The following is a 60,948-nucleotide window of genomic DNA, read 5'->3' as shown; positions in this document are numbered from 1 at the left end:
AAACAAAAACAAAACCAAAAACAAACATTACAGTTTTCCATATCCTACTTTTCTAGATTGTTCGAAAATTCCCTTTCATCACAGAAATTCTTGTGCAAACAGTAAACATAGAAAGATCTTTTAAGACATTCATTCTTCATTCCTCTTGCTTCCCTCCTTAGAATCATTGCATTTTCAATCACATTCTGAAACATGATGAACATTCTAACAACAGAAGTCAAGCTGAAATACAACATATTGTAAAAAAAAAAAAAAATGGGGGGGTTTGTTTGTAATATGGCATTCATTTTACAATGCACATACTAGGTCAAATGGTAAGGACCAAAGCACCCTTTCCCCACCCAGAGATCTCACAGACCACGCACCACGAAGGCTACTCTGAATGCCGCTAGAAGCTTTGTCCACCAGCTCTCAGCTTTCATATACCTTCCATACCAAAGGACATACCTACCACTAGGGTTTTGTGGTGGCTTAAAAAGAAAAAATTGAAGCGTATCACTAAGAAAACTGCTGTACGATGTGTCTATGGGGAGGACTGCAGTCGTTAAGGCGAGAAGAGGGGCACCTCGCCCCCCCAGGCTGGCTGGGGGGTGCCTGGCCTCATCCTGAGAGGCAGTCTCCATTCTGGAAAGCAGGTGGCTCACACTTTTTTCGGGTTTGTTCTCTTCTGGGCACTCCTAGCTTTGACGGTCTTCTTGGGGCTGGCCGGTTTGGGAGAGGGCGGCTTTCCCTTTGGTTTCTGGGCGTTGCTACGACCGGTACGCCCAGCCGTTCGCTTCTTGTCCTGAACTGTCCTCCGCTGCTCCCGGAGCCTCTCTTCCCACTGCTGGGAGGCAATTTGCACACATGACCATCAGATGCATCTCATCATGTCATGCTGTTGCCCTAATATCAGAATTAATGCAATTTTTTTCCCACTGTAATCTATGAATCGTAACAGCAAATAAAATAGCTACCCTCCATTATCGAGCGCTTAGCATATACCAGATGATTTGAGAAGGGCTCAGTATGGGAGGAAGTTTTGATAAGCGTTCGTTTCACTGTAACAACAGCCTTCTAGGTGGACACCACGGTCATGACCAGGAAACAAGCACACAGAGCTTATTTGTAGATGGTCACACAGCTGATAAATGTCAGAACTGGGATTCAAATTCACCCAGTCTGACTCCAGAGCCCAAGGCCCCAGCCCACAGGCCCTATGATGCAACATTCCTACACAGCAAAGCCTTCTAAAAAGGCTCTGACATATGGCTAAGAGCAGAAATTTATCCAGCCTCACTAGGAAGTCCAAAGGTCTATTCCCACATTTATGGATGGGCTCACCCAATTCTCTTACATCAGAAGGAAAACAGAGACCCCACTCATGTCTAGTAATCCACTCAAGTGCTAGCTACCCAGAACCCAGGAGAAATGAGGCATTCTGGGTAGTTGTTTCCTTGATAGAAAAAGATATACCTCTTATTATAGAAAGAAATACTATTTATTTAAGTAGCTGCATGTAAGAAAAAACTGAAAAAGGCTCCTTGAATAGACACTGCTTTTTATTGTAACACAAATGCCCCTACTTTGTTATATTTCATTCAGCAAAGAGTTTGAGCATGACCACAGGCCAGACATTGCTCTAGTCACTAGAAATACAATGAAATGAGAAACACTGTCCCCACCTTCCCAGGGCACAACTCTAATCTGTTCTAAAATAGTAAACATCTTACATTGCTATTATATGGTGATATCTTCGAATTCTTACTGAAGTTTATTAGAATATTTGCTGCAAAAGTGAATGGCCCAAACAGCTAGGATTCTTTTCTTTTAATATTTAAAAACAATTTTTTAATGCTTATTCATTTTTTTTTTTTTTTTATTTAAATTTTTTTTTTTTTCAACGTTTATTTATCTTTGGGACAGAGAGAGACAGAGCATGAACGGGGGAGGGGCAGAGAGAGAGGGAGACACAGAATCGGAAACAGGCTCCAGGCTCTGAGCCATCAGCCCAGAGCCCGACGCGGGGCTCGAACTCACGGACCGCGAGATCGTGACCTGGCTGAAGTCGGACGCTTAACCGACTGCGCCACCCAGGCGCCCCTATTCATTTTTTGATAGAGAGAGTGTGAGCAGGGGATGGGCAGAGAGAGAGGGAGACACAGAATCCGAAGCAGGCTCCAGGCTCCGAGCTGTCCGCATAGAACCCGACGCTGGGCTTGAACCCACGAACCATGAGATCACGACCTGAGCCAGTCAGACGCTTAACTGACTGAGCCACCCAGGCGCCCCTAATTATTTTTTTAAAGTTTATTTATTTTTGAGAGAGAGAGAGACAGAGCAAGAAAGCGCTGGTGGGGGAGGGGCAGACAGAGACTCCCAAGCAGACGCCATGGTGTCAGTGTGGGGCCCAAAGCGGGGCTCAAACCTACAAACTGTGAGATCACGGCCTGAGCTGAAGTCAGACACTTAATCGACTAAGCCACCCAGGGGCCTCTAAATAGCTTTGATTCTTGAAAGCTTTTCTTTCCTCCCAGGTTCTCATGGTGGACTTGCTTTCTACACTGATGCCTCTAATCCACTGTAGTCTTGGAAACCAGATAACCCATCCTGCTAGAATCTTCTGTCCAGTAAGGCTAAGCGTGCTCCTGACAGCTCCACAGTTTTCAGCTCAGATGGAAGTCATGTTATTCTGAAATGCACAGAGTAGATGAGGCTATGTTCAAACTACCTTCTCCATTAAGTCAGTATTAACATAGACTTCTTCCTCACACAGGCAGTAGTAGGACCTTTTGTGAACCTGACAGCACAAATTCTCCTACATCTATCTAAACGTATTTACAGGAGAGGGAATGCTTTAAACATTTCAAACCAATGACCTGATTTCTTTAGTTCTGGTGTGACAGCATATCTCTGGGCAAAAAATTATTCTAATCCTCTAATTGCATTGCGAATATTTCTATGATGATACCACCAAAAATCATGGATTTGGCCACAAAATGATTACAGTTGTATATATAATTTATTTTGACAAAAGTCTCAAAACTATTTTAAATATGGGGATAGATTATGCTTTGTACAGAGACAGTAGCATGGATTTTAGAATTGTGGGTTCACACCATTACATGTATATGTCTGTTTTAATCCCGCTGGATGTGAACTCTGCTCAAGTGCCTGACTGTTTGCTAAAATAGTTAAAAACAACAAACAACAAACAAAAACAAAAACAAAAAAAACAAACCCTAATTTAATCTGGAAATACCATTAGATGAAGATTGAGTGTAACAAAATCATCTTTGAGGTTGAAGTGAGAGTAACTTTGTTCTTAACTACTTATTCGAAAGACAAATACTGATGCTATTTCAACCTCCTATGAGAGCCTGGGGATGGAAGAAGGTGAAGGAAGAATCCCCAGTTCTATAGAATTTCTTTACCTGCGCTTAAATCCATATGCACAGGGTTGCTAATTATACTTACTATGGATCTTTTACTAAGTTGGTCTCTCCATTTTTCAACTAAACCAGTTTCAAGAAGCTCATCCTGAAAAAAAAAAAAGGAATTTATTTTAAGCAATTCTGATTATGAAAGGAAAAAGTTAAAAAAAATACAAAAAAATTGTCAAATCCAAAATTTGTTGTTTCTTTTTCTTTTCTTTTCTTTTTCTTTCTTTTCTTTTTTCCTTTCTTTTCTTTTCTTTCTTCTTTTTCCTTCCCTTTCCCTTTCCCTTCTTTTCCTTTCCTTTCCTTTTCTTTTTTTAGAGACAGAGAGAGAGTGTGCAAGCCAGGGAGAGGGGCAGAGGAAGAGAGATAAAATCTTAATCAGGCTCCATGCTAAGCATAAGACGTGAGGCTCCTTTTCACAACTGTGCGATCATGACCTGAGCCAAAATCAAGAGTCAGATGCTTAACCAACTGAGCCACCCAGGTGCCCCTACAAATCAAAATTCTTTATAACCCTTAACTCTACAATCCACATATCCCCCATTTATATTTTACTAGCATTTCCTTTTATTCTTCCTTGTACCTATATTCTTAAATCACACTATATATTTAGATCCCACTGTACAGTTCTTTTTATCATTCTATTATATGCATTTTCTCATATAATTAGAATACGGCTTTAATAACCACATAATATTGCAATAATGATACTTAGGCCTTTCTCTACTGTTGAATCCCTTTCATTGCTTCACTACTATTAACAGCTTTTTTGTTGAATATCCTTGTATATTTACTAGTGTGCACTGGGTTATTATTTCCTTAGGACAGATTTCTTAAAGTAGAATTACTGGGTCCAAGAGTATGTACTTTCTCAAAGTTTTCTAAATCGTTTTCAGAATGGTTGAACTTTCATTCAGATCATGTTTTACTCTGGATTGGAGAATTAAAGAGGTAAATTTATTTACTCTTTGTATTTCTTCTGGAACGTGTCCATGTAGATTTATGTACATATTATTTATATATTGTAATCTTTATGTGTTAAATATTAACTTATATGAACTCTTTATAGAGTAAGGCTACTCTCCCTTTGCCATAACTATTGCAAGTATCTTTCTCAACTTTTATTGGCTTTCTTTGGTGATTTTTATGTCCATGATATAATATCATCAAAGGTATGTATTGACATTTCCTCTTGTAATTTTTTACATTAATTTCATGTTTGCAAAGTATTTTGTTATTCAGATTTCATACATCTATCTATTCACCTAATTTTACCCTCTATGATTAAGTTTTAAAAATATCTCTTGAATCCATTTGAAATTCATTTTATGGTATTAGTATAAAGTGAAAATATGTACTCTTTTCCATATAAAACATTTGCAACATTTACTAACTAATATACTCACGTCTAATGGATTTGCCCTTTTTCCTTTCCTAATACGGTACTTTACGCATTAGCATCTGTCTCAAGAATGCTTCCTCTGTTTTATTTATCTGCATGTCTACTCTTGTACCACATGGTTTTAGCAGTCTAGCTTTGTTCCAGTTTTCTGTTTCTCCTGAGGCAGAAAACCGATTTCCTTCCAAACGGTTATTTTCAAATGTCCTTTACACGCCCTTGCCAGTTTGTGCTTCCAAATGATCATTGTGTGAAGACATAACTCCCGATCATTCGAAAAATTTTTACTGGTATTTTCATCAGAATGCCATTAATCTATAAATGAACAGAAAGGATGACGGGAATCCCAAATAGAATTTGATGACTAGCAGTCTGGTACATTCCCAGAACTGCACCTAGTTCCTGTAGCAGGTACAAACACCATGCGAGAGAAGAGCCCGCAACATTCAGTCAACATTCATTCGTTCTTTAGAGAGACAAGATATAAGGAGAACAGTTTGAAAGCCAAGAATACTCATGAGGCACCTGGGTGGCTCAGTCAGTTGAGTGTCTAACTCTTGACTTCAGCTCAGATCATGATCTTACAATCGTGGGATCGAGCCCTGAGTCAGGCTCTGCGCTGACAGGGACGGAGCCTGCTTGGGATTCTCTCTCTGCCCCTCCTTTGCTCTCTCTCAAGATAAATAAATAAACATTAAAGGAAAAAAAAAAAAGCCAAGGGTACCCAAGGGAGGGTACAGATCAGGAAAGACAGAATACAGATCAGGAAGGTATTCAAGTGAGGTCAGTTGCAAAAGGTGTTTTGAAAAAACAGTCCACAGCTGTACCCAGAAGAAACAGATGAGCATTAATGGCAGGGAATTAAAGGGAAGACTGGTTATATAAAATATGAATGATTCTGTTGGAGATGTATACTGCAGCCAGTTAGGGGGCCCATCCCACACCCTGGTCTGAAGAGTTTGATTTTTACATTCTAAGGAATGTACCAATATATAAAATATGCCAAGAAAGAGATGTGGGGAAACACACTCCCCAGCTAGAGGTACGCCGGATTTATGTGTGTGAGCGTGAGTGCGAATGTGTGTGTGTACGCAATGATCTATCAAACAAATGTCATGTACTTATATTGTGTGTAAGGAAATGTGGACCTGTCGTCTCAAATGGCCATCTTTACCTGATCATTAAAGAGCTCTTTAAAAAAATTAAAGTATTTGCCACACCAAGATTGATTTGAATCATTTGAAAAGAATTGTTTTTCACTCATAGTAATTTATCTGCCTACGAATTTTTGAAGTCCTTTAACGAATTCTGAAATTGATTTTTAAGCATCCCACTCAAATACTCATATTCCTACTGTTCCTTAATGCCACAGGAATTAAATGATATTTAGGCTATGTGATTATCGCAACAGAGGCATCTGTTGAAATTGTATTTTTATTTACTGAACTATTTTATTTATTTTTATTTTTATTTTTTTAATTCTTTTTCAACGTTTATTTTATTTTTGGACAGAGAGAGACAGAACATGAACGGGGGAGGGGCAGAGAGAGAGGGAGAACACAGAATCGGAAACAGGCTCCAGGCTCTGAGCCATCAGCCCAGAGCCTGACGCAGGGCTCGAACTCACGGACCGCGAGATCGTGACCTGGCTGAAGTCGGACGCTTACCGACTGTGCCACCCAGGCGCCCCTACTGAACTATTTTTAAATTGTCTATTTATTTATTTATTAGACAAGAGGAGAGAGAGCGAGAGGAGAGGAGAGGAGAGAGCAGAGAGAGAGAGAGAGAATCTTAAGCAGGCTCCGCACTCAGCACAGAGCCTGACGTGGGGCTCGATCCCACAACCCTGGATCATGATCTGAGCCGAAATCGAGAGTCTGGTGCTCAACCTACCGAGCCACCTACTGCGCCCCTTAAACTGCCTTTGTAAAAAAGAACTACTGGCGCCGTTAAAAAAAAAAACAAAAAAAAACAAAAACACCACGACTGGTAAATGGGATGCACATTTCCATTAAGCAGTGTGCGGTTTCCTCCCTCCCGCTCTGTGCCTACCTGGAGCGCCACTCGTAACACATGATGAGCACGTCTTGATGGGGGCAGGATGTGGGGGCACTGGCAGGAAGAATTGGTAATGAGCGGGACCTGCGTCCGAGGGATGGTGACGAGGACTTGAAGATCTCTTTCACGTCCACCACGGTCGTTACTTCGTACAGCCGCTTCTCTGCACAGCTTTTATTTGGCGTGAATGACTGCAATTTAAAAATTGATGGAAGTGTTGATGAGGCCTCTGCAGACAAATAGGGATGGTGTATTCACGCCAAGCCCTGAGCCTCTCTTAAAGAATCCCTCCTGTAAATTATGGTCATGTCCCAGCTGCCCAGATGCAGGCCAAAAGCCCACACAATCATACTGTCAGCATTGTCTTTAAAGTTCTGGATCAGCCTGCAAGACGTAAGAGCAAAAGCGACAGGCGGGCTCGGTCTGGGCTCTGCCTCTGGGTCAGCGGCTGCTCCTCACTGGGCTAACAGCGAGGATGTGAAAACAGAACCTCGCAGGTTTTTCTCAGCCTTAAAAACCTGACGTCAGTTTTGTTTGGACCGTTTGTTTGCCGAGAACATATCAGGAGATTCAGTTACATAGAACGTCAGTAAAAAATTATCATAGAAACCAGTAGACTCTGCCTTGTGATTATCGGAAGTGAGAATCGTATGTTCTCAGAGTCACAAGCCACTTTACAATTTGTATGTTCCAACGCCCGTTGATGCTGGGACCTGCCTGTCTTCCAAAGGAAGTTATTAAAGCCGTAACATTTGTGACCTGGACAGAGTCTCTGAAGATCACTATTCTTAATCCTTTAATTTCACAGATTGTCAAAGCGAGTCTGCGGCGAGCAGATGTATAACTGTTATTACGGATAGCTTCAAGTAATCACGGTCTGATCAAGCTTGAAATTCTGGCCCTTTTGGTCCCTTGCTATTACTGCCTTCCATGGAATTGCAATCAGCCTAGCATGGATCTCTGTCTTGGATTCCGTCCTAGAAAGCTGGTTAGGAAGCGGCAATGGACTTAAATAGAAAATGGTTTCATCCTCAAAGAAGTTATGTGGCAACGACACCGTGGACAGCAAGACAGTGAAACTCAGATTAGCAACTAGGGCTGGATAGTGTCAGAGGAGGGGCAAAATCGTTTAGATTAACGTAATATCTACAAAGAACAGTTTTCAAATGACAACAATAAAAGCTACCGGAAAAAGTCAGGTTTTTTTTTTTCTTTTTTGGTAGTTACCCACATTGGCTATAATCTCAAATCTAACAACTTCACTAAGAGGTTATTTTTTCAGCCCTTTATATTGCCACGATCTTCCTACTTTCACATGCGATATGTAACATAAGGTTTATGATTCAAATTCAGTTTGAAATATGGAAACAAAGTTACAAATAAAATGACCATTTTGCCAAAACGGTTCTGTTATTCCAGCAGAAGTAATTTAAGAAATGCAAGGGGGGGGGTGCCTGGGTACTCAGTCGGTTAAGCGTCCGCTCTTGGTTTCAACTCAGGTCACGATGTCAAGGTTTGTGAGTTCGTGTCCCGCATTGGGCTCTGTGCTGATAGCAGGGAGACTGCTTGGGATTCTGTCTCCCTCTCTCTCTGCCCCTTCCCTGCTCGCTCTCTTGCTCTCTCTCTCAGAAATAAATAATAAAACATAAAAAAAAAGAAAAGAAATGCAAAGGCACATAAAACAACTCAGATATTTTAAAAGAACATATTTCAATTAAATTACTTTCAAATGAGAACAGTAGAATTACATTTACTTAAAAAAACTGAAAATAGCCGTGTTGACTGTTCTTATCAAATAATAGAGGAGGGCATTTAAACGATGTCAATACTTATAGCCAGAGGGTCTCATGATTAACCTATTTCTCTACTGTTTCTTTAGGTGTTAAATATCTATAAGTGTTTATAACTAAAAAGAAACATGGGCAGGTCTTAGTTCCTGGGCCCTCTGGGCCTCAGATATCAAATCCATGGATCACTCACCCATCCTTCCTGCAGCAAGGAAACCTCAGGAAAAGAAAAAGTCAGTTGGGCTGTCCTGGCTGAGTGGCGCCTCTCACCGAGACCAAGAGGACCTTGATGTCACATTTGAGCCCTGAGCCACATCGCTGTTCTCCCTGGGTAATTTACGTTGTTTTGCTTGATTTACCCAGAAGAGCAAGGCATTTATAGTTGTTATTGTGCCTTCAGAACCCACATCGTGAACCACGTTGGGATTGGCTTCTTTACTTTGGGATTGGCTTCGTGACATGGCTTTGTAATGACCAAACTCGTCAAGTGAACGGCTTCATCGGACGACTTACCGTAGCTGTAGTTTTTGCTCAGATACGTCGCCAGAGTCGGCTTCACCTTTTTGCACTTGCAGCGGTCTGAAGGAGACGAAACAGAGGCAGAGAGTCGGAAAAGTGTTCAGAAATCACTCTGGGGAGGCAAAAAAAAAAAAAAAAAAAAAAAGGACTTCGAGAAGAAAGAACTCACCAGGGCTTAGGCGTTTACAGTCAACATCAAGAGGCCTCTCCTGTACCATCATGTCTGGCGTGATGTCTATCCACTTAACGTCTGAAACACACACACAGCCGCATGGGTGTGGTCAGTGACTTAGCCCTTCACCCCACTGGAATAAAGAACCATCTGGAGAAATGAACTAACACGGCGTTACCAAAGAATAACTACATTGTAAAAGTGGCATCGGCTTGTCAACTACTTCTTTCATACAGACATTCTTGGGCTTAGAAAAGAAGACTTTTGAGTGAGGTTTGCCCATCCAGCACAAATTGATGTGAATGCCCGTCCATTTGACTTGGCTGACACATACAGCTAACTTTCCCACCCAAATCCATTTTAAAATGTTGGTTTTTCCAAGTGGACAGTTGACACTAATCAAAATATCGCGAATATTTCCAAATCTCCACCTCTCATTTCCCAGTGCAGAAACAGTCCACAGCTATATAAGACTCCCCCCACCGGCCAAGGCATAACCCTCTATCATTTATATAATTTAAGCAACAAATATGTTTTTCTCTAAAGCTCTGAATTAGAGAAGAGTTTCGATTTTCCCTTCCTTATACTTCTCTTTCTTCACGTTATGGACAATGCTCTGAGACATAACCTCAGAAACTACACTAAGGCAACAGCATAATCTCTTTAAAAGATCAGTAACTTGGGTCAGGGATAAAAAAACATGCAAAAATATTCTTAGGCTTGACTTCAAGAAGTGGACTTAAATTTGTTCCTTCGTCCTAGAAAAGCAGCAAAATGACCGAAGAAAGGAAGCGGAAGTTGATATCCAGTTAAGCAAGATGCCGCAAGATAAGATGTCGACCGTGAAACGGACATCACAATTTTCCAGAAGGACTAAATTTACAAACTGCACTCCTCCTGGGAGTGTGCCTGCTACTGCTTTTTTTTCCCCCCCAAAAAGAGTTTTCAAGAGCTAGCACTAATGGAGAACCCTGATGGGGCTGTTTTAAGCATTAAACCGTAACACGGAAAGCGCTGAACACTGGCTCGGACCCCACCTATATACGTGTCGTTGCTATTATTCTATCATTGTCAAGGAAAATGCTAATGGCTCTCTATAGGAGCACCTCCCTACCCGCCCCCCCCCCTTACATTCTCTATGGAACATGGTGTTCTTCCGCCCCCTACGTTTCTGTAGGGAGAGCAGACTTGTACCCACGTCAGGTCACCGCCCTTCCCACCTCCTCCAATTGTCGGAAGTGAGATTGGGTGGCGGGGGGGCGGGGGGGGGGCTGGGGGGACCGACAGCCCACCCACCCACTGGCATCGGTAGAAGGGGCTGCCCGGTGGGTTCTCCCGTGGAAGCCACAGCCAAGAATGCCCCTCATTCCCCCTCGGTCCTTCTTTCCTCCGGCTCAGGCTCACCCTCGGGGAGGTCGGTGACGATGGCCTCCGGCGAGATGCACACGCCGCGGTCGTAGACCGGCAGCTCTTCGCAGGCCAGGCTCTCGGGCCAGCTGTGGTTGTACATCTTCATGAGGGGCTCGCAGTCGTCGCGCGCGCGCTGGCACACCGACTTGCACGGCTTGATGGGGTCGTGCAGGAACTCCAGCGTGCAGATGGGCGCGTACATGGCGCAGAGGAAAGAAAGCGCAGCACCGCGCTGCAGTTCACGTCCACCAGCTCCTCGTACTGCTCGATGGCCAGGATGGCGTTCTCCTGCGTGCTGTGGTGCAGGTGGTTGGGCATCCGCGTGATGTTCCAGGGCATGTGCCGGCACATGGGGATGCGCACCGGCTCGCAGGGCGCGCCGCGCACGCCCAGCGCCAGGCGCAGCCCAGACACAACGCCGCCAGGACGGAGAGCAGCATGGCACTGCCCTGGCGCGCCGCCGCCCTGACAGGCAGAAGGGGCCCTCGGCTCCTGCCCCCCCTAGGGCTCTCGCCCTCCCTTCCCAGGGGAGGAAAGTCCCGCGGTGGCACCAGAGAGGCTCTCCGCCCGCGCTGCCGTCGGCTGGCGGGTGCGGGGCCTCGCGGCCGGTCGGGGGTATCCGGCGTCCGGCGCCACCGAGCGCGAGCAGCGCCGGCCCTCAGCCTGCGGGGCGCGACCCGCCCGGGCAGCTCCAGTCCCGGCCCCGGCAGCTCCGAGCGCGGCCGGCCCCCGGCCATTAGCGGGAGCCCCTATTTATCCCGACACCTCCCCTGACGTGGGCTCCGAACGCTCCTTGGCAGCGGCGGGCGCGGCGCGGGGCTCCCCCTCGGCCGCTCCCCCCCTCCACCCCCCACCCCCCAGCCCTCGCTTCGTCGGAGCGGTGACATCATCTCCTCCGGGCCGCAGCCCAGGGCTGGAATCCTGCATTTCCCCAAAGTCCCTTCCTTTTTAGTCTGGCCAGTCCTTTTCCTTCGCACCAAGAGAAAGAGTCTCTGGCAGTCGTTTGGGACGCCGGATCCAAGAGGTGCAGGAGAGGATTTCGGGAGAGGGAAGGACGCGATCTGGGCCCAAGCTGAACTTTGCGCCCTCTGCCTTAGAGGTTCCCCGAGTACAGAGTTGGAGGGGAAGGAAAACTTCGGCCGCCCTTTAATTCTGAAACACGCTTGCTTTCTCCAGGAGGGGGCGTGAGGAGCGCTGAGCGGCGAGACCACGGTGTGGGACCCGGGAGCCATTGTTGGAACAGGATGGACACCTTGTAGAAACAAACCTCCCCCAAGTTGCATGGAGTTTGGGTTTTGTTATTGTTGTGTCTAGAAGCCAGTAGCTGGGGCTCAGGTTTTTTCCAGAATGGCATTCGGTCTGTACCTGCTCCAGGAACAGAGCTGCCAGAGGTGTAATAATAGCATCTTCCAGTGTGGAAATGTTTTCCATCCACCGACGTTCCCCTTCCTTCTTCTCACTCCCTATTCCTCTGTCCAACGTGAACGAAACCCGGGAGAAGGGGAAGAGTACCGGACATGACAATATGAAAAAAAAAAAAATTTCCCCCCTCATGCCCAAGCGATTTCCAACCCAGCAGCCTAAATTCTTGATTTTTGATGTGCTTGGAAAGTATTTGAATTGAGTGAGAAGCTGTGTACTATGGAAAGCAAGCGTGTATATTTGTTTCTCTTTTCCTTGTTATTAGGAAGAAGTGATAAAACCGACGACTGGCTCAGGTCTCCACAAGAACCAAAACAAAACAAAAAGGAGGCTTTATTGTTGTGAGTATATTACTCTCCAGGCAGTAAGAATTCCGGTATGTGGTATTTTCATGGGGTGTTGGAATATGAAAATGTGGTTTCTAAATGTAAATCTTTAAAAACATAGTCTAATTAGAATCCTGAACACACAGTAGGTAATGGTTTTGGTTTTTTTTTTGTTGTTGTTTTGTTTTTTTGTTTGTTTTCTTTCCAAAGCTTAGCTTGGTCACAGCTTAGCTGTCGTCACATTGTGACCCACAACGATAGTTTAGTTTGATTCTGACCAGGGATTAAGAAATAAAAGGAACAGAAAACTACAGCTGACATTTTATTGAGCATTTACAACGGGCTAAGTATGGGGCTAAGCACTTTAAATACACCGTCTTATTATTATTTTTTTAGGGCACGTAAATTAGACATGGCAAGTGGAGAGGACAATGACACAAATATTATTTCAAGATTCATCCAAGGAGTCAGGTTCTATTTAGGGGAAGCCAGAGCGTCCAAACACAGCGTCGCCAGTCGCCAACTCGAGAGGTATGGCCAGTTTCAGCTAGAACGGGACCCAAGCTCCCAAGATGCCAAACCAGGCCAGCGAAATATCAAGCACAGGGGATACCCGGATGACATCGGAAGCCATTCCCAGCAGTAGAATCCAGTGAGTCGAAACCCCCTGGCTTAGTGAAAAATATTGCAGCCCAAATTCCTACAAGGGAAGAAAGTACAAGTTTTGAGAAACGGCTGAACTCCTGACCCTTTTCCTGCCAGGCGGCTGAAGAGGCAAACTTGGAGAGGCTCTTCCTTGTGCAGCCGGTTGAAACTTGCTGCCTCTGTTTAACCGCAAGTCCCAAGTCCCAACGCTGCAGGAATTTCCCTTTCTCCATGGCCTGTCTTTTGAGCAAGGCTGAGAAGAAGGTAAGAGGCCTTCTCTATAAAGCTCTTTGGCGTCCCCAGGGGGTCCACTGGCAGCCGGTCTGTAGCGTTTCTGCTTGGGGTGGGGCAGCAGTGAAGGATTCATCTGGAGATTCCCTCACCGGCCTCCCTCTTCAGGCCCTGCCTTAGCACTTAATCCATTACCCTGTACTTGACAGTGATTTGCCAATAGCTCACGTAACAGGAAGTTTCCCTGGTCAGTGGCTTCTCTCTGATGGTTCCTTTTCAGCCTCCTTAAAGGCCTGCTTCTCTGCTAGGGCTCCATAACCATCCTCTTTCCTGCTCTTCACACACCCCCATCTCCAGGTTTTCTGGACCTCAGCACTGCTGACACTGAGGTCAGGTAATTCATTTACCTGGCTCCTGTGCATTCTGGGAAGTTTAGTAGCCTCTCTGGCCTCCTCCTACTAGATGCCAGTGGAAGCTCAGCCCCTACCCCACTATGACAATCAAAAATGTCTCCAGATATTGACAGCAGTACCCCCACCCCCACCCCCTGCTGCTCTACTCTTGGCTTCAATTACCACCTAGATGCCAATAGCTCCCTAAACCAGACCTCTGGCCCTGCTGGTTTCTGGAAGTGCTTATCCAATGGTCCCCCGGGGTATTCCACCTGCCTATCCCACAGGCATCTCACAGTCAGCGGATCCTAAACTGATTTGTCTTCTTTCCTCATTCAGGACTGAACTCCCAGTGGCCCCAACCAGAAAGCTCTTCCACCTTCTCTGTAGTTCCCAGCTCCGCTCACCCTCTCCCTTCCACCACTTGAGTTCCGATGTCAGTATCTGTCCTCTGGGTCATAACGCCTCTCCCATCTCCTTCTCCCCCCGCCCATCCTCTACACTCAGGCCAGAGTGAGCTTCCTAAGGCTTACACCTGATGGCGCTTCTTCCTGGGTTTCAAGGCCCTGAGCCATCTGGCTCCAAATCACTCTCCTTAAACACCAGCGCTTCAACCCATTTCTCTTGTTCCCTTGTCCTTCATCCAGGAATGTTCTCTCCCATGTCAACTGGCTCACTTCCTTGTCCTTGAAACAGAGCAACCGAAAAGATGCTACAGACTTGGAAAGCCAGGGTCTTTTTCTGTTTTTAGTGTTGCTTCTTTTTTCTTGATTCCATGTGGTACATCCTGATATTACAAAAACAGGGGCACCTGAGTGGCTCCAGTCGGTTGAGTGTCCGACTCTTGGTGTCAGCTCAGGTCTTGATGTCAGAATTGTGAGTGCCAGCTCTCCGAAGAGCTCCCTGGTGGGCTCGTGTCTGGGCATGGAGCCTACCTAAAAAACAAAACAAAACAAACAAAACATAAGCTATAAAACCCAATTATCTTTGTTTCTTGATGCTAAACTCCCAGACTCAACCACCTCCAGGGTTGTGGTGTAGTCAGGTGATGGGTGAGGGCTGCAGTCTCATTGCAAGCGTATCCTGAAGACAAGGTCTCTGAGTCCTATGCCCAAGGGCAAGGGCGTATCCCCTAATACCCCAGGCGCTAGACTAAGAGTGGTGGCTTGAAAATGGCCATGATGCATGACTGCTATCATTCCTTCCGGAAGGGACCCTTCGATTTCTAACTGGAGGAAGAAGGTGTCAATTTCGACAAAGGGGCAAGGTGTGGGGGGCACAGCAAGTGAAGCAGCACTGCCTTCCCGACTTCGAACTTGAACTTATCTCCTAGTTTGTGGGTTATCTGCTGCGCGCTTCAGTTACTGGAGGGAAAACGAATTTTCTTCTCACCGTCCTGCTTCCCCACCCCGCCCCCCCTTTAGAACGCGGATGCCCTTCAGGATGCTAGTGGCACCGCTGCCACTGCATTTCCTGTTGGCAGCAGAGAGCAAAGCGAGAACACAATCCGCAGCGGGCAGCGGCCCAGGCAGAAATAGCTCCCGCGATTCCCCGGAGCCTTTCCGGGCCGCGGCCCCGGCTCCCGCACCGCGCGCGACCTGATCCCAGCCGTGGGCAGAGGCCGCGCGGAGACCACACGCCCGCACGGCCCCGAACGCGGCGGACGGTTGCGCGGCGCCCGGACTGCTCAGCGCCCCCTGCGGCTCGCGCCGGCCCTCGGGGGGGGGGCGGCGAGCGCGGCGGACGGCGATGCTGGGGCGAGCTCCGCTCCGCGTGGCCCGCGGGGCCCTGGGCGCCTGGCTGCGGGGCGGCCTCTGGATCTGGGCGCTGGGTGGCCTCTGCGCCCTGGGGGCGGCGGCGCTGGGGGGGGGGCCGGGGGCGCCCGGGGACCCCGGGGACCCGCGCCCGTGCCAGGCGCCGCAGCAGTGGGAGGGCCGCCAGGTTCTGTACCGGCAGAGCACCGGGCGCAACAGCCGCGCCCTCCTCTCCTACGACGGGCTCAACCAGCGCGTGCGGGTGCTGGACGAGCGCAAGGCGCTGATCCCCTGCAAGAGGTACGGGGGACGCGGGACGGGCGGCGGGGGCGAGGTCGGGGGGCCGCGTCGGGCCGCTAGATTTCCAGCCGCTGGCGGCGCCTCCCTCTTACCGAGGAGAAACTTCGCGGGGAGGGTGGCCGGGGCCAGCCCGCTCGGGGGGCTGGGAGGAGGGCTGGCCCCACTGCGCTCTGAGATCCCTAGCGGGGCGGTGGTGGGTGAGCAAGGAGGCAGGGGCGGGATCGCATCCCGGCGTCCCGGGGCCCAGGTTCGCCCCGGTCCGCACGCTGCTGAGTCAGGCTCTCCGAGCCCCCTTCAGCCTAGGGCGTGTCACCTGCACTATCTCCTCTCTTCCAGGAGCCATCTGCGAAGGAGGCGCGCAGGATGTGTATATTTTAAGAATTCTTGTTCCATTTTAAAAGCATAGGGCAGCACTGCAAAAGGTGTGGGGAATCAAAGTATCATCACCCCGTTACAACAATTGACATTTTGGTCAACTTCGTTAAATTTTTCTAAAGCAAGTTTCACCCACTGTGATTAGAAACCATGAGCTTTCTTTATATAAGTTCACTTACGGGTTCTTATTTGCCATTTTATTGGCTGCCCCCCCCCCCCCGCCGAGCTATTTTTAATAGCTGCACAATATTCCACGGAGGAGCGATGCCATTTTTTTTTTCAAGGCCATTGGTCCCATGATTCACCTTTCCACGTCTGCTGCGACAATGGACGTCCTCTTCCTGAGACCTCCTGTTGCTCCTGCCCCCTTTAAGACCTGATTTCTATTTTGGGATCACCACCTGTCAACTCCACAGCTTTCCTGTGGAAATTCGTGTGTGTGTGTGTGTGGGGGGGTTATGCGGGCCCCCCTGTGTGGCATTTGCATGATCAGGAGGTAGCATGTGACCTCCATGGTTTAAGGGCCCAGAGCAGTAAGATCTGGGGCAAATCTTGAAGGAAGTACCGAGGGAACAGAACCTTTCAGAGCAGTATATTCGAGAATGGGAGCTAATGCATCTGGAAAGGTAAAACATGAGTCCTGAGGAGATCTGGAGCAGCTGAGTCACCATGGGGGCCTGGGAATATCTCTGAGGCCTTTAAAGAACATTCTGGTTCCGTCTCAAAGGACATAGTAGCAACAACCAATGTTTGAGCGTTTATTATATACCTGGCACAGTGCTGAGCGTTTATTATATACCTTACAACAGTTTACCGGTGGAAGCTTTATGGATCTCTGTGTTATAGACAGAGAATCTGAGGTCTAGGGAGATTCAACATGTTTCTTTCAAGACCCCACAGCTGGGACTCGAGGAAGCTGGGTGGTTTCTGATACCTGTGCTACATTACCAGGCTCTCATTCATTCATCGTGCATTTTTTTCATGGCAAGCACTTTGTTCAAACAGCGCGGGTCCTGGGCCTCAGGGAGGTCACAGTCCGGGGTTGGAGTCACACGAGGAAAATTTCCACTCGGTGAGATGAAGGATATATAGATGGGCAGCTAACCCAGGCTCCCTGTGGGAGCTAAAGCATGAGTGAGTCTCAAAGCCAGTGCCAGTGACCGGAGAAGGGAAGACTGCCGGGGGGGGGGGGGGGGGGGGGGGGGGGGGGGGGGTTGCGGGTATATTCCGGGACATTCTGGAGCACACAGGGCTGGATGCGTTCCAAGAACTGCAGACGGATCACTGTTAGTACTGCAGACAGAGGATGTGGAGAGGTTGGGACCCACTGAAGGATTTTCGAACAGTGGAATGTCATAATTGCGTTACGGACTAGTCACGGGGCATATGGTTTCGAATAAAGGAGAGCAAGAGTGGAGGCAAACACGTGATCTAGGAGACTCTGGTCGAGGTCCAGGTGGAAAATGGGTAGCGGCCATGGAGGCAGTGAGAAGCAGACTCGTTAGGAAAGTATGGAAGGGGTTTACCCACAGAGGAGGTGAGGAGAGAGGAGAGTCAAGGAGAGGCGGCCATTTTTGGCTTCTGATGGCATGCAAGAGATACCTGCGCGGTTCACTGAGATAGGGTTGGCTTTGTGCGCTTCTGATCCAGGAGAAATCACTAACCTTTAGCGCCCTGATGGGCAGGCTGGCACAGTAGTGGTGTATTGATGAACAAGGTTGTGTTGCAGCCGGACTGGAATGGCCCAGAGCACACTGCTGAAGCAGAGTAGTGTGACCAGGAGAAGGGTAAGGGTCCATTCCCCCAGAGGTAGTATTTTCACCATGTAAGAGGTTAAGCTTCAGAGTTGGATAAAGCTGGGTGGGGTGCAAGCGTCCTGAGGTGGGTCTTTGGGGGAAATTGCTAAAGCGTTGTGAGCCTCAGTTTCTTCATTTACCAAATGGCAATATCAGTGGTGTCTAATTTACTGGAGTGTCCTGGCGTTTCAACCAGTTCAAGTACGTAAAGCACACGGCACAGTGTATGACACATACCAGGTGCTCAGTACGTGGCTGCAGCTGTACGTGGCCCGCCTGGTCAATTGACCCTGGCCCAGAGACTCGCTGCCAGCCCGTGGGCTCAGAAACTTGATCAAGGGCCCTTCCTTTGGGAGCTGACTCACAGGAAGCAGGCTTAACAGCTAAAACGTATATTTGAGTGAGTGCTATGGCTGGCATGGGGGCCAGAATGCTCAGATCCACAAGACGAGGTCATTCTCTCCCTGTAGGCAAGCCAAATTATAATCAGGAGGTTGTGAGCAAAAAGTGGGAGCCAAGTCACTGAATCTAATGATTGCTTGCTCCAGGCCAGGCTGTATGCGCAATGTTGAGCTTTCCATCCTGAAGGAGACAGGCCAGCCCAGGGTAATGGGGCTGAGATTAAGTGATGCGTTCATTTCCACCAGACAGATGTCTTGTCACTGGTTCTCTGCTACCCCAGCCCTGCTGGTCCAGACTCCCTCCACTCCGCATGGAGTCTTGGTGAGTACTGCTCAGGCTGTCTTAGCAACCTTTCTTCATCTTTGACTCCATGATCGATTACTATAGCCTTTATGTGTGTGTGTTATGTCTTTAGTGGGGTTGCAGCCAAATCTTGCTGGCCTAGAGGTTTTTGTCCCCATGCAGTGATTTCTCATTTCTCTGTCCTGACCTATCAATTGTTGATTTCACAGTTTAGTCTTTAGAAGGCAATTTTATTCCCCATCTTCCCAGTTTCCTGGCGAGGTTCCGTCTCACAGTCCCATCTCTGGCCTTAAGTCAGATGTAGAAAAGAATGTTTAAGTGCGTAAATGCATTTTTAAGCTCTTTAAATGTAGATTTGCTGGAAAAAACTCAGAAACTTTTTCAGGTATTAGCAGTCCGGCCAAGAAACCAGATGTTATTTGAAGAAAATAGGATGGGTTGTCTCTTCATATTTATTAGTAAGCTGAGAAGTAAGTTTTAGAATTGGATCAACTTCTTAAGATTTTTATTTTGCATCCAGATAGTTATGGAAAATCCCACTGATAGTTACTGTGGAATGACTAGGATTTTCCAGGCTCTCTTTTCCCTGAGATGATGGAAAAGATTAAACAACTTTATAAGCTTCAGATAAGACAGCCTCAGCAGAGAATGGGAAATATTAGTAATTGATACTATTTTGTTTTCTGCTTCCAACAATCCTTCCTGACTCCTTGGCTAAACTCACAAGTATTACATCTGGAAGACCCAGGAAAAGAAAGAAGATTATTTTCATATTTCAGCGAATGTGTTGAATTTTGTGGAAGAAGCAGTGTGGGATACTGAATGAATTTTGTTGGGCCACCAGTAGCTTACCGCGCCCACTTACAAAATGGTGGCTTGGCGGTTGGAATTAATGGTGCTACTGATACAGAGTGAGCAGAGAGGGGTTAAGAGAATATGCCTGGGTGTGGTAGGGATCATATCATATCTTAGAAGACTATTTGACTACCAGTCCTACAGGTTCAGGGATTTTGGCGGGGTGGGGGGACGGGTAAAAGATGAAAAGAAAATAGATTCTCATTCAAATTCTGATCAGTTCATGCCAGTCTCAGTTTTCCCTGAGAATTCTATTCTTGGAGAGCAGAATATCATTTCTGTTTTGTATTTTTAGAGAAAGCCACATAGTGTTGTGTAGAGAGCACGGACATGCAGTGAGAAAGTCATGGGTTGCCAGACATGGCCTCTAGCCCTGGCTTCACCACTTGCAATGCGATCCCTTACTTCTCAGGATATCAGCTTTTCATCTTTTAATTTAATTTTAATGATCTACAATGTTTATACTAAATACTCTTAGGCCTTCGTCCTTGGAGATTAAATGATACTAATCATTTAATGATTAATGATACTAATCGTGCTTTATTACATCAGGCTGATTCCTGTTTCTAACCATGATACAATGAACTTGACATGATTCTAATTTTTTTCTCAGCTTGTCCTTTGTGTAGATAAAACCAAAATGCTTTTTCTTTCTTCTCTTTTCACCTATACCTGTGTTCAATGGGTAGAGGAAAGAGGGGCCACCCTTAAATGCTTTGGTTGCAAACTCAGAAGGCTCTCCTCTGCGTGGGAGCCCCGAGTACACCAGGGCATGAATAGCACTGCTTCCAGAGTGTTCCTCCGCGTATCTGCTTTGAAAGATTAATTCCAAAGGCTGTTATCACACAGGTAACTCCAACGATCATTGTGTTTCAACAACAGGATAAGGGTTTTTTTTTTTCCCTCCAAATATCGAATTTTATTTATTTTGCAACCATCCCGCTCTTACGAAAGGTCACAGTGATAGTACACAGCCAGTTTTTCCCCCTGAATCATTTGAGAGTGAGTGGCCACTTGATATCCCCATGACCCCCAGATACTTCAGCATGATTTCCTGCAAACAAGGATATTCTCCCGCGTGACTGCAACGCAGCCCTAAGAATCAGGAAATTAACACGGATTCATTTCTACCATCTGAAATGCAGTTGTTCTTTTAGTTGTGTATCGCAAAAGGACCCAGTTTCTATTCAAGCGTTGCATTTAGGTGTCCCGTCTGGAACAGTTCCTCGGTCTTTCTTGCACTTTGACGACAAACCAGTTGTTTGGTAGAATGTTCCCTCACATTTGGGTTTTTGGTTGAAAGTTTCTTTACGTTGATATTCTAGTTATTCATCCGCGGCAGGTAGTATCACAGAGGTAGTACTCTGTTCTTGCTGTACCCTGTGATCACTTGGTTCTCTTTGATTGCTTGTCACTTGGTTAACTGATGGCTGCAAAGTTTCTTCAGTGTCAAGCAACACCTTTTCACTTTGTAATGAATAAGTATTTTGTAGGGAGATATTTTAAAACCATGTACACATCCCATTTTTCATGACACCGAATTTATTCACTTACGTATATCACCACACCCTCAAGGATTCTCACTGTAATGCATTTGCTCTCATTGTTTGGTTGATGTTCACATTGTCCAGATCTGGCCAGTGGGCACCTCTCTAAGTTGCCTTTATGTTCTTTAACAAGCACCTACTCATTCTTGAGCACTTTTTTGCTTTTTTGCTTTTTTTTTTTTTTTTTTTTTGCCACCATAAGACATCCCCAAACCATCTGTACTCTCTCTGCTAGAGTCTTGGAATAAGCCAAGATTTGAGCCATTTCTCAAGAAGCTCTGGTTACTTTTACTGGAGGATAATATTTGGGTGCCAAGATTTCTGCTTTCATTATGCTCATGGCTATTAGGTGGCTGTGCTCCCAGACCCCTCTCAGTGGACAAAGGAAGGGGATGTAGATTTGAACACACACACATGCACACACACACACAGTCACTCACTCATACACATACACATAGATTTACATGTACATACGTTGCTAAGCTTCCGGTTCTGATCCTTATATGTATTTGCCTAGAACCTTCAGTTCCACCCGCTACCACATGTTTGTTTTCGTAGGGCCCCTTCTCAGAGAAAACTGGCTCCCATTATTCAGTTGGAGTAGGTCACTGATGGTGCATTGCTGTGATGTCCCTTCCCGACATGGGTGCCCTCCTCACCGCACTGGACTCTGCACCCTAGGCCGGGCCATGCAGATGGCTCTCTTGCTTGGCCCTCCCTTGTGACTTTAGACGACATTGTTGAACGAGGGGAAGGCAAGATCAGTTTATGTTTTTTTATATGTTTTGCCTTCTTTTGGATTTCTCAGGGTGGTATGGTTGTAAATCCTCAGAATGCTTCTGTGTGGCTGGGGGAGGTAAATTCATATGAAGGGCTCTGTGGATTTATTTCATCACCAACCTTGTTTTGCATAGATGAGGCCTTCCATCTTTAAGAAATCATGCCTTTCAGAATTTCAGAATGACTCTTTTTGCCTTTATTCCCTCCTCTTGCTCTCTGCTGAGATCAAGAGCCAGCATTTTCTTTTATTATTAGCTCAGGAAGTCTGACTGCTTGTGGCCTTTTGATCCTCGAAATAAACCATGCTGATTTGCAAAAGTGAGTTTTTCTTCAAGGAAGAGATGTTCTTGGAAGCCTGTAAAGTTTGCTTTGAGTCTTAATTCAGTGGGTGTGTGACCCTGGATTTCAGAGAGTTGATGCTGGGAGGCAAAAGAGAAGCAGGCAGTGAGGAGCATTTAGTGCCAAGGAAGACAAGACCCACACAGTAACAGGGCTGGTGGGGTGCAAGACCAACTTATAACTAGAAGCCGGAGGTGGTCCCCCAACTTTTGTGAAAGCGTCTTTACTTCTCTCCATCAACCTTGAGCTGTTTCTTCCTGATTCTGCCCTCGAAGATGGCGGTCGGGGCACAGTGCCCGAAGATCTGAACAATATTCTACCAATTAGTGGTTTGTTTTCCTGGAATGAATGGGATTGTCTTCTATTTCCCCAATTCCAGTAAAAATCTTCTAGTTTCCCCTTTATAATTTCTTTTATTTTACCCATCTTTAAAGAAAAAATTCCTCTCTTTATCCCACCAGCTGAAACACCATGCTCCATGCTTAGCAAATCTCACGCTAAGTCCAATTTTTGCACCCTCTCCCCGCTGCTCCCTTGAACCCCCTCTGACCAAACTTAGAGCATCACACCTCTGCTGAGATTGCTCTGCTCAAGTGCAACACGTTACTAATCGAATGATCTTTTATCAGTCCTCCTTTTACGGTGCTCATTTCCTCCATTTTGATATCTTTCTTCACAGGGCCTTCAGGACCCCACGTTCTGCCGGTGTCCTTTCTTCTACGTCATTTCCTTTTCTTCTCAGTTCCCTTTGCTCTTCCTCCCCTTCTTGCAGACCATTGATGGTAGAATGTCCCAGGGCACAGGCTTTCCATCCCTTTACTTTTTTTCTTTTTTTTAAACAATTTTTTAAATGTTTTATTTTTGAGAGACAGGGAGAGACAGAGCATCAGTGGGGGAGGGGCAGAGAGAGAGAGAGGGGGGAGACACAGCATCCGAAGCAGCTCCAGACTCCGAGCTGTCAGCACAGAGCCCGACGCGGGGCTCAAACCCACAAACCGTGAGATAATGACGTGAGCTGAAGTCAGACGCTTAACCGACTGAGCCACCCAGGTGCCCCTCCTTCCCTTTACTTATCCGTCTACACCCCTCTGTTGGTGCCCTCAGCTAGGTCATGGCTTCAGATGGCATCTCTGCACGGAGGACTCCCACGTGTGTCTCCAGCCTTGAGTTCCCCCGTGAGTCCTGTGTCCTCTCCCCTGAACCTTTATATCCAAATCCTGAGTTGACCTCTTCCTTTGGATCTCTGACCGTCATCTCAGACTCAGCATACTCCAAACCGATGCCTCCCCTGAAAACAAACAAACAAGCAAATCAAAAATCATTCTTCTTGCAGGTTCCTAAAGTGCAGCTAACTGCAACTCCGTTTGCTCAGGACCAGCTCTTAGGGCCATCTCTGATTTCTTCTTCTCCCACATGCCACAAGTAATCCATAAAGCAAATCCTATTGACTCTAATTTTGATAGAGACTCACCATCTGACCACATGTTCGCTACCATCCTGAGGGTCAAACCCTCATCATTCTTGCCTGGGCTTTTGGCACTAGGCTCCTAATGGGTCCACCTACTTCGACCTTTGCCCCCTTTCTGTTCTTAGCACACCAGCTTTGAATGATGATTCTGCTAAAAATATTGTATCATATCGCTTGTCTGATCAAAACCCTCCAATGCCTTTCTGTGTCTGAGGGTAAATGTCCTTACACGGGCCTGGCCGCCCTAAGGGGTCTGCTCCCCACCCCCTCCATCCCTTGTCCCTGACCTTGTCCTACAGCCTCCCCTGGTTGCCAGCTCGCTCCCCCGCTCCTGGCACTTGTGTTGTTGTTTCCTGTGCACAGAAGGCCTTTTCCCTAAAAAGCTGCATGGCCCCTTCCCAAATTCGACGGTCTCTCCTGCCAACATTCTCCTACACTCCGCGTCACTGCCTCACATGCTCAAGATGCTTACCGCTATCTGACTTACTATTTAATGTTTTTTCAACCTGTTTTCTCATCTCCTCTGCCTCGCCTTGCCCCAAACAAGGCTCCATTGTTAGGACTTTTGCTTGGGTTGTTGCTGTATCTCTAGCACCACAGAATCAGATTTTGGGGGGAATACTTGAATGAGGGGATGACTAACAACGGTGACATATATATCTATTGTAGAAGGATAAGCAAAGAGGAAAAAAGTTACCCATAACTGCTCAACCAGTAAGACTACATCTTCCGAATAGCCTAGGAGATTTTTAGATGCCCAGCACGCATACCGTAGCACATACTGTTTCACAACAGGCTTATTTTCACTGAACAACACACTGGGCAAGCTCATCCATACAGACTAGTCCCCTTCTCTCATCTTTGAACTGGCGTCTCCTCCTTCGGGTCTCAGCTCACCATCTCCTCAGAGGGACCTTCTGCGACGCCCCCCACCAGCCACTCTCCGTCACATCCTGTTCTGATTTCCTCGGGGCGTGATCCCTGTGTGACATCGTCTGGTCAGTTCATTTGGTGTTTATTGTCCATCTCTCCACCGCCAGTGAGAGAACTTTATTGGTTTGGCCGATCACCCAAACCCCGGCACCTGGAAGTGCTTGGTATATCATAAGACTCAGTTAATGTGTGTTGAGCAAGTAAACACCGTTTTGATGGCTTTGGGACGACTAGCGTTATACGTGTTCATGGTGGAAAATCTAGACACACAGAAGAGCAGAATAAAGAGAGTAAAGATCGCTTGTAGTCCCGCCATATAGACTTAAGAACCCTGATGCATGTGCTTCTGGATTTCTTTTCCTACTCTTGTGTATGAAATTAAGAGGGAAACATGGTCTGCATTTTTTTTATTTAACAAAATGCTGTGCATGTTTCTCATGCTGTAAGTACCCATCAACGGAACCATTTCTTTCTTTTCTTTTTTAATGTTTATTTATTTATTTGAGAGAGCAAGAGAGGGAGCGCAAGTGGGGGAGGGGGCAGAGAGAGAGAGAGAGGGAATCTCAAGCAAGCTCCATGCTCAGTGCATGATCCCACGACCCTGGGATCATGACCTGAGCCAAAATCAAGACTCGGATGCTCAACCAACTGAGCCACCCAGTCGCCCCAGCAGAACCATTTCTGATGACTGTGTGGTATTCTAGCTAATGGATAGAACACAGCTTCTTTAAGCTGTCCCTTATTATGGGATAGTTATGTATCTTTCCCCTCTATTGTGCACATAGCATTATCAACTACAGGTGAGATGGAACTTAGGAGGGATGAACCACGATCCCATGACTTATGGTGAACCACCAGACTAGCTGGAGAGGCGTCCAGGTTCAGCCATGATGAATGCAAGGCCTTTTGAGTTTGCCTGAAAATACTTGCAGGGAGGACTATATAGACCTACATGTATAACCTTGTATTTGTGTGCAGTTCTACGTGTACCATTTTTTAACGCATTTTGGATACATTCCTAGGTAAGAAATGATAGAAAAGGGATTTGCACATTTTTAAGTTGTGACGACTTTGCCCTTCAAGAAATTGTTCCACCTGGCAGATATTTCAGCTGGCAGAATGTGAGTGGTCATGTTTCCCACACTCATGCCTGTAGGCAGCTATTTTTTTTAAGATTTTTAAAAATGTTTATTTATTTTTGACAGAGAGTGAGAGAGAAAGGGAGGTGCAGAGAGAGGGGGGGACAGAGAATCTAAAGCAGGCTCTGGGCTGACAGCGGCGAGCCCGATGCAGGGCTCGAACTCATGAACAGTAAGATCATGACCTGAGCCCAAGTCAGACACTTAACCGACTGAGCCACCCAGGCGCCCCAGGAGCCTAATTAATTTTTTTTAATGATTTCTAATATGATAAAGAAAAAACAAGGGCAAAATGACATGCCTGTGGTGCTGTCACAGCCCTAGTGACTCTCATTGTGTTGTGACTGTTTCTGAAATTTTACATGTAAGTCTCTTGCGGGCTGTTGGTTTAACTAAGACACTCCATCATGTTCAGTAAATATTTTTCTGACCTATTTTATAAAGAATTTATTCTAATTGGGATGGATATGAAACTTCACCAACCTGGTGGTTTGTACAAATAGATTGCTTTACGTTAAACCAACTTGGCTCTCCTAAAGTAAATTCTAATTTATCATTATGTATTAGTCTTTTAATAGTCTGCCTGATTTGACTCACTAATATTTAAGATGTGGTTTTAATCCACAGCCACAATTCAGCTTGTGTTTTAGTTTTTGATTTTCTTTCTGTATTTTAATGTAGAAAAAGCTTTGTAAAATGATAAAACAATTGGCAAGCTTTCTATATGTCTCTATTGCTGTATAGCCTTGAGGTTGGAAAACATTAATTCCTGAAACCATTAGGACCCAAATCCTTTTGGAGAAGTAACTCTTTGATCTCTTAAACATCAAAGATCTAAAATCTCACTAGACCTCTGTAAGAGTTTTTTTACCCGCCTCTGGTTATTTATTCATTTAATTGTATGCTTCATTCTGCATTCGTTTTGGTTATTTCTATTTTCCTAGAAAATCTTCCATTTCATCAAGATTACATTTATCACCCTAATACATTTGTATGTGATGTTCTCCGAACTCTGAAACAACTCCACCTTACCTATCAATATCCTTTCTTCTTCCCAATATTCTGCATTTGTATTTTCTTCTCCCTCAGGATACATGTTTAACAATCAACTTGTGGATTTATGGGAATGGTTTCATGGTGTATTAATTATCGTATTCTACATCATGTATCTCTTTTGTCCAGAACAATTCTTGACACCAATGGCAGTGCCCACCCATATTTTGAAAAGGTCTGTAAGCAGGCTTGAGGTGGATCCCACCTAGGAGAGCATACCAGGACCTCCAGAAATGGATCCTCCGGGTTCCTTTCATCCTGAGCTAGTCCCCAGCTCTTCCCTCATCAACACTATCTTCAGTGGTTCTCTTGCTCCACAGTCCCAGTTTTGGAGAATTTTCCCTCATATGGGCATTGAGAGTTTCCCAAGCGCTGATGGCTTCCTTCAGAAGCAGTGCCTCTTTGAAGGGAGGGGCCGTGCGAGGAATCTGACCCCCAGCAGGGTGCCCCCCTGGCCCTCAGACCCTCCAAACCATGGAGAAGCTTTTGGCAGAGGGCTTCTAATAGGAGGCAGCTGTCGCTGGACAAAAAGTCTGTGCTGCCCCATTCACGGAAGGCTGCTTTTGTTGTGGCTGACGCTAGATCAAACTGGGAAAGTTCCAGAGTGTGAGCTCTGCCAATGAGTGAGAACCGTCAGTTTGCCTGAGAGGGAGGCACCAAAGTAACCCCTCCAAGCTGCCACAGTGTCCTTAGTTCAGGCTGCTGTAACGAATACCAGAGGACCTGGTGGCTGATAAGCAACAGAATTTCATTGTTTACCGTTCTGGAAGCTGGATGTCTGAGATCAGGGTGCCAGCAAGGTTGGGTAAGGCCCTCCTCTGGTTGTAGACCTTCCGTTGTATCTTCACATGGTGGAGGGCGCCAGCTAGCTCTCTGGGGCCTCTTGTATAAGAGCACTAATCCCATCCATGAAGCCTCTACCCTCAAGACCTAATCACCTCCCAGAGACCTCAGTCCTCCTGCCATCACCTTGGGCATTAGGTTTTCAATATTAGTTTGGTAGGGTTAGGGGAGGAACTCAAACACTCAGATCATAGAACCCAGAGAACCCTGCTGTTCTGGAGCATCTCAGAAGTTGCCAAGGGAAGATGCTGTCAGATGGAAGATGGTGGAGGTACAGGGCCAAGGGCACATCAATTTCTTGGGCTGGCATAGCATCATCAGCTACAGGTGAGATGTAACTTAGGAGGAATGTATGAGGCACCCTGAACTACCACGCTAGTTGGCGTGCATCCAGTTCACCCCTGATGAATGCCAGGCCTCCTGAGTTGGCTTGAAAAATACTTACAGGGAGGACTGTGGTAAGCGAGACCATCTGCATTGACTCCAAAGCTTCTAAAACAGTCCTCCCACCCCCCCACCTCACCGAGTCCCTTACTGAGATACATTTTATTCCCAGGATTATCAATCCTTCTTCCCAGAATGTCTCACCAGGAGCTGATTATCCAATCAAGTTGTGAAAGGCAGATGTTCCTCTGAGGAAGATGCCAGAGAAACCATGGAGTTCTCTGAGTTGGAACAGGGCAGTGGACAGTAGACAGTTTTACCAGCTCACCCTCTGGGAGGAGAGGTGCTGGGGAGAGAATCTGCTCCAGATTTAATATCCACTGAAATGCCATGGTGAGCGCCGTGTTCTGATGGGGCTTATGTGTTTCTTCTGCATGTGGAGTCCTCTCTCTCTGAATTGAGCCTTCTACCCATCCCCTTTGTCATACACTGTATTTTGGATCATGATCCCCCTCACCCCCTCCACCCCCACTGCCCACCCAAGCGCCATGTATTGTCTGGCTTGCCCTGAGGACCCCAAGGAGCCACCCACTCTTGATGTCTCAGTTCCCCTAGGAGTTAGAGGGTGAAACTTGGGAATCCACTTTTCTGTCACCAGAACACAATTTCTTTTGTAAAGGACGCGTGTTTACTTAGGTCCCACTCACTATGTCGAAAAGAATTTAAAGTGTTTGGATGGTTTCTAGTGTTTCCTTCTTTCACTAGGCTGAGTCAAGCCTCTATAAGGTCAACTTCTTCACTTGTTAAGCACAGAGGACTTTTTATTTGTGAGTGTTTGTACAAACCTTCTAAGTAGCTTTTGCCACAAAGAAAACGTAGATTATTTATTCCTTTTATTATTCGCTGTAATTTCTTTTATGCTAATATTCTTATCTACCTGAATCCTTTATTTTGATTCATGTTTATGTCAGCTAGAAAAATGTATTCAATTAATTTTCCTCTGCAAGGGTACTGGTGCCATGGTATACTTCCAGAAAGTTTGAATGTCTGAGAACATCTACTATTGCTATTTTGCATAATGGTAACTTTGAGGTGTATACAATTCATTGGATAATAGGGGCACCTGGGTGGCCTAGTCACTTAAGCACCTGACTCTTGGTTTTGGCTCAGGTCATGATCTCACAGTCTCCTGAGTTCGAGCCCCGTGTCAGGCTCTGTGCTGGCAGTGCAGAGCCTGCTTGGGATTCCCTCTCTCCCTCTCTCTCTCTCCCTCTCTCTATCACTCTCCCTACGCATGCTGTCTCTGTCTCTCTCAAAATAAATAAGCAGTTCATTGGGTAATAATGGTATTTTTTTGTTTAAAATTTGCTGTGGCATTTAGAGCTCTAGAAGAGAAGTTCTGATACCAAACTGATTTTCATTTAGTTTAATAATTTTTTTTCTGCCCTAATTTTTGTCGGTTGTTTCTATTATTCCTGGAACATCATTAACATCTCCAGGCTATGTCTAGCTCTAGAGGAAATTTCATGTGCTGTTTCTGGAGGCTTGATACTCTCCAAGCAAGAGGGAAGACATTCTCTTTGTTCCTTTAGAATATCTCTCTACTTACATGTATTGGTTCTCTTACGTCTGTTCCCCCCAAATTTCTTTTTTTTAATATTTATTTATTTCTAAGAAAGAGAAGGAGAGAGAGCAGGGGAGGGGCAGAGAGAGACAGAGTGACAGAGGATCTGAAGTAGGCTCCACACTGTCAGCACAGAGCCCGACGCGGGGCTCGAACTCACAAACCATGAGATCGTGACCTGAGCCCAAGTTGGATGCTTAACCAACCGAGCCGCCCAGGTGCCTCATGTTCCCCCTGATTTCTTAACTTTAAAAAAAAAATTTTTTTTAAAATGTTTCTTATTTCTGAGACAGAGAGAGACAGAGCATGAGTGTGGGAGGGGCAGAGAGAGAGAGGGAGACACAGAATCCAAAGCAGGGCTCCAGGCTCAGAGATGTCAGCATAGAGCTTGACGCGGGGCTCGAACTCATAAACTGTGAGATCATGACCCTGAGCCAAAGTCGGTTGTTCAACCGACTGAGCCACCCAGGCGCCCTGATTTCTTACCTTTCCATTAGCCTTTTCATCCCTTCCTATGTTTTTCCTAGAGTTCTGGAATCATACCTTTAATGTGCTGTTCTGTTGTTTGTTTGTTTCCTATAGCCCAAGTATTCTGTATCATCTCTGCTACATTTTCTATTTGATAATCATGTTTTTCATTAGAGAGCTATCTTTGTGGTCACATATTCTTTTTTTTCTTAAATTCAGTATCATCCCAAATCCCAGTGAAGGTAAAAAATAAGAATTTATATTTTAGAGTCATTAACGTTAGCTGAAGAATGTCTGTGTTCATATTTACACACAGTGGCACTGATAAGTTTCTACTGAAAAGCGGAGTGCTGATGGTATGAACCTGACTGTCCTTGTACCCTCTCCAACCTTCTTAATACCTTCTGATGCGTAATTCCAGAAATCACTATGTACCATGGCAACATGGGTACCTTGGTGCTAATGAGGATCTTTCTTTTAATGTTGAAAAAAAAAAAAAAAGACAACTGGAACTATTGTCTCATGATAATTTTTCATAATCTTCCATCAGCGGGAAGAATATATGCCTGTGCCAGTATTCCTCCTGAAATATTTTTGGGGGCAAAAAAAACCGCTTCAATTTCTTGAGCAGGCTTTTCCTCTTTTGAACTAGAATCCAAGCAGTGGAGGCCCGTCACCTTACAGCTTCTTAAATTGCACGCAAAATTATTCTTTGATTTTACTTTTCCTAGGGCTGCATTCTCAAGTAATTTAATATTCCTTTTGTTGTATGTGGTTGGTATCAGCCTACACAATGAGTTTTGTGTCTAACACAACAATTTTGAAATAGCGTTTTTCTTTATGTCTCATAATTACTGTAGGGTGTAACTCAATCCCGGTACATGCCAGAATGGCAAGTGGCCGAAGCTCCATTCTTCCGGCCTCGAGTCACAGAGCTGGCATGAATTGCTAATATATTATATTGCATATTAAACGAATCCAGAGTTGGTCCAATTTCTTCCATAAAAGCCAAAGTCCTTTTGAAATCACAATATAATATCTGTACACTCCCTTTTCTGTAATTTAAGATATCTTGGATGGCCAAGCAGTTATACGTGGATGGGAAGAATCACAGTGTTAGTGAATTAGGACGAATCTGATAGGAGATCAGACCTGGAGTCCAATCCCGGCACATTATTTACTACTTAGTTATTCTCTGAGCCTCGTATTTTCTCATCTGGTTAAAAAAAAAGAAAGAAAGGAAAAAGCTAATAACGTGTCAGCCAGATGAATTTGCCAGTCTGTAACCTCTGCCTCAGACTGTATTTTTTTCCCCTTGACTACTCTGATTCGAGACAGAAAAACAGTTGCCTCCTGGCTGTACGGGCAGTAGCTATTAAGGTTTCTCCACACCCAGGTCAGGCTCTGGTATTGTGGGTCCTGGGATTAGCCAAATCCTTGGGCCCTGCTCATTCTGGAATGAAGGGCTCCCAGAGAGTTGTTAAAAAAAGCATCTGATAGATAAGAACTATAAAGCAGTGGATTTTACTTATTTCATCTAGGGTGCTTTCAGCTGCACGTGTGAGAAAATTGACTAATGGGGTTTAAACTATGAGGATGGTTGTAGTTTACCTTAGAATTCTGGTGATACTTGTTCCTAGGTCTGACCCAACAGTATCATCAAGGCCCCTGGTTCTCCTCCATCCATTTACTCTAGAATGTTGGCTCAGAGTTGCAAGATGGCGCACTGACTTGTTGCCTGATGGCTTTAAGATGGCTATCTCCACTCTAAGCATTATAGCCTTATGTTCAAAGACAGGAAATGAAGGACATAGAGCGGGACAAGGAGTCTGCTTTTTTGGGAAAAGAGAACTCTCCAGGGCATTTCTTCACCCAACAGACTTCCTTTTATATCTCCAAGGCCAGAACCAACTGTACCCCCAGCTCCAAGGGAAACTAAGGAAGTGAGTAGATTGAGTGTACTTCCTCAACCTCTATATTGAGAGGCAGGCAAGAGAGAAAGGGTCAGATGCCTGCAGGGCTGCTACAGAGGGGTCCGCTATCGCATTCAAGATTGGTCTCCCCTTCATCCTTCACCCCACCTGGATGAACTAGACCTTCTTTGTTACACAGCCGATCTGGTCTTATGTACACAAGTCAAATGCGTAGTTTCCCTGTTAAACATTAACGGGTGATAGTAAACGTACCCACTGCCAGACTTTTCTACAAAGCTATAATCCCTTGCATTTATGTAACAATTTATGTCTGCTGTCTCAAATCATCTTCATAAAATACTTTGAGCTTCAAATTTTTGGTCTTTCTTTACATATGAGAAACAAGAAGATTAAAATTATGATTGCAGGTCACCAGTAGGAGATTGGGAACCTGGATTTCTTCACCTCAGCTTTTTCTACAGTGCAGTTCATGCTGTCTGTAAACCTTATCCTGAACTAGACAGAAATATTTTCCCCTGCCTTAGTATAGTTGGGCAAACTTTTTAAAAAATGTTTATTTATTATTTTGAGACAGAGAGAGAGAGCAGGGGAGGGGCAGAGAAAGAGAGGAGAGAGAGAATCCTAAGCAGTCTCCATGCTGTCAGTGTGGGGCTCAGTCTCTCAAACCCGGAGATCAAGACCTGAGCCGAAACCAAGAGTTGGACGCTTAGCTGACTGAGCCACCCAGGTGCTCTTAGTTGGGTAAATTTTCAGTACTTTTTTTTTTAATTAAAAAAATTTGTTTTAATGTTTATTTATTTTTGAGAGAGAGAGAGAGAGAGAGAGAGACAAAGAGCATGAGCAGGGGAGGGGCGGAGAGAGGGAGTCACAGAATCCGAAGTAGGTGCCCGATGCGGAGCTCGAACACACAGACGGCAAGATCATGACCTGAGCGGAAGTCAGATGCTTAACTGACTGAGTCACCCAGGCACCGCCCGCCAGTTCCTTTCTAATGAAAAAAAAAAAAAAAAATGAATGAAGCTCTACATCCAGTTAAAATTCCTTTTGGGAAACAATATCTTGTAAAATATAAAATGGGAATTTTATTTGATCCAACAATTCCAGTCTATAAACTTTTCATAGAGTTGTAAACAGAGAAAGCCAAAAGGGTTTACCTCCAATTTATATTCAGCTTTGTTAATATTAACAAACTGTGGAAATAATCTAAGTGATCACGAGTAGGAGATCACTAAAGCAAAACATGGTGTGTGTGTGTGTGTGTGTGTACAGAAACACACATGTGATGCATGTGCATATATACACAAACACATACACACATATATACATATATACACAAGCATATACATATATACACATACATATACACACATATACATGCATATTTATACACGGGCACATATATATATATATATATATACACATACATATACACACATATACATGCATATGTATACACAGCATTCAAACTCTAAGGGGGCACATCAAAGTCACAAATACCAGCTGGAAGCAGCTCCCACTGAGGGAACTTGGGACAATTTGAGCATCAAATGGAATAATGACTTTGTCGTGCATTGAGTACATAAAAATCCTTGCGTCCTCGTTGGTGATTGATAGATAAATAGATAGATGTCATTTGTTATACCATTGGTACCAATCTACCAATCTCCAGCGACAATTGATTCAGGAAATGGTTTTACCTAAAACCATGAGGTGACAATTATTGGCTAATGGGCTGTTCCCCAGCTTCACCAAGTATTACTGATCAATTACTTGCTAACTGCGAAAGGAAGCACCTCTATGCTGAAGGCATCTGGAGTAAGGACAGGACTTGGTGATGAGAGTTGGTAGCATTGATAGTGGCATGGGACATCACCTGTCTTCTGATGTGATGCACCAGCAGGTACACAGCCCACTCAATTTCTTTCCAAAAATCTTAGCCAATGCACATCAAGACTTTAGAATCCATGTCTAGTTTGGAGGAATGACAGGATATAGAGGAACAAGTTAAATTAGGAAATTGACAAAAATGTAGAATGGGGAATATGTGCAGATCTGGAATCTTCAGAGAGTCAAAGGCCACATTAAAAATAAAAAAGATAGTAGTGTTCCAGATTTTAAGACAGTAGAATGTAACAACCAAATATATTGCTTGAGACTTGACTGCATTCTGATTTTTTTTATTTTTACTTTAAAAAAATTTTTTTTAACGTTTATTTATTTTTGAGACAGAGAGAGACAGAGCATGAACGGGGGAGGGGCAGAGAGAGAGGGAGACACAGAATCGGAAGCAGGCTCCAGGCTCTGAGCCATCAGCCCAGAGCCCGACGCGGGGCTCGAACTCACGGACCCGCGAGATCGTGACCTGAGTTGAAGTCGGACGCTTAACCGACTGCGCCACCCAGGCACCCCGACTGCATTCTGATTTTTAAAAAAAGAGTTTTAAAATACATTTTGGGGGGACGATTGAATATGGGCCAGATATTAGCTGGCATTAGGGAATGAATTTTATTTATTTATTTATTAAAAAAATTTTTTTAATGTTTATTTACTTTGAGACAGAGAGAGACAGAGCGCGAGCGAGGGAGGGGCAGAGAGAGAGGGAGACACAGGATCCAAAACAGGCTTCAGGCTCTGTGCTGGCAGCACAAACCCAATGTGGGGCTCGAACCCACGAACCGTGAGATCATGACTTGAGCCGAAGTCGGGCGCTCAACTGACTGAGCCACCCAGGCGCCCCTGGGAATGAATTTTAATTTCTTAGGTGTGATAGTGGTAGTGTGGCCAGAAAGCAGAAAGTCCTTGTTTTCGGCAAATATTTAGAAAAAGCAAATATAGCAAAATGTAACAATTATTGAATCTAAGTGGTAGACACAAAGGTGATCATTGTACTAGTCCTCCAACTCTCTGCATTTAAAAAATATTTCAGGGTTGCCTGGGTGACTCAGTCGGTTGAGTATCCGACTTTGGATCAGGTCGTAATCTCATGATTCGTGAGTTCGAGCTTTGCGTTGGGTCTGCTGCTGTCAGTGCAGAGCCTGCTTCGGATCCTCTTTGCCTCCCCCCTGCGTTCCCTCTCTCTCTCTCTCTCAGATAAACATTAAAATAAAAAAATTAGGGTAAAGTGTAGGTTAGAGAACATTATATTCTCCATTAAAAAAGACATTAGATTCACTCATTTGTATAAAATGTGTCTAGTACACATTGAAAACTCCCTACGATATTTGCACAGCCATGTTCATAGCAGCGTCATTCACAATAGCCCAAAGATGGAAACAACCCAGGATCCATCCACAGATGAATGGATAAGCAAAATGTGCTATATGCATTCAATGGAATATCAGCCTTAAAAAGAGAAGGAAATTCTGACACGTGTTATAACATGGATGAAACTTGCAGACATTATCCTCAGTGAAATAAGCCAATCACAAAGGACAGCTACTGAATGATTCCACTTGTAGGAAGTCTCTAGAGCAGTCAAGTTCATAGGGACAGAAGGTGGAAGAGTGGTTGCCAGGAGCTGGGCGGGGGAGAAATGGGGAGCTGTTTCATGGCATAGAGTTTCAGTTTTGCAAAACGAAAAGAATTCTGGAGACTGGTTGCACAACAATATGAATGTACCTAACACTGTTGAACTATGCACTTAAAAATGCTTAAGATAGTAAATTTTATGTTCTATTTTACCACAATTTTAAGAAATTTAAGTGAAAATATCACTATATGTTTAGCCACAGAGGCAAAGAGTTGTTATTTCTGTAAGTTCGAGTTTCTGGGCAATTTTTACTTCATTTTCCATTTCTGTACTGTTTGGATTTTTTTTTTTTTTTTTACTTTGAATGTGAATCAGTTTTACAAAAACCAGACATCCATTTTCAAAAGATCTAAAACTTCTGCAGGTTTTCAGTGTTTTGGAGAACATGTGGGTGGTAGAGGCTAATATTTAGGAAAATGGATTTTCAAGAAACAACAGAAATGGTCAATGTAGCCTGAGAATTTTGTCAGAAGCAACAAAAATCCTTGGTCCCACGAGGCAAGTGGCAGAATGGAGCCCTGCCTGGGCCCGCGTCTGCATTGAGGCTGCTGTGAGAGCTCAGCCTGCTGACCCCTTGGCTGGGCCTGGATGGCCTGACCTCGCTCACAGCCCAGGCCTGGCAGGGCCCTCCCGGGAACTGTGCTTTGCTTGGGGTCTGGCCAGCAAGGAGGAGTTTGCAGGCTGTTGTTGACCCAGGCCTGGCCTGCCCGCCTTGTCCTCCAAGCCCTTTCCAGCACCTCACCTTGCTTGCACCCCGGGGGGTGTCATTTGTGACTCCCATCCTTACAACTTCCTTGCTTCAGAGCCAGGCTTTGATCTTGCTTCCCGGGATCGAGTTTCTGTTGAAGACAGTCAGTCCTTTGGGTCTCCGGAGGTAATAACCCGCACAGCATCCCAGGCAGATGATTCATTTCAACCCTGGCTGATCTCTGCATTTTGACCTAATGGCTCTATCGGGCTCCGGAGCCTGTATCCTATTTGCGACGGAGAACCTTACGTCTGAACTATGAATGTGTTCCCATAAACACCCAAGCCACAACAGCACTGTGAAAAGCTTCTTTTCCAAAACTTCCTATGGATCAGTACTCACTTTTCTACCCATATGGGATTTTGAAAAACAAAAAACAAAAAAACAGTTACACGGTTGTATTTGGTTCCCCGTTGAATTAATATTTTCTGTCTTACTTAAGGCACTGTCAACATAACCTCGGTATCAGATTATGGCCTCTTTTGAAAATACTAAATATTTGAAAGCAGAAAAGTTACAGAGAACACTGTAACAAACACCTGTGTTCAGACCACCCAGAAGTAATAAAGGTTAACATTTTGTAACGATTCCTTCAAGTCTAGAGTTCTCATTTTGAAATTAAATTTTACCTCTGTGTGTGTATGGGCAGAGCTGGCCTCGGGACAATGGCGCGGCTGGCAGAATTCCTTTCCCGCTGCCCCTTCCCTTCCCCAGCTGGTGGCTGCCCAGGCAGGCGGCGGTGGCCAGGGGTCCGCCATGACACCGCATGACACACAACACAGCTGTCCCAGTGGCTGTTCTCCAGGGCTCTAGGTGGAAACCACGGAGTCCTCAACTATCTTAGAGATGAGTCCTGGTTATGAGGCACACAAAAAGTTCCAAGCAGAAGAAAGGAAAGTTTATTACAACAGAGGACACAGGAATGCATCCAGGGGGGACCAGCTGTTGGAATCCCCGCTTCCTGGTGCCTCTCTCTGCTTCATTCTTCCCTCTTGCTCAGTTCACATGTTGGAAACAGCCTCCCAGAGCTTCTGAGTTTACATATGACCTGTGCAGGCGCAATTCCACATGTTTGTGGGTGAGGATCTGATGGTCTTGCCCTGGGCGGGATGTTCACCTCCGGTCCCGTAAGCTCCGTGGAGGGGGGCCCGCCCATGTATGGCCAGAATGGCTGCCAGGCTCCCACCTTCTGCGACCTGTGGGTTTGGGAGCTAAGGGTTGTTCTCAGGAAGGACCCCACACCTCTCCCGCCCATGGAGCGTATCTTCCAGGGGGCAGTCACTACGCTTTGAGAAGCACGCCATCGGGGTTTCAGCAAAAGTGACGAATGGCTGTCTAGGCTAATGCCTGGGACTTGGGAAGGCACAAGGGGTGGGTGCTGATGGTGAGGAGAAGAATAAAGAAGACAGTCACCTCTGAGGGCACACGGTGTTCTGTGGGGCCCGCTGTCAGGGAGGATCGTAGAACAGGATCTCTGTACAGAGTCCCGTGTTTATGAATGGACAGTGCTCTAAAATTGATACGGATGTCTTTGTACTCCTTTTTTTTAAAAATAAATATTTATTTAGAGAGAGTATGTGCAACTTGGGGAGGGCAGAGAGAGAGAGAGAGAGAGAGAATCCCAGGTAGTTCATGCTCTGTGTGGAGCCTGACTCGGGGCTCAAACTCAGGAACCACGAGATCATGACCTGAGCAGAAATCAAGAGTCGGACACTAAACAGACTGAGCCACTCAGGCACCCCGGGTGTCTGTGCTCCTTACACGAATGTTTAGACTGATGTGCCAGGGATTTTTCTGGGCATGAGAAGACAGTGACAGTCCAACCCCATCTCCTTCGAAGGGCTTTCAGTAGGGTGTGAACCCTGCATGTGTATTATAATGGGAGGTTGGCTCCACGTTTATGGGAGCACCATCGCAGCAAATGAACACTTCCTTTTCTTTCTGTGATCACTCCCATTTCTAAAAGTCTGCGCATGGGTTTGACCCTCATAAGCCATTTCAAGTGTTTCCTGGAACGAAGCAGGATAAGTATATACCTAAATCTATAAAATGAGGTCATGTGTACATTTCTATACTGGCTCGGTAGAAAACGGAAGCATAACGCTAAAATAGTGATACTATTTTTTGACCACATAGACAGTGATCATTTATAATAGTTTTTCTAGAAAATGCTTTTTAAGCTCGGACTTGGGATGGCGAACATTCGCCCTGGAGGCAGACGGAGGCTGTGATGTGGAGTGAGCCTCACATACCACAGATAATATGTTGGTTGTCTTTTATTTGCCCATCGAAAGCACCCTCTGTAGGCTCTTCACTGTGTGAGTTCAAGGCCTGCAGTCTCACTCTGCTGGACCAGCAGTGGCCCGAGTCTCAGACTGATGATCAAACACATTTCGGAAGCCCCCCCCCCCCCCACCCCGTCCCCCACCGTTGGCTTCACCCAGCACCAGGATTGCTTAGCTTTAAGATTGATGCAGGATTGGTGACAATGCCGTGTGCTGGGAGACAGGGCGCGTCTGCAGACTCCTGGCCCAGCCTGGGAACACCTCTGGCTCGCTCCACACATGGGGCGTGCACGTCGGCAGGAGAGACGAGGCCTAGAGCATGTGGACAAACTGTGTGGAAACCAGTCGTTCTGGGGTCCCCTCAACTTCTGCATGCTTGTCTCAGCCTCCTCCAGATGTGGGAGGAGGGCCCCATTTTCACACCGCTGTGCCTCACTCCGAAACCCATTACTCATGACTGACAGTTGAGACAGTGGGGCACAGGTGTGTGGTCTGACCTCAGCGGCTTCTCGATGCCCTACATAGGGCACCCCGGTAATGCCCAATTCAGTGCTGCAAGGAGAACTGAACCAAGCCATTAACCCTCCTGCGTCCCTGTGCTACAATGTCACAAACCAGCCATTAACCCAGGGCCCTGTCTTCCCCATGTTTGTAGCCTAAGCACAGAGTCTGGCATATAATAGGTGCTCAGTTATTCAATATTCAGTTTTGAACTCTTAGTTTTAATTATTTTGTATTTAGGTTATCAAAGTGTCTAGTGCTCATAAATAAATAAATAAATAAGTGCTTAGCAAGCCAAACTGTTTTTTTTTCTGCTTGTTCTATTCCAAGAGTAATTCATATTGCAGGCCTTTGGACGGTGTGCTGACAAAAGGCATGACGACTGACAATAAAGTCCTGATATGGTCTCTCTGTATCTGTCTTTCAGATTATTTGAATATATTTTGCTCTATAAGGATGGAGTGATGTTTCAGATTGAACAAGCCACCAAGCAGTGCTCCAAGATCACCCTGACGGACCCCTGGGACCCTCTAGACATTCCTCAGAATGCCACCTTTGAGGACCAGTACTCCATAGGGGGACCCCAGGAACAGATCACTGTCCAGGAGTGGTCTGACAGAAAGTCAGCTAGATCATGTAAGGCTTCAAAAACTATCCAAGTGCTGCGTCCCAGAAAGTATGATGGGAAAAAAGGTTAAGTTCACTAAGGAAGGTAGTTAAGGAAATTGACAAGCTTAATCAAATTGTTTAATGTCCCCCGCATGTGCTTTGAAGCCCCCTGTGTAATCTGCTAGTGGTTTAGCTCCAGGGTATACGCATCACATTTGAAACACCTCTGCCTTCCAGTACCACCTGTACCTTTCTGCCACCTTGGCTGTTACGGGCTTAGCCTTGGCTCTGACGTTTAATGACCCTGAGATCTATGACGCAGAAGATGTCTGTCTAAGGTATACGTTCGAGTCCCCATATCACTTCCTGAGGTTACAGTGACCAGATCTTCTCCTGTCATTCTGAGTGTCTGCTTTTGCGTATAGACGGAAAGCTGTTCTCAGTGGTGTTTCCATATGCCCACCCCGAAGCTGTTTCGAATACGCAGGCTTTATGGTGCCTGCGGGAAACAGTCGAAAACAGTGCAAAAACAGTTCCCTCCATCCCCGCCGCTGAGTTTAGCGTAGAATTAGCATATGACCTAGCGATTCCACTTCTGAGTGTATATCCGAAGGAACTGAAAGCAAGGATTCAAGAAGATATTTGTGCACCCATGTGTATAGCAGCATACTTAATGACAATGAATGAATGAATAATAATTCCTCCAGATGGTGGAAACCAACCCAAGTGTCCCCCAGCAGGTAAATGAATCCCCGAAACGTGGTGTAAACAGACAATGGAGTATTATTTAGCCTTAAAAAGGAAGGATATTCTGTCACACGCTACCACGTGGATGAACCTTGAGGACATTACGCTGAGTGAAATAAGCCAGTCAGCAAAGGAAAACTACCATATAATTCCACTTACATGAGATGCCAAGAATAGTCGCGTTCCCCGAGACAGAGAGTGGAACGGGGGTTGCCAGGGGCTGGGGGAGGGGAACGAGGAGTTAGTGTCAAAGGGCACAGAGTTTCAACTGGGGAAGATGAAAGAGTTCTGGAGATGGAGGTGGTGATGGCCTAGTGCAGTACTTAATGCCACTGAACTACTTAAAAATAGTTACAATGGTAAATTTTATGTATATTTTCCCACGAGAGAAAAAGAAAGCAAACAACACAGGCATTTTGCCTTACCTTCTACATTAAAAAGTCACCCCCAGGGGGCGCCTGGGTGGCTCAGTCAGTTGAGCTTCCGACTTCGGCTCAGGTCGTGATCTCACAGTTTGTGAGTTCGAGCCCCGCGTCGGGCTCTGTGCTGACAGCTCAGGGCCTGGAGCCTGCTTCGGATTCTGTGTCTCCCTCTCTCTCTACTCCTCCCCTGCTCACACTTTGTCTCTCTCGCAAAAATAAAGATTAAAAAAAATTTTTTTAAGTCACCCTCTCTTTCTCTTACAGATGAAACCTGGATTGGCATTTATACAGCCAAGGATTGCTATCCCGTCCAGGAAACCTTCACCAAAAATTACAGTGTGATATTGTCCACGCGGTTTTTTGACATACAGCTGGGTATTAAAGACCCCTCGGTGTTTACCCCACCGAGCACCTGCCAGATGGCCCAGCCGGAAAGGATGGGTGAGGATTGCTCCTGGTAAGCCCGTGAGCACTAAAGTGGTGGCCTCCGACGTCATCCCCACCTCGAGAGGGATTTGAGGCTTTTGAGAAACGAGAACCTTCACTGGAGATAAATGTCATCATTGTAGGAAGATGCACATTGATAGGGGGTTCTTTGTATATGATTTTTTTGACGATTCAAGCTTTGTTTACAGAAGGGAGTGGACTGGAGAACGTGTGGTGACAGGAATGGGAAGAGAGGGCAACCCTGGGGGTTTCAGACAGGTGCACAGCCTGTGCGGGCGCTGTGTGCTTCTGCGTGTGCAGGTGCATTTAAGTGTGCTCTCTGCCTGTGCAGGTGTATCCAAGCGCACTGGCGTGCACGGGCGGGGGTCCGCGGGAGCACTTTGCCTTGGCAGGGAGGAGTGTTTCACTACTGACTTGACTGAGGACTGCTGGACTGCTGCCACGTGGTGGTAATAAAATGCAGGACGATTTTGGTCAGCTTCACTATAAATTTTTATGTGCTCTACAGATAACAGCTCCTTTATTGCCCACACCGGGGTGGTGACTGCTCCCCCAGCCCCGCCTCCTGCTCCCATGGCCACTGACAAAGTGATTCCTTAAAATCCCTTCCAGACGTAAGGGCTTTATGGCATGACCCCACTGATGGAAATTTGGGGAGGAAATGAGAGGCCGTAATGCAAAGTAATGATTCCTCCAAGAGACACTGTAAACAAGAGGGTCTGAAAATCTTAACGTCTGTACCTGGGTAAGCATGAGCCACGTATGCTTCCTTTTTTTCTATGCAAGAGTATTGATATGTATGTGCCGAATCACCACATATTTGTCAGGGGACCTAGAAAGATGGATAGTATTCTCCAAATAGCATCGAATTGGAAGTCAGGAGACTGCTGTCTTCAAAATCCAGGAGTGGAGTTCCTTTGTACTTGAACTCCTTGGGTTAACGAAATGCACTGTGCTTTCCCTCACCCGGGCCTTCCCGGGGCACTGTTTCACAACCTCTTTGTCTATACGAGCTCCGTGTATCCCTGCCAGCTCAGCTCGCACTTGACCTTCAGAGAGCTGCTCCTGAGCCTGGATCGGGTGCCCCCGATAGCTTGAGCACGCTGTTCTCACAACACTGCCTCGGCTGTGTGTTAATTTCCTGCTTACTGGACACTATTGCCCACTAGCCTGGCTACGAGCTCCTTGAGTACGGGTACCACGTGGTGTTAGCTTTTTTATGCCCAGCACCGAGTAAGTGCCTGGCACATGGTCAGTGCCCTAAACATTTGTAGAGTGGACGATGCCAGCCTGTCTGGTCCTTAGTTTCCTCATCTGTTCAAGGGTTGGGTTGGGTTTGCTGACCTCTGGGGAGAGTCTCAGTAATAAAATGTATTATTCTAGATTCTTCTGCTATCGTGTTTCATCTGGCTATCATCTGTTAGTAGGAGAAACGTGTGACATCTATAACATACTGAAACCAATCTGTACTACAGTTTATTTCAATAAACAGATTTAATCGCATTTCGTGTTCTTTCATATATTTACTCTTGTCATATCCAAGAGTATCCACAGAATCCAAGAGAATGTGGATTCTCTTGGTTATTCGGGGGTTCAAACTCCGCTCTGATGAATAACGTGCTTCCAGTGATCGTTATCCTCTCTCAGAGGCTTGCTCTTCCCCTCAAAGCCCAGTTGCCTGGGCTGGAAGCCTCAGGGGCATTCTTGGCCCATTTCTCTCCTTTATCCTCACAGGCGATCAGTGTCCCCAGTCTTGTCAGCGTAGCTCCTACGCGTGCCCTCGGCCTCCATCCAGGTCCTGGTTCTTCTGCTCACTGGCCTTTGCGAGATCTTCATAGCTTCTGTCTTGCCCTGCTCTTTTCTCTTCAAAGCCATCCTCTGCTCAGTCCGTCAACCAGTCAGTTCCAAGGCGGTACTGAGACCCCGTTATCTCCAGGGCCCACACCCCTGGAGTCTCACAGCAGAGCGAAGCCTGGGCAAGGCCGGCATCTGGAATGCGCAGATGGGGACTTCTAGCTGCCTTCGAGCCGGTCCAGCCTGGTAAAGCCGTTGTCACAGCGTCTGCCCACTTCCTATCTCTCCACCCACGGATGGTCCCCAGTCCTTGCCGAACTGCCCATGTCCCCTCAGCCCGGGATCTCTGTCTCTGCCCGCCCCAGTGCACATTCCCACTGGCAGGAGAAAGGAAAGGAACTCCTTTTACTTTGTGCAGGGACAGGCAAAGCAGGTGCCCTTTCATTTTGCCGTAGGCCTATTTTAGTAGTTAGGCCATTCTGCCGATATGAATACAAAGGCCCTCTTGCAGAAGGATTTTACATCTGCGGGACTTGACTTCACCTCTGCTGGTGCCCCGTCCTCTGGGTCCCCACTGTGTCAAAGTGAGGGGGAGGCTCCTTAGCGTGGTGCCCCCGGTCCCGTGGATCAGGCCTCCCTCCTTTCCCAGCCTCAGTGCTCACACTGCTCTTTCCCAACTGCCACCCGAGCCTGAGAAGCGAGGCCTGGGTCCCCCTGGGTGGCAGGAGGCCTTCCCTAGTCACCACTCTCTGGGACATCAGAGTCAAAAACAAGAGGGTCTCATCTGTCGACGTGGCATTGCTGACGACGAGCCGGAGGAGGACCCGGCACCATGTTGGGCACACCCTGCGTCATGTGTCTCTGATGGTCAGGCCACCTGGGAGCCACTTCTACGTCTCCCGAGACAAGTTGCCAGGACCCACGAAAGTGCTGGCGTGTTCTCTACCCTCCGCCTTCTACTCGGAAGGCCTATCCCCAGTCAGAGCCAGCCCTCCTGCTCCTGCTGGCCCACGGGGAGACGAGGAGGCCTGGCCTCTCTGTCCCCCACTGCTCCCTTATCAGGGTGACTTTCTGGCAGGAAGTCTTGCTTTTGGAGATAATGTTGCACTTCCTAAAGTTGGGGCACATTTTCAAATTACTCAAATGTGTCAAGAAGGCCAAAGAGTTGGGATCTCTGAGGGTGTTTCTGACAAAGTACTCTTAATTTGCCACCACACCTAAACTCCACACCCTTTGGAAGGTCATTTACTTACCTCTTGCTGCATTTCCTTTATAAACGCCACCCGCTCAGTGTTCCCTCTGTGATTTTATTTTTATATATTTTTAAAAGTCTACTTATTTATTTTGACAGAGACAGAGACAGAGAGAGAGAAAGAGAGGGCACGAGCATAGGAGGGGGGGATAGAGAGAGAGAATCCCAAGTAGGTTCTGCACTGTCAGCATGGAGCCCAACTGTGAGATCATGACCTGAGCAGAAACCAAGAGTTGGGTGTTCAACGGACTGGGCCACCCAGGCGCCCCACCCCTCTGTGATTTGAAATCCCTTTGCCTGTGTGTTCACCTGTAATACAAAGGGTGTTCTTCACTTTTTCCAAGTATGTAGGTCTTGTCTTCCTCCTTCAGTTGAAAGCACCTTCGATGCAGGAATGGTGTCCTGGCTGTTCTCATTGAGCTAAAATGACATCAGCTGGAGGAGGCAAAGAGCTGCCTCAAAGTCTCATGAATAATGTATGAGATTTTTAAAAAAAATTTTTTTTTTCAACGTTTATTTATTTTTGGGACAGAGAGAGACAGAGCATGAACGGGGGAGGGGCAGAGAGAGAGGGAGACACAGAATCGGAAACAGGCTCCAGGCTCCGAGCCATCAGCCCAGAGCCTGACGCGGGGCTCGAACTCACGGACCGCGAGATCGTGACCTGGCTGAAGTCGGACGCTTAACCGACTGCGCCACCCAGGCGCCCCAATAATGTATGAGATTTAAAGGCATCTCTTTAAAAGACAAACTTGGCTTTATATATGGATATTCCGGCATCGATAATCTTTTCTACCAAGAACTGTGCTAGGATAATGACCAAAATACATTTTTATTTGCTTTATTTTATTATTATTATTTTTTTTAATTTTATTTTTAATTTTTTTTAAATTTACATCCAAATTAGTTAGCATATAGTGCAACAATGATTTCAGGAGTAGATTCCTTAGTGCCCCTCACCCATTTAGCCCATCCCCCCTCCCACAACCCTTCTAGTAACCCTCTGTTTGTTCTCCATATTTAAGAGTCTCTTATGTTTTTGTCCCCCTCCCTGTTTTTATATTATTTTTGCTTCCCTTCCCTTATGTCCATCTGTTTTGTCTCTTAAAGTCCTCATATGAGTGAAGTCATATGACTTTTGTCTTTCTCTGACTAATTTCGCTTAGCATAATACCCTCCAGCTCCATCCACGTAGTTGCAAATGGCAAGATTTCATTCTTTTGATTGCCAAGTAATACTCCATTATATATATATATATATATATATATATATATACCACATCTACTTTATCCATTCATCCCTCGATGGACATTTGGGCTCTTTCCATACTTTGGCTATTGTTGATAGTGCTGCTATAAACATGGGGTGCATGTGTCCCTTTGAAACAGCACACCTGTATCCCTTGGATAAATGCCTAATAGTGCAATTGCTGGGTCGTAGGGCAGTTCTACTTTTAGTTTTTTGAGGAACCTCCATACTCTTTTCCAGAGTGGCTGCATCAGCTTGCATTCCCAGATTTTTATTTGTTTTAAAGCAGAATTATTAGCTCAGCTACAGGTGACGAAAAAAGGTTGGGCCTATAATTTGGGGGAAAGTGATGCTCACTTTTACAGAATCCCAATTTAGGGGCGCCTGGGTGGCGCAGTCGGTTAAGCGTCCGACTTCAGCCAGGTCACGATCTCGCGGTCCGTGAGTTCGAGCCCCGCGTCAGGCTCTGGGCTGATGGCTCAGAGCCTGGAGCCTGTTTCCGATTCTGTGTCTGTCTCTCTCTCTGCCCCTCCCCCGTTCATGCTCTGTCTCTCTCTGTCCCAAAAAATAAATAAACGTTGAAAAAAAAAGAAAATTAAAAAAAAAAAAAAAAGAATCCCAATTTAAAAGTTTACATTGTTTCCATTAGAGCAAAAATTAATGCATATTTACAATATATTTCATACTTAATGGTGGAAAACATAATATAGTCTCAGCAATTGAAAAGTGGGCTATAATTATTCTATAAGTTAGTAACAATTTTCAATGAATACAACATACACAGTATTTAGGTAATCTGAACATATGTGTGTGTGTGCTAAGCTGCCATGGCAGCTACCTTATTCCCAATGGCATACTCTTTATTTATTTTAACATGCATTTGTTCAAATCACATAGTTAAGTGTTCTTATCCTTCCTTAAGATAATTTGTAAAAAAAAATTTTAAATGTTTATTTATTTTTGAGGGAGAGAGAGACAGAGCATGAACAGGGGAGGGACAGAGAGAAGGTGACACAGAATCTGAAGCAGGCTCCAGGCTTTGAGCTGTCAGCACAGAGCCTGACATGGGGCTTGAACCCACAAGACATGAAATCATGGCCTGAGCCAAAGTCAGTCACTTAACTGACTGAGCCACCCAGGCACCCTCTTAGGATAATTTTTGATGGCAAAATAGGTACTCTTCTTACGAAAACATGACTGCCATCAGTGTAATTTTCAGCTGAGCTCTATAGTTTCAGCAAAGAAAATTATCAAAAAAACAAATAATAGGTCAAAGGGTTATTTTGTGAAATGGTTTTTTGAACCTGAGGTACTTCATTTAGTAACTTCTCAATCTACTTGTACTCAATCTGGGTACTAGTTTCCCAACCAGGAGGCACCAACCAAAACTACTGAACTTTATAGTTAACTAATATATATATTATATATATATATATTATATCATTGTAGGGCCTCTTGGTTTTGTTCTACTCCTTGTGGTGGAAATGGTATCTTTGCTTGGAGTCATGCCATATTTGTCCTATCTTATGGAATGAGATAAGTTTCTCATCAAAGACAAGTTTCATCAAATTCCATTAGGATATGCAGAATTTCAGGAAAAACCAAGTTTTTAAAAAATTACATTGAAAACTTTTGATGAGCAACAGACTCAGATAAAAGTTATTTCTCGGGTGCCTGGGTGGCTCAGTCGGTTAAGTGTCCAACTTCTGCTTAGGTCATGAACTCATGGTTCTTGAGTTTGCACCCCACATTGGGCTCTGTGCTGACAGCTCAGAGTCTGGAGCCTGCTTTGGATTCTGTGTCTCCCTCTCTCTCTGCCCCTCCCCGGCTCATGCTCTGACTCCCTCTCAAAAATGAATAACATTAAAAAAAAAGTTATTTCTGAAACATTCTGTAATCACATTGGTCAATATGTATGTGTGATCAACAGTCGTAAGTTTGTCTCTTTTCAGCAAGGCTCTTTGTTTTGGCAGAAACTTTTGAGCCTAAAGTGTTAAACAACAGTTTCTTAGTAGCTCTAGCCTCTTTGAGGGCTTGGGGATAATAATAAAGTGAATATATAGATTGGTCTGTCTTGCACAATCTCAGGAAACTTTAATGATTTATGGTATACATTAGCGTCATGGAAGTGATGATGAACTCAAAGTGATGTCTCAAGCCCAACAAAGCTGTATGCTCTTATGAAGTTTCTTTTTGGTTAAACTGCCCTTCACTTAACCAGCTTTTATAATTTCCCCTCAAATCAGCAACTACACACAAGTTCTTATCACCAGAATTCATGCTACATAAAAAGCAACCAATAGCACTGCAAAAATTTCAGATGGGTCCCAATACTCCTTATGTGTCCTATGTATTATCATCACATATCATGATTATAGAAATCCTATACATTCTAGCACGCACGATGTATATCCCAAATAGCAAAGAGAAGTGAAAAATAATGATAGATTGAGAAGGAGAAAGGGGAAGGGAAGGAGAGGAAAAGGAAAGGAAGAGAAGGAAGAGGAGGAAAAAGAGGAGACATCATTTGGTTTATCATCATAAATTCTCAATCCAAAGCTATTGATGTGTATTGAATAAACATGAGAATAGCTCAAGCCATTACTGAAGCAACACTTTAGTGATTTTCAGTTCAGATAGCTCCCCTTTAAGTTAGCGTTTCCATAGTGACAGTTCTTCCTTGAACCATGAACCGCTGGCCCCTTCTACCAGAAATTCAGAATTATTCCCATGCTTGGGATCTCTGCACGTAATAGTAGATGTTGCCATTTAATGAGGAAGGAAAATAGCTTGAAGGAGAAAACCTACTGGCCTGGGGAATATTGCTTTTCAGTTCATTAAATGTAAAATGATTTTTATTTTGTCTACTAAGAGCAACTAATGTTCAGTATTCTGGTGTGCTCAGATGTGCAATAATTGAACCTAGTGGGACACTTTTCAGTTTAATCTTTATGGAACTGTATTATTATGCAGACAGTTCTTGGATCACAACGGGTTACCACATGACTTTGAAAACTCACTAGTCTATCTTACTCTTCCTTAACCCCCTTATCTTCCTAGTTTATGCATGAGAACTTTGTATTTCCTCAGTCAAGGGCTAGGAAGAGCGGGAAACAATTTAGATAATTCATATAGTTTGGATAATAAAAGAATTTAGTATGGTATTTGCAGTGGATGTTCCTGGAATGGAGATAAAGTTTTTTCCAGATTCTTGCTATGTATAGTCATTCAGTACAAGCAGTCTGTTAAAAAATAAGTTTGTTAATAAATTGTCCATTTAGATGAATCCCATATGTCGCTGGAAGAGTAGAAGTAACACTTTTACTGAATGAAGTCAGACATAAATGGGCTAAAACTTAGTTGCCTCCCAACTTGGAAATAAGGTTAAACTCTGTGATAGAAAGAATAGGACCAACTCATAACGAATGGATAAATGAGCTCTTCAGAGATTCAAGCCACAGAAGGAGAAAGTCTGCCTGCCCAGGGCTGAAAAACTGGAGAAATCATAAAGTTCAACTAAAGCAAGATTGCCACAGGAATGCAGTCCCAGCCAGGTGCTGCCAGAATGGGGTGGGTGCACTGGAATGTCATCGTTTTGTTTTAGGACAAAATGTTTTAGCAGAAAGAAGTTGGTTTACATGGAATTTAGTTAGGAAATTAAAGACCAAGGGGGTGCCTGGGTGGCTCAGTCGGTTGGGTATCCGACTTCGGCTCAGGTCATGATCTCGCAGTCCGTGAGTTCAAGCCCCACATCGGGCTCTGCGCTGACAGCTCAGAGCCTGGAGCCTGCTTCAGATTCTGTTTCTCTCTCTGCCCCTCCCCTGCTTGCCCTGTCTCTCTCCTAAAAATAAAATAAAAACATAAAAAATACATATATATTAAAAAAAAGAAATCAAAGACCAAGGATTTGGCAGTGTTTACCTAACTGTGTCCAGGAAAGAAAATGATGGGATCTGGCAGATACATGGAGAATGTTGGGGACAAGTATAAGATTAAAGTCATGTGTTGTTACTTTGGCCAAGATCCAGGAATACCCAGGTTTTACTTCCTTCTTTCTGTCAAGGATCCACAGAGGCGCGAGCTCAGAAGGCAGGGCCAAACGAATCATCACCATTATTGAGCTGGGGCTTTGGCCTCCAAGTACTTCTGTAGAACTCTAGGGAAGTAGGCTGGACCAACTGGAGGAAGTAGAAGCCAAAGAAGCTTCAACCCGGAGCAAACTAAATTATTAAGTCTGTCTACTATATTAAGAACCGCAGCTCACATAAATCTTAACATTCCCAGTTGAGCAAAAGGGCATAGAGAGCAGACCCAGTGGCCCCAAAGGAAAGGAGCAAGAACATGGGAAGAAAGTATCGGCCTCAGTGCCTAATGCTACCTTCCTTAGACGTTGGCAGGTCAGAGCCATAGCCAACCTGCACGAAGAAGAACGCTCAAAACCAAGAGGAAGATTTAGCCAGGTGTATGGGTCAGGCAGAATTTAGTACACTCACTGGAAGGGCTGAAAACACCACTGTAAAATAATGCATTGTTGTTCTAACATATATACCAGCCTCTTATCAAAGTTAACTTGCTTACTATATTTCGGCATCTGAGAAAGGCTGTGTGGTATAATAGAAAGGACGACGGTTTGAAATCATCCATACCTGAGTTCAAATGCTGATTAGGTCACTCATTACCTGCGACAAGTTATTGAAACTCCCCATGAGCCTAAGTTTTCTCTACTTACTTCTTTTTTTAAATTTTTTTTTTCAACGTTTATTTATTTTTGGGACAGAGAGAGACAGAGCATGAACGGGGGAGGGGCAGAGAGAGAGAGGGAGACACAGCATCGGAAACAGGCTCCAGGCTCTGAGCCATCAGCCCAGAGCCCGACGCGGGGCTCGAACTCACGGACCGTGAGATCGTGACCTGGCTGAAGTCGGACGCTTAACCGACTGCGCCACCCAGGCACCCCTCTACTTACTTCTTTAAAGGGTTTTGTTAGTATTAAATGAAATCCCATTTATAAAGTGTGTAACAGATGGCTTGGCAAGTAATAGGCACCCAGAATGTTAGATACTTCCCACCTTTGGTGAATTTCCCCTGAGAGTCTGACCAATCCTCCACGAATCAACAAAATCAAATTTTTGTGACCTTGTAAGTCATAAGAGGATTAGATGTGGTTTATAATGACCCATGAAGTTGGTGCCCTCTAGGGGCTCACCTTGGCCCATTAACTGGCCTGCTTTCTGAGATACATGTCTATTCTCCATTGTTTCATACCCACAGGCAGAATTGTGTGCCCCCGAGCCACACTCAGGTACAATTAGGGATATGATAACCTTAGTTTGTAAAATAACAGTGACCTTCTCTTAATATTTATGGTTCCCATGGTTCTTGGCATTTTACATACAATGCACCAAGGATAGAGAAAATCAAAATAATATTAACCTCAATCTTAGAGAACATTAACCAGCACTTACTTTTTGTCAGGGTCTCCATCAGAGTTTTATGCTGATTATCTCATTTAATCTTTACAACAACCTTTAAGCTAGATACTATTATTATTACCATTATTCCTATCTCTTAAATGAGAAGACTGAGGTGCACTTCAAATGCCTTTGACTTGGGAGGATAACTGATAACAATTTTAAAGTATTATTTTATCTGGTAGGTGTATGCTATTAGCATGTTACTTTTAGAGTCACATTTATTAAATGAAGAAAAGGCTAATATGAATACATGAAAGCACAATTCTCTACCACCAGTTTTGAACATGGGCTGAATATAAAACTATGTCACTATCACCTCTGTTTGATTGCCAGCTGGGTTGTGGTGGCACCTTCTTCTCTTTCCCCCAATTTCATGGTCAAATGTCCACTTAAACAAACAAACAAACAAAAATATAAAGTTACAATAGTACTGGAAACAAGAAGTGTCCATCAGGAGTTTGCCAAAGTGTGTAAGAGTTATCACTAACTAGCCATTAGAGTGCTAGGCTGAGCAAGGGTCATGGCCATTTCACTTCTGAGGCTTTGAAGAACAGAGTAAGTATGAATAAGGTAGAAAAGTGTTCCCACCAATGACTACCACTCCTGCCAAAGGTCTGGCCTGATCAGTCAGAAAGCAGCTGGTGTCTCCCCTACTGGGAAACAGCTATTTCCTGAACTCCATCACCGGTCCAAATTATCAGGAACGCCTTCATTCATTAAGCATTACTGAGACCTTCCTGTGTATGAGACTTCCTTCCAGGCAGTGGGATACAATGAGGGACAAGACAGGTACTGTCCTACCTCAGGGAGCTTTATTCTGGCAGTGAGCAGGCAGGCAGGCACAGACGGACCATTTACAAGCCAGAGAGTGACAAGAACGACACAGAGAACAAAAGGAGGGTGATGGAACAGAATAAATAGCTACTTCCAATGCAGATGGTCATGCCAAGGCCTCTGACAAAGTGCCCTTTAACTAGACATATTAACATCAAGAAGCAACTGATCATGGAAAGATCCAGTGTCTGTGTGCAAGGAGTTCATCTTGTTTGAGGAAATGTACAGGCCCAAGTGGATGGAGCTTTGTGGGCAAGACCTTCAAAGACAGTGATTCTAGATGGGGCTGAAGAGGCAGGCAAGGGCCAGATCCCAGATGCTTGGGGGCCATAGCATGGAGTGTGGACTTTAAAGTTCTTATTTGTGTATTATGAGAGAGAGAGAGAGAGAATAAACGAGAGGGGGGTGGGCAGAGAAAGAAAGAAAGAATCCCAAGCAGGCTCTGCACTGTCAGCACAGAACCTGACATGGGGCTCAGTCTCACAAACTGTGAGATCGTGACCTGGGCCATGAGTCGGACGCTTAACTGACTGAGCCACCTAGGCGCCCCAAGGAGTGTGGACTTTATTCCGAGGACAATGGGGAGCTGATGGAAGGTTTGCAGCAGAGGACTTGAAAAATCTGACCTGTATTTTAAAAAAAGATCCTTCCGTCTGCTGTGTGAAAGTGGACTATAGGGGAGTGGGAGGGAAAGCGAGAACAGCGGAGGCTGTCGTGGTTGCCCAGGGGAGGGATGGTGGCAGCTTGCACGGGGGTGGCAGTGGTGGGCTGGGGAGAAGGGACCAGAGTCAGGATGTGTTTGGAAGTAGAGTCAGTGGGATGGGTTGATGGATTACATGTGGAAGGTGAGGAGGAAGAAGGTATCAAGGATATTCTAGTCAAGTGTTGGTCACGATTCAATGTATATCAGGTTCAGAGAACCGGATAAAGAAAGCAAGAGAAAATCTTTCCTCGGTCTAGAAGAGTAGTGTGTGCGTGCGTGTGTGTGTGTGTGTGTGAACTATTAGCACTATAAGGAACATTGATTAGTTACAATGTACATATACGCATGGCCATGTCTGCCTGTGATGCTGCGTAATAGGTTATCCAATTGAATTTTTTTTCTTTGCATGGAATTGTGCTGAGGACAAAGTTTAGAGAGCCACCAGCACTTGGAGCCAGCCACTACCTTCTTTTTTGTTTTTTAATTTGTTTTTAAATGTTTGTATTTATTTTTGAGAGGGAGAGAAAGACAGAGACAGAGCACCAGCAGGGGAGGGGCAGAGAGAAAGGGAGACACAGAATCCGAGGCAGCCTCCAGGCTCCGAGCTGTCAGCACAGAGCCAGACATGGGGCTTGAACCCACAAACTGCAAGATCATGACCTGAGCCGAAGTCGGACACTTAAGCGACTGAGCCACCCAGGTGTCCCCCACCTTCTTTTACTAATGGAGAATTGGCCTGCTATAGATCGAATATTTGTTTCCTCCCCAATTCATGTTGATGTCCTCACTTCCAAGGTGATGATATAAGAAGTTGCCTTTGGGACACAATTAGGTGAACGGGATTCATGTTCTTACAAAAGAGGCCCGAGATTAAGTGTCCGACTCTTGACTTTGGCTCAGGGCATGATTTCACGGTTCATGGGTTTGAGCCCCACATGGGGCTCTGCGCTGACAGTGGAGCCTGCTTGGGATTGTCTCCCTCCTCTCTCTGCTCCTTCCCCACTCTTTCTCTCTCTCTCTCTCAAAATAAATAAAAAAATAAACATAAATTAAAAAAAAAAAAAAAAAAAAAGGCCTGAGAGAGATCCCTTGCGCCTTCCACCAGGCAAAATACCATATAATCTCACTTATATGTGGAATCCCTCCCACCCCCCAAAATCCTAACTTATAGATACAGAGATCAGGGGTGGGGGCTGGAGGGGTGAAATGCGTGAAGTTGGTCAAAAGGTACTAACCACCAATTATAAAACAAATAAGTCATGGGAATGTAATGTACAGCATGGTGACTGTAGTTAATAACACTATATTATGTATCTGAAAGTTCCTAAGAGCAAATTTCAGAAGTTCTCTTCACAAGAAAAGAATGGATGTTAACTACATGTGGTGACCACTTTGCAATATGTACAAATAACAAATCATTACGTTATATAGCTAAAACAAATATAATGTCATATGTCAATTGTATCTCAATTAAAAAAATAAAATTATGTTGAAAAGCTTTTAATCACATTTCCGCCAGTGTTTAACGGACACTTTGGTAACAATACCAAATATTTTGGCCTTAATACCCCACCCAGCCAGACCCAGACAGTCATTTACTACTTTTAATGTGAGACTGATTCACGGATTCCCTGCTAGACTTCATTTTTCTCAAGTGCGATCCCTGTTTTAAACTTTTCTTACATTCACTGTAGTTATTCACATAAGTAAAAGATCAATATAGATTTGCTAATTGAACTAAACTTATAAAACAATAAACTCTGAGAAGAAAGAGCCTCTAGAGGGTTCTGGGCCCATAACCACAGCTACAATTTAGGATTTAGGGCTTAGCCCCATCAAGGAATGTCACCGAATCCCCATCTTTCCATTATCCCAGTTGTAGCTGAGGATAAGCTGAATAAACTTTGAGGTTGAAGATTTTAATGACTGTAAGTCTCCTTTAGAATTCTCTGGATGTACTCTACTTCAGGATGCCAATAATAATGGTAGATAATCATGGGACAGAGATGGTATTATTCAGTTCATCCCTATCCTTAGTGAAGTTGTGGGGGAAACGGGAGGGGGTGTGACAGATGCAAATAATGGAATGAGCTTTTACTGGAAAACAGTTTTTAAAAACCAACAGTTCTCATGTATCTGCCTGGGAGGATTCTTCTTCTTCTTCTTCTTCTTCTTCTTCTTCTTTTAGGGAAGATTTCTTGTAATGAGATTTCATGGTTGCATATTGAATATTCTTTGTCTTTTAAAAAAATGTATTTATTTGTTATATACGTATTTACTTTTATCCCAGAGACCTTGGGCAATATCCTATTACTCGTGAAGCCATCTGTTACACACTTTATAAATGGGATTTCACTTAATACTAACAAAACCCTTTATTTTATTTTTTATTTTTTTTATTTATTTTTTTTATTTATTTTTTTCCTTTTTTTTTTTGCAATTTTTTTTTATATATATGAAATTTATTGACAAATTGGTTTCCATACACAAAACCCTTTAAAGAAGTAAGAAGAGAAAACTCAGGCTCATGGGGAGTTTCAACAACTTGTCCCAGGTAATGAATGACCTAATCAGCATTTGAACTCAGGTATGGATGATTTCTCCTGACGAAGCTACTCTTTCTAGTTATAATAACAGTAATGGCCAACTTGTTTATAGCATTTACTAATCACTAGGCACTGTCTTAAGAATGTTATAAGTCCTAATTCACTTAACTCATAACAGTCCTAGTAGATGGATATTTTTATTATCTATTTTATAGTTAAGGAACTGGAAGCACAGCAACAGTCAGTAGCTAGGTCAAGGCCACAGAGCCAGGAAGTGATACAGCCAGGATTCACACAGGTCAGGCTCTAACCACTATGTAGAGCTTCGGGCCTAAAGCAATGAAGCTGAACTACAACAAGGGACAGGGAACCCGTGGGCTTTTAAGTCAAACCACCCATGTGAGATTCTGGTCCAATCTATCGACCTCTCAGGGTGACATTTTCCATAGCCATAAAAATGAGACTCCTAATAATTACTGGACCGGTTTATCAGAGTAAAAGATAATGTCTGGGCAAAGAACTGCAATAGTGCCATGCAGGCACTCAGCACATATGAGATTCTGTCTTTAATGAAATAAATCTTCAGAACAAGGAGAATCTGCTTTATCTGGTTCCCATACATCTCTGGGTTCCATCCCCATTCTCAGATGCCTGATGCTGGAGATGAGAACAGCATACATGTGACCTTAACTTTCATGTCCCATGGCACTGCACATTTGGAAGAGCTGTCACTCATACCCACACGTATTTTGGCTCTAAAATTGCACCTGAAGGAGACAAGAGGGAAGGCCTTAACTAAACTGAATTTTCTGACATTTTTCTACGGCAAGTGAAGCAGGGTGATAATTTTAAGTATTACCTCCTTCCGGCCTCAATAAAGCAAAACCCAAAAGCTTTTAAGCTTTTTTAGAAGCTGCAAAACAGGGGCACCTGGGTGGCTCAGTTGGTTGAGCATTCATCCAACTTTGGCTCAGGTCATGATCTCGTAGTTCACTGAGTTCGAGCCCCACATCAGTCTCGCTGCTGTCAGGGTAGAGTCTGCCTTGGGTCCTTCGTCCCACCCCTACCCTTTTCCCTCCCCTGCTTGTGCTATCTCAAAAATCGATAAACATTTTTTTTTAAAGCTGCAAAACAGAGAATTATGGCATAAAGATTCAGATGCGTTCAGATGTTCAGCAAAACCATTACAACAACGCTCACCATCCCACAACCCCAAGTGAGATTAGCTTCAGTGAGCTCCAACCTGACAGAGAATGTGGGCCTCCCTGGGCCACTGGCCCACAGCTCACCATTAAATGCCTCATACCCTGGCCTCGGCCTGCTTCCCCTGCCCAACGAATTGCCTGTGGACAGCCTGCCTGTGACCAACTAGGACCTTGACTGTGAGGATGGTAGAAGGAAATACCTCACTCTCTGACCAATAGGCCACACCTGTTGGACACTCGTGTATGATCCAGCGGGGCTGTGGGCCCAGCACCACTGCCACACTTGCCATCAAGGAGCAGTGCTCAGGAGACAGGTGCAATGAAAGGCGTCGTGTTTGGAAAACAGCACCTGCCAGTGACACAGGCCTCTAGCAGGTCTTGCCTGTATTACTATTATAATACAGGAGCTGATGCTGCCGAAAGTATAATTCTCGGAGTACTCCATGGAACGAGTCATTTAGTCTCTACGATGGCCCTTGTTACCTCTTATGGTGAGGCAACTGATTCCCAGAGAGGTGAATTGACTAGCCATAGCCAGTAGCCCTCTCTCTAGTACTCTGTCTTCTGTTGCCAATCTGTGATGGCTTCCCACAGCTCCTGATTTCTGGAGGAAACCAGAGACAGCTCTATCACACAGCTGCTTTCAGGGACCTTTAGGGTCTAGCTCCTGCAACCCCCTCCACTGCCTACTTTTTTGCTCTTCCTATTCCACACTCAGGATGTGATGAATTGTGTTCAGGTCTTCAACTGTATTATATTCTCTGTTGCCTCAAGACCTTTGTACATGTTTCTTCTGCCTGGAACCACCTCTCTCTCATCTCCTGGTACCAGGGTAATCATTACTCAGATGTTGGGATAAACTTAGGTCCAGTTTTCTACCCACCTAGAAATGGGTAGTTACCCCACTACTTGCTATGTAGTACACTCTTTCTTGCTTATAATACAACATTTAACTTTATTGTATTGACTGCTATGACTTGGTTTCCCCCTCTAGATGGAAGCCTTTGTGTGGCCAGACTTTGTCTGAAGAACATGGAGCCAGCCACTGAGTGGGTGAGTTTTTTGATGAATGAGAGATTGACTTGCTTTGCTGTCTCATCCATACTACTGTCCCATCCCTAAAAATCCTAAACTTCCTAAGGATAATTACCATCAGTACGACTTAATCAATGCTTTGTTGTCTCTATCTTTGCCTAGCAAGGCAAAAATCCTTCTACACCAAATCCTCATTTCAAAAGAAATTATAGTGGCACACAACGAAAGGAAAACAGTAGAAAGGAAGAGTCTTTCTTTAGTTTTTTTTTTTTAAAAGCTATTCTCTTGTTTCCCTCGAAGCCACTGACACATGTATAACCCTGGTCTCTTGGTAGCCTCATAACCCCGGAAACCACACATCATGTGCTTTGGATCTCACATATCACTCATGCTAAGAGGCAGGGTAAGAATGGAAAAAGCATTGGTTTCAGGGTAAAACAAACTCAGGCCATATTCCCAGCACAACTGCTCTCTAGATGCATGAACTTGTGCATGATGTTAAGTCTCCCAGGGTCTCGATTTCCTTCCGTCTGAAATGAGCATACTAACATCTACTACACGGAGTGGCTATGAGGGTTCAATGGAGAAACAAATGCCAAGTGTCTAACTAAGGCTGAACATGTAGCAAACAGTTACTGATGCCAATTTTCTTCTCTCTCTTCTTTCTTTGCCCTTATCCCAGGGGATTTGGGTGCAGGAATATTACAATGTCTGTGCAGGAACTATTAACCTGGGCTTTAGTGAGTCTGTGGCCACCCTAAAGCTACGTGCAGAGTTGTGTGATACAGGGGCTCTGTATTAGTTTCCTGGGGCCGCCTTAACAAAGGACCACAAGCTCGGTGACCTAAACAACAGAAATTTATTGTCTTGTAGTTCTGGGGGCTAGAAGCCTCTTTCCTAGATTCTGGGGTCCTCAGGTACTCTTTGACTTACAGATGCTGCTTTTGCTGTCTCTTCACATCATTTTCCCCTGTATGTGTCTGTCTCTGTGTCCAGATTTCGTCTTCATATAAGGACATCAGTTATATTAGATCAGGGCCCATCATAATGGCCTCATTTTAACCTTGATCATCTGCAAAGGCCTAATTTGCAAATAAGATCACATTCACAGGTAACTGGGGGTTAGGATTCCAACATATCTTTTTGGAGGAGACACAATTCAACCCACTGCAATATCCATAGCTTTAACTGGATTCTTAAAGGAGTCTATAGCCCTTCCAAAGATTAAAAGGTAGTGGCTAGAAAATCAGCTTTATGGCTTATCTTGTATCAGCCGAGCCAGGCTTGAGATGTGCCAGGGTGTATCTTGAGTACCAAATCATGGAGAAACACCATGGTGACTTTGATGGGGTTGCTTAGGCATATATTAATGGTCAGAGAATACATAAAGTCTCTTTCCACACCAGACATGATTATGATTGGCCATAACTGCTATTTGGTTAAAATCCTGAGGGCTGTACTAAGAGTCTCGCATTCAAAAAGTTTACAATCTGGGGTGCCTGGGTGGCTCAGTTGGTTAAGCATCTGACTTCGGCTCAGGCCATGACCTTGCAGTTTGTGAGTTTGAACCCCGCATCGGGCTCTGTGCTGACAGCTCAGAGCCCGGAGCTTGCTTCAGATTCTGTGTCTCCCTCTCCCTCCGTCCCTCCCCGACTTGTGCTCTGTCTCTCTCTCAAAAATAAATTAACAATAAAAAAATTTAAAAAAAGCTTACAATCCAGTGGGTGAAATATTTTTATCAAATAACACAAATGAATGAAAAATTATAAATTGAGATTAGTTCTAGAATAGAAAGAAATATGATTTTATTATAGCATATAATTAAGGAATTGACTTGGCCTGGATATGTCAGGAAAGGCTTCACAGAGGAAACGATGCTTTACCTGAGATTGCAAGGACCAATTAAAGTGCACTTTAGGGGAAGAGTATTCCAGGTAGAGGAACAGCATGTACAAGGCTCTGTGGTACAAGGGAATGTGGTTCATTAGAGGAACTAAAAGAATGCTCTATTAAAGCCTCCATTAGAGGCTGGAAAAGAGAGTTGGAGGTAGGAAAATGAAAGAATGGCATGAGATGAGGCTGAAAGGCATTTGTGCATAGTGAAGAATTTGAGAACTTATCCTAGGAGAAAGAGGAAACCATTGAAATGTTTCTCCATCTTATTCAACCTGTATGTTAAGCTGTACTCTTAGGCCCCTACCACTCATAATTTCTGGAACTTCTTAGCCTTGGTTGTTTGAAGATACTAGTTTATTCTGTTATATTCCAGTTACTCTGACTAGCCTTTCAGTGTAATTTTTCTTTTTTGCTAAAATATTGCTTTCCACCCTCTTCCTGAGTGATCTTACCTGTTGCATGGTTTCAGCCACCACCCTTCTGCAAATGCCTCCAAAACTTTTCCCTGGGCTGAAGTCGTCCTTCTCATCTGCTCACGAAAGAAATACTGCACCCTTTTGGTCATGTGAATGTCAATATGGTCTTGAACCCTGTTTTATAACTCTGTGGGTAACTTCTTTTTAGAAGATATTACCAAATCCACATCCTTTGGACTATGAACATGGATTTGCCACAGGACAAAGGGGAATGAGTTACCTTTAGGGAGGCTTGAGCAGTGATTGGAGGGGTGCTCTCGGCAAGGTCTCCCGCATCTGTAATGGAAACAGTTGATGGATGGTTTTCCCTTATGCTGTCTCCTGACATAGAAAACACATGCTTTGAGTTTTCTGAGGTTTCTGCTCCTCTTCCCTGAGGGACCCTGACTCAGGGTTACAATCACCCTCTGCTTACGTCCATGTGGGCATAGAGCATCACCCTCACTGAGCTGGTGTGGGAGGAAGCCAGCAGATTAATGCACTTGAAGGTCACTGTGGCACGGTCTACGTGAGTACTGGAAAATAAGACTGAATTGGCAGTCTTGGTGGGTTTGATGCTCAGAGAGTGATGCTTCTAGGGTATCTACTTCAGAGGGTAAACAGCAAGAACAGGGGAAGAAAGGGAGAGAGGGAGGGAAGAAAAAAGGGAGGGAGGAACAGATTTAAACCAGTATTTACTGAACATTGCATAATCTACTTTCACAGATATACTTTATTGTATCCTCATGAATGGTCTAGAAAGGTAGGCATTTTTTTTTTATCTTAATGTTTACAGGCTCAGAACATAAAAATGGGTCTCTTGAAATTAAAAAAAAAAAAGACTAATAACTTATCAGATGAATTGGGAATCCACCATTTTTCTTTCTTTTGTTTGATGTTCTTTCAATGGTACCACAAAGCCTAGGTCATGGATTTGGTGAATTAGCAAGAACGCTTGAGTCATATTGGTTTCTGTCACTCCCATGAGGATTCAGCCCTCAGTGAATTCTCTGGGCTGTTTCCTCAAGACACTTTGTCCGAACCTATACATTTAAGTTGAACCAGCTCATCCAGAAACCCAAAAACACGTGGCTGACAGCAGGTCTGGCAAGCCAGGGTCCCGGCAGCTTATTGGAGACAG

General features: G+C 44.9%; 2 protein-coding genes across 2 annotated transcripts; one reads left to right on the top strand and one right to left on the bottom strand.

The window, feature by feature from the left end:
* Positions 1–441: 441 nt before the first annotated feature.
* Positions 442–11,204, bottom strand: SFRP4 (secreted frizzled related protein 4). The gene is given in 12 exon segments (XM_030296563.1): positions 442–826; positions 3,457–3,519; positions 5,127–5,133; positions 6,871–6,914; positions 6,916–6,974; positions 6,977–7,027; positions 7,030–7,067; positions 9,173–9,242; positions 9,352–9,432; positions 10,759–10,978; positions 10,981–11,171; positions 11,174–11,204. Coding segments are annotated over 12 exon segments (1,041 nt in total). The 3' UTR covers positions 442–640.
* A 4,310-nt stretch (positions 11,205–15,514) lies between these two features.
* On the top strand, positions 15,515–42,868 carry EPDR1 (ependymin related 1). Its single transcript, XM_030307731.1, has 3 exons — positions 15,515–15,834; positions 39,568–39,776; positions 41,183–42,868. The coding sequence occupies exons 1-3, from the start codon at positions 15,530–15,532 to the stop codon at positions 41,377–41,379; spliced, it is 711 nt and encodes a 236-aa protein (XP_030163591.1). The 5' UTR covers positions 15,515–15,529; the 3' UTR covers positions 41,380–42,868.
* The last annotated feature ends 18,080 nt before the right edge of the window (positions 42,869–60,948 follow it).

The sequence above is a fragment of the Lynx canadensis genome, chromosome A2, assembly GCF_007474595.2.
Source record: "Lynx canadensis isolate LIC74 chromosome A2, mLynCan4.pri.v2, whole genome shotgun sequence".
NCBI classification, from domain to species: Eukaryota; Metazoa; Chordata; class Mammalia; order Carnivora; family Felidae; genus Lynx; species Lynx canadensis.
This window is presented reverse-complemented; position numbering and strand designations above follow the sequence as displayed.

Bases quoted from the DNA above. Each gene is read 5' to 3' on its own strand.
- EPDR1 (XM_030307731.1), top strand. From the start codon at position 15,530: ATGCTGGGGCGAGCTCCGCTCCGCGTGGCCCGCGGGGCCCTGGGCGCC. The intron at 15,835-39,567 runs GTACGGGGGACG...TCTGTCTTTCAG, and splicing joins GCGCTGATCCCCTGCAAGAG to ATTATTTGAATATATTTTGC. The intron at 39,777-41,182 runs GTAAGGCTTCAA...TTTCTCTTACAG, and splicing joins CAGAAAGTCAGCTAGATCAT to ATGAAACCTGGATTGGCATT.